Consider the following 57,616-nt stretch of genomic DNA (forward strand, 5'->3'; position numbering starts at 1 on the left):
AGTCTTCTATATAATTGAATCCTCAGTACAACTTCTTGAGGATAAATAGTAACACCCCTGTTATACAGAGAGAGAAACTGGAGACAGACAGATAAGACACTTCTATGTAGATACCTAGAGAGAAAGGCTTTTAGGCAGAGGAACTGTCAGTGCAAAGGCCCTGAGGCTGCGGGGTCCTTGATTATTGGAGGAAGAGCAAGGGAAATATAGCTAACTGAAGTGGTAAATGCAGAGTTGTGGATGAGAAGAAAGCTGGGGGTAGGGGCGGGGCCAGGCCATGCTGGGCCCTGTAGGTCACAGTAAGGACTTCAGCTTCTAGAGCAGTGATGTGATTCTCTTTTCTAAAAGGATCACTTTGGCAGGACTTCCCTGGTGGTCCAGTGGTTAGGACTCCGTGCTTCCACTGTAGGGGGCATGGGTTCGATCCCTGGTCAGGGAACTAAGATCCTGCAAGCCACAAGGTGTGGCAGGAGGGAAGGAGGGAAGAAAGAAAGGAAGGATCACTTCGGCTGCTGCGAGAACAGGTTCTAGAAGGGCAAGGATGGAAGCAGCAGGTTGCAATAATCCAGAGGCTATGAGGGCAGCTTGGATCGAAATGGCAGGGCTGGAGCAGGTGAGAACAGTCAGGTTCTGGTTGTACTTTTAGAGTAAAGTTGGTATAAAATTAAGTCAGTGGAAGCACATGCCATTTACCCTAAGAGCCGGCACTTCTAAGTGGGTCTGCGGCTCTCTGGGAACCCCCAGGCCCACAACCGGGCTCTGGGTCATACCGTCCACGGCACGCACAGCCCCTCTATCTAGACAGACCCTGCAGATATACCCCAGCTGACAATGGGAGCCCAGCATTCCCAAACATCTGAGGGACATGGTCACACACTCCCCAGACCATTGCCTTCAACTGGCTGGAATTAACACACGATGGGAATTTAACAGAGGCAATGACAAATCCATAAGTCTATGCCCTTTCATTTGCATCTTTAATTAAAAACAAATACAAATTAAAAGCTGTTTCCTCTTGTTCTTAAGAGCTCCCAAGCTTTCTTTCACTGACCTTCCAAGGCTCCCCACAGTGATTTGGATCAAATTCAGGGTCCTCCCCTTAGCAAAGGCACCCACCCCACTCCTGTCCAGGGCAGAAACGCACGCTTGTGTCCCCTCAGCCTGAACAAGCAGTGCTCATGTCCATCTCCTCCACACACCTGGGGTCCCCAGGCCTCACCCCCTCAGGCCACCCCACTCTTCTCTCTCCTCGCACTTTCCCCCATTTTATCCATTTATTGGCTGTGTCGGGTCTTGGTTGCAGCATGCGGGATCTTTTGTTGCGGTGCGCGGGCTTAGTTGCCCCGTGGTATGTGGGATCTTACCCTGTCCAGGGATCAAACCCGTGTCCCCTGCATTGGCAGGTGGATTCTTAACCACTGGACCACCAGGGAAGTCCCTCCCCATTTCTAATTATACACATGCACTTAGCATCCGCCCTCCCTCCCCACCAAGATGCTGTCAGTCCAAAGACCCAAATCCTCCCCTTTTATGAACCGTGGTGCCTTCAGCACCCAGCGGAAGAGGTCTGGGATGATTGGCTGATTTGGAAGCCTGCAGGGACAAACTGCCTTGAATTACATGCTTTACTTGCTTCTGTGAAATGCAATAAATTGAGAAGACCTAACAACTTCTTTCATGTTATCGTCATTATAAAGTCACTTTTCTCAAAATGCCATTTGCAGTCTACACAAAGGAAAGATATCTCTCCATATAGCTGGCATTTATCACATTCTTTATAGCACTGAAAAAATGGAGATCATTTAAACAAGAAAGGTTATAGAACCAGCTACAACCACTCAGTGGAATATTTTGCAATTACTGATTTTTTTTGCATAAAAAGTATTTAAATGAAAAAAAAATCAAATAATCGGGGCCTTTTGTTTTTATCTATTTGTAAGGTATGCTGCCCATTTTTTCCAACTTTATTGAGATATAACTGACATACAATATGGTATTAGTTTAAGGTATGCAACATGATTTATATATGTATATACTGCAAAATGATTACCACAGTAAGTTAACATCCAGCATCTCACATAGTCACAAGGTTTCTTCCTTGTGACTGAATATTTTAAATGAATGTTTATAACTGACGTAGTCCTATGTTATAACATGAAGCAAAAAAAAGCCAATTTCAGATACAGGATAACATCTATGTTTTAAGTAAATACTGAAAGCACAGTGAGATACACACCATTAGGATGGCTATTATATATAAAAAAAAAAAGATGTGGATAAATTGGAACTCTGATGCATTGCTGGTGGGAATATAAAATGGTGTAGCCACTATGGAAAAGGTTGGCAGGTCCTCAAAAAGTTAAACTTAGAATTACCGTATGACCCAGTAATTCCACTTCTCAGAAAATACCCAAAAGAATTGAAAGCAGAAACTCAGATGTTTGTACACCAATGTTCACAGCAGCATTACTCACAACAGCCAAAAGGTGGAGACAATCAAAATGTCCATCAAAAGATTAATGGATAAACAAAATGTGCTATATACATATTATTCCGCCATAAAAAAGGAATGAAGTCCGATACCTGCTACAACATGGGTAAACCTTGCAAAATTACGCCAAATGAAAGAAGCCAGACATAAAAGGCCACACAGCGGATGATTCCATTTACATGAAATATCCGCAACAGGCAACTCCATAGACACAGAAAGCAGATTAGTGGTTGCCAAGGGCTGGAGAAACGGGGTGTTGGGGAGTTACTATTTAATGGGTGCAGAGCTTCTGGTTGGGATAACGAAAAAGTTCTGGAAATGGAGAGAAGTGATGGTTGCAAAACACTAAATATACTTAATACCACTTAGTGTACACTTAAAATGATTAAAAGGATAAATTTATGTTTATATTTTACTACGATTTGAAAATAAAAAAAGACTGGAAGGTCACAAAACAAAATTTAGTTATTGACTTCTGAGTGGTAGAATTAAAGATCATGACTTCTTTCCTCTTTGTTACAAATTATATAATAAGCATATTGCTAATTACGGGGGACATTACATATAACTGGCTTTATTTGATAAAGTATCACACCAGCATATAGTTCATCTGACTTTATCACACTGCAAAGCCTTCTGATGTGAGAGCCCCTAGACCTCTGGGCGGTGAACTTGCTCGGATTACAACCTTGCCCCAGTGGCTGTGCAGCTACCGTGCTGGCAGGATGAACGACCCAGCTCTAGGCTTCATCCTGGTCCCCCCGCCGCCGGGTCCACAAGGGGGCGCAGCACAGGGCTGGTGAAATCCCTACCCATTGCCTGGAAGCCTTTTGCGGCGCCATCACCTCTGAACTAACAATGACATTTATTGTTTATTCTCACACCCATCCCAGGAGACAGGGAGGATTTTTCCACTTTAAGATGTGAAAACCAAGGTTCTGAGAGACTTGATAACCTGCCCCAGGACAGGGATTTGGAAACGGACAGACCCAAGTCGTCTGGCTCCCGCCCCCCACCTCTCTCTTTGGTTTCACAGCAGTGTAATTGTTCGAGAGAGCTTGGCATCGCTTCCTCCAAGAACTGGCTCTTAACAGAAACTTCTGGCCATTATCTGAATGTCACACACAAGTGCAGTTAAGAATCTGCACTCAGGGCCTCTTTCTAAACCCAGTTACTTCTACCTCATGAATTTCCTTATCCCAAAAGACAAGTTCCCAGAGGCCCCGGCAAAGTCTCCAGCTGCCCGACCCCCTCCTTCAGCCCCGCCCACACCCTCAGGCTGCCTGCAGGAGGCCCCCTGTCCGTTCACTTGAACTTGTCCAGCATCCCAAACACCTGTGTGAAACGCTCTCGGTCCAGGATGCGTCCGTAGCGCAGGGTGAGGTAGAAGGTCTGTTTCCCACTGTACTGCTGGATCCGCATGAACAGCTCCTGAGGCCGATCCTGGCTTTCCGTCATGGGGATCACGTCGGCCACAGGGCAGTATGTCTCCTGTCGCCGGCCCCAGAAGGTCAGGTGGGCCACCCGCAGCATGGTGCCCGACTCATTCACGTACAGGATGCCCACCAGCCTCCGGAAGAAATGGCTCATCCAGCACAACATGGCCAGGGCAAAGCCAGCGATCCCGCCCGCCAGGCACAGGGAGTTGAAGGTCACGAGGCCCTGGGAGTACCAGTAGAGGCTAGGCGGCAAGGCCACCACCGTCAGGGCCGTCTGTGCCACCTTCAGCCGAGACAAGTACCCGAAAGACCTGATGGCATCAAACCGGTACACCATCTGAAATGTCTCTGTCTCTGTGCCGGGTGGTTTCTCCTTGGAGGTTGGTGGCCTGCTTCCCACCCACCTCCTAGGATCCCGCCCACTGCAGTACCACAGCCCGTGGAGAGGCCTTCCCCATGCAGCTGGCCCTGGCGACCGCGGCACAGCTCGGAGGAAGGCGGCCTGAAAGGGAGACAGGGAGACCATTTCTCTCATGGAACTCAACCATGCTAATCACACAAAGAACAGCTGCAAAGCATCTTACACGGAGGTTCCCACCAATCCTGTGAGGCCGGCATCACTGCCAGAGATGGAAAGAAAGGTAAAGCCAGATGCTTTACCTCACGTGATCTTCACAAAAGCTGTTTGCGATGGGAACCACTGCTTCTACCTTACCACGGAGAAAATTAAGCCCAGAGAAAGTAAGAAATTTACCCAAAGACACACAGCCAGTGAGTGGGGCAGAGTCTGACTTTTAAACCGGTCCTCCTTCCTCCAGACAGCTCAAGTAGGTATAGGAAAGGAGGCGCAGCCTTCATTCATTCAACAAATACCTTGAGAGGGCCAACTCTGGGCTGGCACTGGATCCACACCGTGTGTGACAATTCCCCAAGCAGGAAACTCAATCAATGTCCCAGTGGGGAACAAATCCGCAAGACATTCATCATAATAACTACCCAATTCTCGGTCAGGTTTAAAGCGTCATCTTGGGGTCGGAAGGGAAACGCTGTTTACTTGGCCTAAATTGAGGAATGGGGTAGAACGGAGGAGGAGGGAGGCGTCAAACCGTAGCACAAGGGTTTTATGAGATGCACAGTTCCACACCTCGAATAGTGCAGTGAAAGATACTTTGGGCGGTGAAGTCAGATCTGGGTTCCAATCCCGACTCCTACAGTCACCAGCTGTGGATCTTTGGGCAAATTACTCCACCTCTCTGGGTCCCAGTTTCTTCATCTTTCAAAATGGGGATCCAAAATATACTGAATGTGATGATGGTTTTAAAGCCTTCAAATGCACTTGATGCTCGGCGAGTGCTCAGTGAGTTTTAGTTATCGCCGTTGCTGGCCCACGTGACCTGAGCGCAGAGGAGAGCGGGGAATAACAAATCGGAACCCACGTCCCTCCCACGGATTCTCCAAATCAGAACCCCAGGTGTCTGCAGGCCTGCCCCAGGCCTGCCCCCGACCCACAAAACACGTCACCTCCCTTACTTCCCACCACCCGCCTTCTTACCATGACTCCAAGGCCGGCTGCCGGAAGTGAATCCCTCCTACTCCCGGAACCGCTAAGAGCGCGTGTTCGGCCCTAATAGGACAGCGTAGAAGAGCATTGCATTCTGGGATCTGTAGTCCAGAGAGAACAGCTAGCGCTAATCCGAGGCATTATGGGAGTGGATTCTCCTCCTCCCGGCGTGCCCTGCGGCAGGGGGGCTGGTCCCGGAAGTTCCGAGACGGATTCCAGGTGCCAGCGAATCCTGTAAGGTACGCGTGGAAACTGGGGTCATGGCGGCGCACGGCCCAGCGCTCTGCCTCTTCGACGTGGACGGGACCCTGACGGCCCCGCGGCAGGTAAGCGGCGTCCGGCGGGCTGGCGGCAGCCGGTGCAGAGCCCCCTGCTGCTCCCAGACGGGGCTAAGGACCGCCTATCTCCCCTGAAGGGACCGAACTCTATTCTGGGTTCCTGGAGGAATGAGACGGAAGCTCCCACCAGCTCTTCAAGACCTCAGGGTGCTCGAAGAGATGGGACAGGCCGGAAAACTCTAGAGAGCAAGAAACTTGGGTTGGAAAACGCAGTTCTGGACTCTCACCTCCAGCCCCGGATTTGAACCCCAGCTCTGCCCCTTAACCAGCTTGTGTGCCCTCCTCAGACCTATGACGTATGGTCTCTGCCTGTAGCCTGATGTGAAAGACACAGGTTTCCAGGTCAAACGGACCTGGTAGAGTCTCAGCTTTACCTCCTGACAACTGTGTGACCTTGAGCAAAGTCATTTAACCTCAGAGCCTCAGCATCTATGGCATTAAGTGGGGATATGACCTGTTGCATGTGGTGTTTGTGGGTGTCGAATGAAATCATATAAGTTCATGAAAGTATCTTGCATACGGTAGACTGGGTTCAATAATATTCAGTTAATATCAGCGACCGCCACCACTCCCTTCTCCAGCCCTGCAGTGGAGTGGGGTGATGGAGGAGACCTAGATTGCTGCAGGCTGCCTGCTGAGAACCTCCTTGGACTCCTAGAAACTTCTCATTTCCAGATTTTGTTGCCGTAGGCACGGATATGTTTCAGTTAAGATTAACATTTGTGATCTTTGCCCACTCTGACCTCCCCTTTGCACAGATTAGTCACTGAACACCAGCCATTTGAACTTGAGACTTGGCCGAAGTAGCCTCACTGTCTTCAAGTTCTAGCTCTACCCTGCTTAGTTTGGGCCAGGTGAAAGCAGTGGTATGTGTGCTCCAGAATTCACAACGAATGTCTGTGACCTTAGCTGTCCCTATCATTTTACCTTTCTGAGCCACAGGTGCTATGTATCTAGTGATGATGCTCAATTGCAAGTTCTCCAGAGGCCCTTTTTGATTCTAAGATTCAGTGATCCATGCACACCTGTAGGTTGTTAATTAGCGCATAGTGGTCTGGAGCCAGTGTCAGCAACTCATTGTTTGTAAAAGGCCAGATAGCAAATACGTTTGTGTTTGCCGACCATATGGTCTGTAGTAACTACTCGACTTTAATGCAAAAGCAACCATAGACCTTATGTAGACATAGCATAGCTGCGTTCCAGTAAAACTGCTCTCAATTTGGCCCATTGGCTCTAATGGCCTCGGATTTACATTCCAAGCCTTTTTACACAGTATCATTAGACCCTTTTAACCTTTCTCCCTCTTTCATCCCTGGTAGGATAGTTGTTATTTCCATTTTTAATAAGGAAACAGACTCAGTGGAACCATGACTTTGATTTCACACAAGAGATCTGGTACAAGTCTCTGGGCCTCAGGGCATCGTTATTTGCTAAGTTTGCCATTTTCTGCTACTGCTCCAAGGTGGAGGCTGTTGTGTTCCTAGGTGTGTCATTCAGGAACGTGCTTCTGATTCCCAGAAGGTCCCAGGATATATAAGCATAAAGTATGAAATAGCAGCGAGACCAGGCAACCCGCGGTGTTCTCCCTTAAAACATTTGAAACGTGATATTCTTTGGCGAATGTAAGTAAATTTTTACACTCAAAAAAAAATCTAATTTTAAAGAGAATTGTTTCAGGGCTTCCCTGGTGGCACAGCGGTTAAGAATCTGCCTGCCAGTGCAGGGGACATGGGTTCGAGCCCTGGTCCAGGAAGTTCCCACATGCCACGGAGCAACTAAGCCCGTGCGCCACAGCTGCTGAGCCCGCGTGCCGCAACTACTGAAGCCCGTGCGTCTAGAGCTCGTGCTCCGCAACAAGAGAAGCCACCGCAATGAGAAGCCTGCGCACCGCAATGAAGAGTAGCCCCGCTCGCCGCAACTAGACAGAGCCTGTGTGCAGCAACAAAGACACAACACAGCTAAAAAAATAAATAAATTTTAAAAATAAAAAAAATAGAATTGTTTCTATATGCTGGGTGCTCAAGGTTAAAAAATAAAGCTATTTTAAAAATAAAAACTATTTTAGCAACAGATCTGTTCATTGTACAACCTTTCCCTTCCTCAGTACTCGCATTCTCAAACATTGATAAGCACAAGACAATCCGAAAGCAATCAAATGGGTTATCTTTTCCCTCAGCTGCTGAAATAGTATATGACCTAAACAGGTAAAATATAATTAGAGTGAAGTCCAGAGCTTTGCACATTTTAGTGTTTTAGTAGAATTTTGCTGTTCTGAGTACTTTCCTAAGAAATGCCATTGCATCTAAAAGCAGTTGAGACTTAGAACTAGGATATAAACCTGGGTGAATTGTTTTCCAACTTCCTATCATGAAAAATTTCAAACGTACAGAATCGCTGGAAAAGTATAGTACCCAAAACATCCATATTCCCACCACTTAAATTCAACAGTGATTGATATTAACTTTCTCTCTTTTTTTAATCTTTTCTGTGCCACTTCCTAAGCTGTAGTCATAATGGTACTTCACCCCTAAATGTTCGCACCTGCAGCTCTTGAGGACAAGGACATATGTCGTAACCAAAGTACCGTCATCATACTTAAGGAAACTATCACCAATTCCCTAATATTATTTTATACCCTGGTCCAGGGGTCAGCAAACTTTTTTCTGTAAAAAGCCAGATAGTAAATGGTTGGGGCTCGCAGGCCATATGGTCTCTGTCACAGCTACTCACATCTATAGTTGTGGCCACAGACACCTCGGAAATGAATGGATATATGGCTGTGTTCCAGTCACTCTACAAAAACAAGCAGCATGCTGGGTCTGGCCCACAGGCCCTATTTTCTAACTCTTCCTTTACTCCACTCAGTTTTCCTTAATTGTCCCAAAAAAGTCTTTTATAATTTTTTTTTTAATTTTTCAGAAGGTGAACTTCTAACATTTTTTCACCTTAATTCCAAGCTTTTGGCTCTTTCTCTGTGCTTTATTTTGTCTGGGATGATTTAGAATTCCTTGAAATTATCAGCACAAGAGTTATTTAGAAACATTATGACAATTTGGCTGTGTGGTTATTTTGCTCCAAATCTCTCCTGCGGTGTGGGGTAGTTTAGATGCTCTATTGTGGTCACGAGCAGCTAGGTCTTATTTCCTGTCAAAAAGTATTTGCTGCCATCTGGAAGCGAAAAGGTGTCTCTGACCAATGCAAGTTGCAGAGCACGTCTGATAGCTGGACAGCAATACCATTTAACTCATCAGTGTGCACAAGGGTCAAGAGAAAATAAAGTGTGCCCTTAGGCTTCTGTTTGAAGGTGGAAGTATTGCGTTTGTGTTGCATTTTTAATATTTTGCAGTCATGGGAATCTTCCCCACTTGCATTCTGACGTCGGCTCTGAGTAAAGCAGTTGTGGGGACTCTGGGACCCATTTTCACAATCACTGACTCAGAGGCCACTAGATTTTGTCTATTAGGTCAAGATTCCACCGGAAGATGTAGAAAAGATTGCACTCTGATGTAAGCCCTTCTGTACAATTTTATTAATCATATGCATGTATTACTCTAAAAAAATTTTTTTTAGGAAAAGGATAAGGGCTTCCCTGGTAGCGCAGTGGTTGGGAGTCCGCCTGCCAATGCAGGGGATGCAGGTTCGTGCCCCAGTCCGGGACGATCCCACGTGCCACGGAGCGGCTGGGCCTGTGAGCCATGGCCGCTGAGCCTGCGCGTCCAGAGCCTGTGCTCCACAGGGGGAGAGGCCACAGCAGTGAGAGGCCCGCGTACCAAAAAAAAAAAAGAAAAGGAGAAGATTGAATTCTGGATGTTTTTGTACTGAAGTTGAGTTAAGTGGGTTTTTTGTTTTTAATTTCTGGTAACTTTATTTGTGTAGATATTCCATGTAAGTGTACAATTAAGATTGCTAAAAGTAATGAAATAAAAGTTTAAAAACTTCATTGTGATTTGCTTGAACACAGGGATATCTTTTCATGTCAGTTTAAAATTTCTTTTGAATGGGCACACGGTTTGGAATTTAACTAGCATAAAATTATACCACTGAGACCACTATTTATTTTTTCTTAATATTTATTTATTTATTTTGGCCGCACTGGGTCTTAGTTGCCGCATGCGGACTCTTAGTTGCAGCATGCAGGATCCAATTCCCCGACCAGGGATGGAACACAGGCCCCCTGCATTGGGAGTGCAGAGTCTTACCCACTGGACCACCAGGGAAGTCTTGAGGCCACTATTTATAGATAGAGCTTTTCTTTCAGGAGAGACTGAAAAATCTAGTGGTCTTACTCTAAGGCTTTTTGTTTGTTTATATAATTATAATAAATCAACTCTCAACTTCCTCTTTAATCTCATTATGTTATTTTGTTTTAATCAACTTATATCCATAAATGGAGCACAGTGTGGCATTTGAAAGGACTGGGGTAGGTCTACATGCGTTGTGGAAAGATCACAACTTAGTGCTGAGAAAGCAAGTCATTGCACAAGATGTGGAATGAGTCCACTTGTGTTTCAAAAAGCACCTATTTATATATGTGCATATAGACAAGTGTATATATAAATGCACAGAAAAAAGGCTAGAGCAGTACATAACAGCTGTTAATATATTTCTTGTGTGTTTTAAACTAGGTAAAAATAAGTAAAATTTAACAAGTTTTTTTCCGATAAAAAAGTTGATGTCCCAAAAGCACGACTAAATAGTTGGTCTTATCTGTAGACCTAGAAACCAAATTGGCAGTTATAAAAATAAGGGTTATATCACTCTTGGGATTTTAGTCTCCCGATTACTTCGTGACTCTTGACTGTTGTGTTTTTCTTTTTGAAATGCAGAAAATCACCAAAGACATGGATTGCTTTCTACAAAAACTGAGGCAGAAGATCAAAGTTGGAGTCGTAGGCGGGTCGGACTTTGAGAAAGTACAGGAGCAACTGGGAAACGATGGTAAACTCCACATTGCTGGCTACATTTTGGTAAAAGGTCAACTTCTCATGAGGACGTTGGGACCTGTTGCCATTTAGTATCACAGGAGCCCCAAGCCCTCATCCCCGTATGGCAGGCTTCAGGCTTCCTGCTTCCTTGTTTGGGGAAACATTTTCTCTGCCTTTATTTTTCCTCTGTTTTTAGTCCTATAAATAAATTTCTGGAGTTGCTAGTGGAACAGTTGGTACTCGGATACATGGACAGATTCACCTAGAAAGATGGGTGTCTGTTTCTCGGCCTGCAGTCCTTCCTGTTGGTCCCCATTAACTGCCCTTCTGGCCTCAGTTCGGGCCCCATCTCCTGACGTTCTTCTCACCCAGGTGTTGAGGGGTGCTCCGGGTCTTCATGCTTCCCTCTGTTGCCCTATCGCAGTGTTCCCCAGAGTTCCCTAGTCGGGAGGCACCCAGGCTCCTCCCCACCTAGTGAACCAGAATCTCAAGCCCAGGACCCCAGGAAGGTGGAGATTCTTACGTGCCCCTTCACTGGAGATTCTGAAGGGCATGGGTCTGTAGGGCATGGGAATCATACTTTAGCAACTACCCTCAAAGAGAGTCTAGTGCTGTGGGTGCAGCACTCTGATGATTGGAAACTGTCTGGTTATGTTTGGCTTGAAGACTAGTGCTATGGGTTATTCATCTCCACGGCCCCAGGGCCTCCAGGGTGCCTGGCCTATAAGAAATAGCAGGTAGAGAGAGAGATGGATTGAGCATTCTTCTTGGCACTGTTGACATTTCGGGCCAGTAATTCTATATGTCCTGTGCACTGTAGGATGTTTAGCAGCATCCCTGGCCTCTACTCACTTGATACCAGTAGTGCTGCCACACCCAGTGTGACAACCAAAAATGTCTCCAGACACTGCCAGTTGTCCCCAGGGGGCAAAATCACCCCCAGTTGAGAACCACTGTTCTAGATGTAATATCTTACAGTGCGAATCTGTGTGGGGTGTATTTATTGAACCAGTTACTGAAAGAGGGATCTGTGTAGTCCCTTTAAAACTCTCTGTTCTGGTTACACTTAATTTTCCTTGTAGATGCTCTGTTTAGAAATGCTATAAACAACATAATGGGACACATTAAGACCCGGGGATCCTGTTACCTGGTCCTGATTGCCCTTTCTGCCTCTGGTCACGTAATTAACCACAGGCTCAGAGAGGTTTTGTCAGTGTAGCACAGCGTCTTACATTTCAGAGAGTAAGAGTTAAAACTCCAGAATCAAAACAGTAGCGAGCCAGAAGAAAGTGGAAGACCCACCTGTATCAGAATCACCTGAGGAGCTCATTCAGATGGAGATGTGGGAGCCCCACCCAACACATAGTGCCTGGGAATCTGCATTTTGGCAGGCACCTAGAGTTTGAGGCTCCATTAAGATTTATGTGGGTGGTCTTCAAATGTGAATGAATATAAGTATCGCCTGAAGAGCTTTAAAAAACAAAATCTGATTCTTAACCTGGCCTCTGCAGATTGTGATTCAGAAACCTTGGGAGCAGAGCCTGGAATTCTGCAGATTTTCATCACTGCCCCAGTGATGCAGATTCACAGTGGGGTTTGGGAGCCATCGTTGAGGTGCCCACCGAGTCTCCAATCTGCAGCCTAATTGTCATCTTTTAAATTTATAATGAAGAGCCTTCTTAAAAAAGTTTTTAAGGAGCTTTTTTTCCACCCTCGCCAATCTGTTAAGATGAGATAGCCTTTCACAGTCATTACTGGAGTTTAGCATTTTTATTGGCGATTAGTGTTAATCAAGAAATAGAAACACAGGGTCCAATTCATTGCATTCTCAATTTTGTTTTGTTGGCAGTGGTTGAAAAATATGATTATGTGTTTCCAGAAAATGGCTTGGTAGCATACAAAGATGGGAAACTCTTGTGCAAACAGGTAGGTTTGCAAGTATCCAAACTACTCTGTACTACTAGTGAAATGTTTTCTAAAAAGGTATTTGATATTGAATGCCTCCAGGGAGTTATATCTGGGAGAAGAGTGGTAATGAATCTTCACCCTGTATTGTTTACATTTTGGATATTGAACCATGTGACTAGTACACATTCCAAATTGTTAACTAAATTTTTATAATTGTTTTTCAAGGTTACTTAATCTAATATTTCTATTATGGTAGCAAAGACTAGGGCAAGTTGCCTTGCTGCAAGCATTTCTAAGAGGTACCATGTAGCTCTTATTACCATTAAGATCGTTCTATTCAGACGTAAGAGGAAGCCAAAGTGGAACAAATATATTTTCTATCAGTGTCTGCAGATATTTTAATTGAATAAAAGGCAGCAGCAATAAACTCTTTGGGGCTTTCAGGAAGCACTTGAGAGATAATGAATACAAAAATCTTGAGTAATGAAGCAGAAAATGGTTTTGACTGAGGCCCTTTCTGGTTTGCCTAATGTTTTCAACCAGAGAAAAAGGGAGAAAAGGAGAAAGGCAGTGGGGTGTGTCCCCACCACTGCTTGGTGACCCTCCAGCCACAGAGGCTGAAGACCTGGGTTTGCTGGAAAGCCATTTTGAAAAGGCCTCCTATTGTGTCAAGTTAACTCCAGTATTTTCTTTATCTAGAACATTCAAGGTCACCTGGGTGAGGCCCTAATCCAGGATTTAATCAACTACTGTCTGAGCTACATCGCGAAAATTAAACTCCCGAAGAAAAGGTGGGTTTGCTTTTAGCAAAGAAGCGCCCCTGGAATATGGCGTGATGCCATCTGGTGGGTTGGAGCCAACTTAACTCCAAAGCCAGGTGCTTAGTAAGGGACCACTGGAAACCTTCTGTAAAGCCAGCGGTAGACCAATGATCACATAAATGATGGTGCGTCCACGTGACGGAAGTTGAAAACTATATGCTTTCAAAGGCTATCAGTTAAGGCACATGCCTGTGAAACAGCAGTGTGGGAAACGCAGCATCAGCCCAGGCCCCAGCTCAGGAGTCTCAAACTGGAGGCCTCCGGGCCAAATCCCATGCAAAGCCAAGTTCAGTTGGCCCCTGGTGTTCAGTAAAATCTGCATTAAGTGCTATCATTTAAAAGTCTGATTTCACACTTTAAAATACCTGGGTTTCCGGCTTCTGCAGCATCTGAAAACCCGGCAGCTCGATGCTCCCTCCTAGGTGGCAGCAGCCTGGCGGGCAGCGCTGCCCCCCTCCCCATCCCCCAGTCTTTCACGGGCCACTTGTCTCATTTTTCTGGCCTCGGTAGGCATTTGATTCGGGAACGTACCTCTTGTTCTGAATACTGTTATCTCACTTCCCATTTTTAAATAATAACAACAGTAATGTGCACACATGCCCACAGTTAAAAGATTGGCAGAAAACGGACCATATGCTAATGGTGGTTGTTTCTTGGTAATGAGATTTCAGGTGGTTTCTTTGAAATACTTTTCATCTTCTCGGTTTTCTGCACTTAATGTGTAACACCCTAATGATTAGAGGGTGAAACATTTCTTAAAGGGTGATTGAATTTCAAGACATGCTGGAGTTTCGAGAGTGCTCGAGACCTGTTTCCAGAATTTCCGAAACAGATGCCCCTGCTCGGCACCTCCTCTCGGAGGGCAGGGGCTTCCTTTTTCACATCTGTCCCAGGTAGGGGGATGGATGAGACAGGAGGGACCCGAAGTCCATCTTTCTGGCAGCTGGGAGACGGCCCGTGAGGGTTCCTTATCCTGTGCTGTTGACTTTTACATATATTAGAAATTCTCCATTGTAGAAAGTGAACATATAACGTACCCCAGGTCATTTCAGTCTTTACTTTGGGCTGAGCATTGAGGGAGGATAAAAAAAGGATAAGATACACTCCTGTCCTCCAAAGAAGATGTCATCTAGTGAGAGGGCCCAGCGTGCAGAGCTGTGACTCCGAATTAGCCTGAGACACCCGGTGAATTCAGAAGGCAGAGCTGAGTTCCTCCTTGATCGGCGTTTACCCACATTGCTCGTGGGTCTAATGCTATGTCCCACACACGCCAGGCAAGTGTAGTAAGACGTCACATCGTCCAGGTCTTCAGGGGGGAAGTGAATGCTTGATCAACCGCCTTAGTCCTGGTTTTTAGAACAGAAGCCTTTCTACAGTGCATCAGCCTCCCTCCCTGCCTTGGGCATGACCTCTTTTACTGACAGTTTAGGACCCACAGGCCTAGTATCCCCCCTGGGAATGATCACCAGGGCCCCATACCCCAGTGTAGATGTAGAAGGTATAGGCGACAGGCTGGTCTGTACTGAGTCCAGGACAACCGGGACGGGGTGTTTGAAAAAGTGTCGTAGGTGCACATACGTTGTTGTATCGTTTGCCTCTTTCTCTGCAAGTTGAACACAGCAGCGGAAGGATCCAGTGATGGAGATACCGCTATTTTTACTTTACTTGCTTCCCAGTTTTTTAGATAAACTGGTACTTTTCATTTCAGGAGCCCTTTCAGGGGGGCTCAGAGCAAGTGCCATTAGCCCCTTTCTGAGCTCAGAGCAGAGCGGTGCCCAGGGTCCCTGGTAAGTGGCGGCATTGGCGTGGAATCTGGTCCCAGCCCCAGGCCTGGCGTGTGGCCTTGAAGTATTATTACTGAGGCTCACCTGGGGATCCTCAGCAGCTTTTCCTGTGTTGCTTTTCTTGGTAAAAATCAGCATTTCACTAGGTCACTTGCAAAGGTGTCTGGGACATATATTTTCAAATTCCTCAGAGAACTTGAAGAGCTAGTAATCATTTTCATAGCTCTTTGTTAACTATAACATTGTCTGTCAAGAGCAGCACCGTCCAGCAGAAATGTAATATGAGCCACATGTGCCGTTTTTTCCGCTTTCCGTGGCCATGTTTAAAAAAAAAAAAAACCAACGGAAAGGAATAGGTGAAATTAATTTTAATATGTTTTATTTAACCGACTATATCCAAACTATAGTCATTTCAAATATAGTCAGTATAAAGCATTGTCAATGATGGTTACACTCCTTTTTCATACGAAATCTGTGAACTCTGATCTCAGGTCAGATCAGCCACAGTTTTCAGGGCTCTCTAGCCACGTGAGGCTCGTGGCCGCCACACGCCCCAGCACAGCACCGCCAAAGGCTGATCACACCCGCCTCTGCCATCGGAATCGCCCCACTTTTTTTTTTTTGACCACACCTCGGCATGCGGGATCTTAATGCCCCGACCAGGGATCGAACCCATGCCCCCTGCAGTGGAAGTGCAGAGTCTTAGCCGCTGGACCGCCAGGGACGTCCCTGGAATTGGCCCGCTTTTTAGCCTGTCTGTCCATCTGTTGTGTTGCTCAAATAAATGATGTATCTCTGGGACCTCCGTCCCCTTTTCCTCCCCAGGGGTACTTTCATCGAATTCCGAAATGGGATGTTGAATGTGTCCCCCGTCGGAAGAAGCTGCAGCCAAGAAGAACGCATTGAGTTCTACGAACTGGATCAGGTGAGTCTTTATGAAATAGCCGGGTGTTGTGCACGTGTGGTGTGCACCTCTGCGGCCAAGAAAGTGTGCTTCTAATGCAGTGGACTATCGGTATCTTTTTGTTTTCCTCAGAAAGAAAGTATAAGACAGAAATTCGTGGAGGATCTGCGGAGAGAGTTTGCAGGGAAAGGCCTCACGTTTTCCATAGGTATCATGCATTCAAGCGGGCTTCAGGCTCTGGGAGCTGTTTGCTGGGAGGTGGTTGTGGGCCGGTGTGCTCTTGAACTTGGACGGTGACGAGTTTGCAGCTGGGCTGTCCGTGGCAGGAAACTGCCCTCCTGCCTGATCAGCGCTAGCCGGGACTCAGGTTGGGAGATGACTTCCACGCTGCTGGGTTTGGTTCTAAATCCTCGCCCAGCAGGATTTTTCCTGCCTGCACTTCTCCTAGTCAAAAATAAGATTGCTTAATGAAGAGTGAGAACTTATCCCCACACCTTTGGGCAGAAGACAGCTAGCTCATGGGTGACTGTAGGAGAGAGGTGGGACAGGGCCTCTTAGATCAAGTAGACTGAATGTGTTCTGGAATCCTGTGATGTTCGAATGGCAAGGAACCTTCGAAGTCACTTGGGCTGGTTTTACAAATCAAGAAGCCGAGGCCCAGAAAGGGGAAGCCACTTGTCTAGGTTCACGAAATTTCTGTTCATAGTGACAGGCCAGCATGCGGCTGTTTCCAGTGTCTGATGCAGAGCTCTTCCTGCACTGCTGGAAGCCCTTTCTGCCTCGCTTTTTGGTGGAATATGCCTGTCAAACGCTTTAAACAGACCGATTTCTGCTGTCAGTGCTGACAAGCCATACTTACAGCCCTCTCCTTTCACCGGCTCAAATAAGCGTACGCCTGCCAGAAAACTGGAATTGCAGAGGGCCTCTGTGTAAAGGATGAATGGGTGTCTTGTTAAGTATCCTTGAACTGTGAGATGAACACCTTCCCTGACACAGCTCTGAAAGGGTTTTTGTTGCCCAGGAAAGCTGCCTGGCAATCCCCGTCCGTGGGGTTTTCATTTTCCTGCACGACGAGCTGGATGCATCCCGCTCCCAGGCCCCTCCACCGAGCGCACGGTGCAGCTCCAGGGGAGCACGGCTGAAGAAAGCTGTTCGCAGCTCTTTCACCGGCCTGCTTTGGGCTTCGTTTAAGCGCGCTCTGCAGACCGCTCGGGTGCAAAGCCATTGTGGGTCTCACTCTGATGAATCAGCACTCTGTGTCTCTTTTTTAGACTTGAGATTTTTAGGTTTTAGGTGAAATCATGTTGGAGGAAAAAAAAGTCATACAAGAATTGATTTCTAGAACCTACCCGTAAAGTATTGTAATTAGCAAACTGAGGTAATAAAAATCAACCTTGGCACTCCAGTTGCCGACAAGGTCAAAGGGCACATTTTCTTTCAGTGACATATCATTAGCCTCCTTTTCACCTTTAGCTTGTGTGTCTCCCTCCCCGCGGCAGGAGGTCAGATCAGCTTTGATGTCTTCCCTGATGGATGGGACAAGAGGTATTGCCTGGGACATGTGGAAAAGGACGGCTATGAGACCATTTATTTCTTTGGTGACAAAACCATGCCAGTAAGTATAGAAGTGTTTTTGCTGTTTCGTTGTTCAATTTGGGTTTGAAGAGGGGGAAAGCGGACAGACGGGCTTTTCTGCCCCCAGCCACACTTCACCTGGCAGCCCAGCTCAAACTGAGTAATAGCTTCTGTCCTATGAGAGGGGGGTGAGGGAGCCCCCTCTTCTCTGCGCGCAGACACCCGACACCTCTGAAGGCAAGGATGGAGCCTTTCAGTTTGACTTTGAGTTAAGTGTCACCCACCTCGAGCGCCTTCTGGAATGAGACCCAGTGCTGTCATCAGATCCTCTTTGTGTTTCAAAGCCCTTGCTGTTTTTGTTTCATGTTTCCGCCGTGTTTTTTCCCCAGGGGCGTTCCTTTAGGTTGGGCACTAGGAGTCCTAAATGGTAGGAGGACCAAGAGTCTCGTGAGTCTGGAATTCAGGAGAGATGAGAGGTGGGGGGTCAGGCCTGGGCATCACACACTGAGGGGCAGGAGGCTGTCCCGGGGGGGCTGTCGGAAATCCCAAGTCCGGGACCAAATCTAAACTGGGGACTGATGGGAATTCCCTGGCGGTCCAGTGGTTAGGACTCGGCGCTTTCACTGCCAAGGGCACAGGTTCAGTCCCTGGTCGGGGAACTAAGATACCTCAAGCTTCTCAGCGCGGCCAAAATAATAAAATAAACTGGGGACTGAGAGCAGAACCAGGTGTTGAGAGGCCAGCAGGAGGAATTTCCCCAGAGCCACCGAGGTAGCAGGCGAGGCTCTCCTTAGGACAGGTGGGTCCCCAAGGGGCTGGATGGAGGGGCTTTGTCGCCATCGAGGCCCAGAGGAGGCTCAGCCCCCAATGGTCACTGCCCAGCCCGGGGCCGCCTCCCTTTACCTTCCTCTTGCACCCCCGTGCCTCTCTGCTTCCCTCTCACGGGCCACCCGGTGGTGGTAGCTACCTTGCCATCAGGCTCCTGTCTCAGGCTTTGTGGCTGTACTGCAGCAGCAGAAAGGCTGCATGGATGGAGTTTTTAATCCCTCCAACCCCCGGTCCACCCAAAATGCGTGCTGTTTTGCTAAGGTTTCTCCTATGTGGACCTGCCTTTTTCAGTAAGATCTCAACGTGCTAGTCTTCCAGCGTGAAAGGGACTTCTGGATAGTATAGTCTCATGTCCTGCTTTCCAAATTATAAAACTGGGGGAATTCCCTGGCCGTCCAGTGGTCAGGACTCCACGCTTCCGCTGCAGGGGGCCACAGGTTCAATCCCTGGTTGAGGAACTAGGATCCCACGAGCCGCCCTCGCCGGTCCCCCGCCTTCCCCCCCATCCTCCCGGCTTTGGGCTGATTCCTGCAGGCTGAGAAGACAGCTCTTCAGAGGGGCTGAGGCAGGTTGTTCTGTGATGATGAAGCCTCAGCTGGGACTTTGCAGGATGGAATGCAGTTCTTGAGATAATTAGAAAACAACATCTTCGGGGAATTCTTCATTTGGAAATTAGAGAGTTTTCTGTTTAACCACTGCATTACCACACGTCAGTTTTTGTTTTTTTTTAATCTTACCTACTTTTAAAAAATGGATACTATTGAAGGGAGGTTCCCCCCCATTCTTAATTAATAGGTATTCATTGTAGAAAATTAGAAAAAGCATGAAGAAGAAAGGAAAAGACACTTGTAAATCACAGCTGACATGCCTCTCAGCCTCTTTGCAATGTATATGACCCCAAATGTGGGACACGGTGTGTTCACTGGTTTCTGCTTTTGTTCTCTTAACATATTTCGTTCCCCCCACGTCGGGGAATGTTCTTTGAAAACAAGCCTTTAATGGCCATATAACGTTCTAGCATTTGGGCACAGCTTATTTACCCATTTCCCTAGCAGAGGCCCTTTGCGTTTGTGGCTCTTCGTTGTCTTCACGAGCACTGGAGTAAACGCTCTCGCATCATTCTTTGACCTCCTCTCTGATCTTTTTTATCAGTGGTTTCCTGGAGATGGGAGTTAGCAGTCCAGCCATCTAAATCTTTTAACAACCTGAGGCCCTGAGCAATCCAAATACTTGCTTTAAGTTTCTTTTCGTATTCAGTGATAGATATTTAGAAAGCTGTTTTCTTTCTTTGCGCCAAGGCAAAATGTTTTTGCCGGCTCCCAGGGAGACAGCACCTGAGCTAAGCGCTGTCAGTAAAAAGCCCTTTCCCTGCCAAGCTCAGCAGGCTTAGACGCCTGCCCGGCAGCTCGGCCGGAGCCTGATGTTGCACCGAGTCCCCCGTGTCTTCCCCAGCCCCTGCCCCGAGCACCTCCAGAGAGCAGAGGGAAGAGGGAAGGGGCTGGCCCTGGCTCTCCTGGAAACTCCCTCATCCGTCCCGGCAGCCACAACAGGCAGCTTACAGGCCCTGGGCCCGGCCTTTGGTGGGAGTAGCGGGTGGGGGCGGGGGTGGGGGTGGGGGCTCGGTTTGCTGCGGGGAGGGAGATGGCCAGCGCCTGGGGAGATGCACCCAGGCTGCTCGGCCTGGCTCTCCAGGGGGCTTGCGCCTGCCAGCTCAGCCCCAGCCTTGCCGAATTCCCAGGCAACAGTGCCTCTGCTTGTTTAATGCTTCTTGTAAAAAACATCTGGACTTGAAGTCGGGGCGACGTGAAAACCCACTGGAACACTTGGTGAGCATTACCCACTGATGGGTGTGACTCCGCAGTTCCACTTTGGTTAATTCGGCTCTCAGTTCACTCCTACGTGTGTAGAAAGGGCTACAGAGAGGGGCACGCCAGAAACAACCCCACCCTTCGCAGGAGATGGAGAAATAAACGGGGGTCCAGCCACACAGCGGAATGCCAGGTAGCATAAGCACAGCTGGTGTGGAGCAGTGCTGGTAAGAGGCTCCATTTTTGTGTAAACACAGAGAAATCATCTCTCTTCGTGTCTGCTTGTAAGTGCACATGGGGGGTCTGAAAGGGTACCCCCAAAATTACAGAGTTACCGTGGGGGTGGGACGAGGATGGGAGAGACTTACCGCTGTGACAAGACCCTGTTTTTAAATTTTTGAGCTGCATGAAGGTGCTGTCTATTGAAAAATAAAACTTAAAAATGTCAAATTGAAAAGAGGAAGGGAACGAAGCTTTTCAGGTTCTTCCTCAGCGCCACCCCTGAGCAGGACACTTCCACTCCGCCACCAGCCGGGGGAGGCGGGGAATGCGGGGGCCCCGCAGAGGGCCAGCTGCTCGCTGAGTGCTGTCTGGAAGCCCATGCCCTTTTTATTCTCCTCTCTCACTTCCAAAACACTAAGACTGCTCATCCTTTACAGTCAGCATGAGGTGGTAGGCTTGGAAACCGAGAGCACCCAAGTCGGCCCCCCAAAAGCCCGGCGCGGTGACCACACGTGAGTCTGTCTAAGCCTCAGTGCCCCGGGCCGTCCAGGGGGTTGTGGGTCCGCTTCCAAAGGACCGAACAAAGTGAGAGGTCTTAGAGGGAAGGGAGTTGGGGATGTGCCTCTTTCCCAGCGGCGGGCCTGCCTGGCCTGCATCCAGAGGCCCCTGCTTTTAAGGAAGTTGTGATAAGGCTCACCTAGTACTGAGGTTGCTCTGTGAGATTGGGGGCCTGCGGGATGGTGACAGGTTGCCCTTGTGAGTGGTACCCAGCGACCCTTGAGATTCTGTTAGGCCTTTGGCCGGGGCCTGGGCTTCCTCGGCGAGCCTGGCATCTCCCGGCATCTCCTGGCATCTCCAGGGCTCCCAAGGCTCCTTAGGGCTAACAAAAGTGCAGAATGTGTCCTTGGGACAGACCTACCTGACTGTTTGTTTCTGTGGCAGAATCTGAGACCCAGGTCTTGTGTGGCTGGTGGCAGGCTTAGGTTAGCATGGTGAGGGGATCGCTCGTTCCTGGAGGGACCCAGGGCAAATCGCCACTCCTTGTGGTCTGAGCCTCCTGGAGGAGGATGGACCAGATTAGAGGTTCTCAACCCTGCTGAGAACCCTGGGCCCCCTGCGGGAGGACAGGAAGCCAGATGCTGTGCAGGGGAACCATGGGTCCCATGTGTCCACTGGGGGCCTGCCTTCCTTCCGGACCCCAGAATTGGTGGCCTCGTTGGTCCAGAGAACAGGACGGTGGACCAGCCCCACCCCAACGCTCCTGCTCAGGGAGACCCAGGCTTAAGGCCCCCAGGGCTCACTGGTGTCCACAGCATCAGCATCTCCCCGATGTGCTCCCGTGCCAGGGCCCCTCACGCATCTCTGAACCCCGTTTTACGGATGAGGGGAGCTGTGCCAGAGCCATCGCCAGACCCTAAGGGGCAGTCACCCAGGGGCGTCAGCCCCACCCCTAGCCTGGTCATCACTAGATTCTGAGCTGCTGGTCCTCAGCCCTGGAGGCACATTGGAGTCACCTGATCGCTTTCAAAACCTCATGACCCTGGGGCCAGGCTGTTTTTGACCATAGCTGTTTACTTCTTTCTAGGAAAAAAATCGGCACAGTTATCTAAGGGCATTCATTTTTAAACGTGAAAGTTGTTTGAGGTTGTTTTCATCCACAGCTAATTCTGACATACTGGGAGAGCAGCGCACACCGCAGTCATCAGGTCCCCAGCCTCCTGCGTAAGCCCTGGGCACCCAGCTCTCCTGTGGCCAGAGACACCCAGGCACGGGAGCTCTTAGTGCATCCTGGGCCTTTGGCCCCCATGTCTCTTGTTCTTTCCCAGTTTTATTGATGTATTTTTAAAGCTCCTGCAGTGACTGTCACTTGCAGCCAGGGGAGAACCCCTGCTCTGGGATCTTTGAAGGCTGAGCCTTTGTCTTGGTGGCCTTTGTACCCATAATGGATAGAAATTGGCTAAGTGCTTATTGAACTACCCGAGGTAAACGTCCATGTGCAGCTAGAGAGCTTGCCTGTGCCGCGGGCAGGTATCCTCACAGCAGAGACCCCCTGGGAGTTGTGTCTGGAGCAGGGCATGCAGCCGGCGGCGGCCGGGACACTGATGCAAGAAAATCAGCTTGCACTGCGACCCTCCTCCCGCTGCGACCCTCCTCCCATCGGCCCAGACCTTGGCCTTGTAGGGATTAAACAATGGGCAGCCTGCGCTGATCCGGGGCCTCTACTTTGGGCCTGCCAGGTACACCTTAACGGAAACATGATCACTTACTCATCCCTTCGCCTCTTCCCTCCCTCCGTCTTCTCCCAGGAAACAGGAGCTTTGTTTTGGAGCTTGTGGGTGGCTGAGCCTGCCCAGCAGGAATCCAGTAACCTTTGGTGCACATGCAAATCCAGTTTTGAAGTTTCCTGTTCACTGTAGCCTTATTTTTCTAGTGGGTGGCACTCACTAGCTTGGTGGTTTGGTTCTGCTTCTCCCGACCTCACTCCGAGTCTGGTTTGCAAGGTCTGTGCAGCCCCAGGAGGGAGCCCGCCCGCTCTGAGGCCAGTTGCCCTGCGGGAGATGTGGGCAGTGCGGGCAGTGCAGCTTTGCTGCCCTCTGAGAGCAGCGGGCCCCACCGGGCTGCAGGAGGTTTCTCCTTCCCGGGTGATCGGAATCTCTGGACCTGGCTTTGGTACGAGTCAGTGGCTTACAAGGCAGCAGGGCTCAGCCTCCTTCCACGGACAGCTCCCCGCCGTCGCCACCAGCAGGCCCTCTGTCAGGTGAGGCATCTGTTGGGCACCTGGGACACCCTCTCCAGGTTGGGGCAGGCGTGGCATCTGTAAGCCTGCTGCTCCAGAGGTCCTGCTCCCCAGAGAGTGGCTTCTGTCTGCCTTGCACCCTGGCTGGGGGCTGGAGCCTCCTGACTCTCCTCTGCTTCCGCTTTTGAGTCCTCATCCCCCATCCATTCTCCAGAAAGTTCCTCTTGTGAAGTGAACCTGATGGTGTGAAGCCTGGCTCCTGGCTTTCTGGAGGCTTCACATAAAATCCCAAGTCCTCATCTCGACCTGCGAGGCCTCACGGCCCGGCCCCTCCCCGGCAGGCTCTAGCCCAGCAGGCTCTAGCCCGGCTGGCAGCCTTTCCCGGATGGGCGGTCACAGGGCTTGTCCCTTCTCTTCCTTCAGGCCTCTGCTCAAAGGCGTCTCCCCTGTCACCCTGGTCCCCTCCACTTATTCTTTGCAGATGCCGGCAAAGCATCCACAGAGCTGTTTATGTCCATCTTAAATGTAAGCTTGGAAGGCGACCCTTAGGTGGACGTCATTTGTTTGCCACTGTATCTCCAGCTTCTGAGACCATGCCTGGAGGGTAGTGAGCGCTGCACACGGTTTGTTGGGTTAATCCGTGAAGACTAACCCCTCCTTCCAGGGTCGGTGAGTGACACTGGAGTGAAAGTGTCCACAGGTGGGTGCTGGGTTTTTCTGAATAGAGCAGGAGTTCTTGCTTGCTTGGTTAGGTGCTCTGTGCTGGTTTCCCCACACCAGGCCATTCCTAAGAGAAATCTTTTTTTTGTCGTAAGAATTGTCTTCACGTGTACTTGTTCAGGAGATGCTGGCCATGAACTGGGGGCCAGCTGAATGACCAGAGCCCCTTCACAGGACATAAATTCGTGAGGCCCGCGCAAGGCTTGGCAGGCTTCTGGGAAAGAACATTCCCCAGTGTGGCTCCAAGGTCATGGCCTCCCAACATGGCTCCACCCAGCGCGCCTCAGCCCCAGGCAGTAGCCCCTCATGAGGTCTATGAACTTCACCTTCTCCTAGGGAAGCCGTCTGCTTGAGGGTGGGTGGTTCTTACAAAGATGAGAGCAGCCATAATTTCAGGTGTTCGTTGTTTAAAAGGATGTCATTTTCGTACAGAATCGTTTTCTCCATACTGGCTTCGTGCGCTGTGTTTTATGAAAAAATCCATTTTCGCTGCAGTGATTTTCATCACATTATAAACTAATTGATTTTTTTTTCAAGATTTTGCGTTAGACTGCTTATCCAATGTTATGAGGAAAATATAGCTAAGCAGGGGCTTTCCTGCAGGGCTGTGGGTTGTGGAAGCAGCATTCCCCTGAGATGGGCGGGACTGGGGAAGGGGGTGCAGCACAGACTAGGTGATCCACAGCCACAGGACCCCCTGCACCCAGCATGCCTGGCCCCTTCCAGACCGGGCCTCAACTCCTAGGGGCTCACCAGGGGGAAGGAAGCATGAAAACGCTAGGAAGCGGTGCTAGCTGCGCGCTGGGGCTGCCCCAGGATTGCGCGTCCACCAGTGGCCTCGGTGCTTTGGGCGAAGTGCCGCCACGATCCCCACTTCACAGATGGGGAGCTGCCCACATACCCCCCTCACCAGTGCTAGACCAGGATCTGAGCCCAGGCCACCAGGCTCAGACTCCAGCCACATGGGCCTATTTAAACTTCAGTGAATCAGACTCAGTCCCTCTGTCACAGGCCTCACGTGTGGCCTCTGTCGGCTCAGAGGTGGACCGTGTCCATCGTCACAGAAAGTCTCAAGGGCAGTGCTGCTGTGCACTGTCTGCCCTCCTACAGTCCCCCATGACCTGTTAGGAAAGTTTGGATGCAGTTAAAACAAATTGATGGGGTGAGAATTCTGCTTTCTTGATAGAAAAATAAGCCTTAGACAGATCTTCATGGGAACATCGTGATTTCTTTCACAGGCATAATTGCATGTTCCAAAGCTAAACTGCAGTTCAAGGGAAGGTGAAAAACCCTTTTTTGGTACGACAGTACCCTTGCTGTTCCTCTCCTGGGGGCTAAGAAAAGGTGCCTGAAGAGATGCTCCCCACCCGGTAAAATCGCAGGGTCCTCATTTCTGGTCCTATTTCTCTGGTGGCCCCAGGCCCCTGGGTGGCAACAGCCTTGGCCCAGGAGGAGCCAGGTGGCGCCTGCATCTGCGCCGTGTCTTCTCAGGGCGGGAACGACCACGAGATCTTCACAGACCCGAGGACGGTGGGCTACACCGTGACGGCGCCCGAGGACACACGCAGGATCTGTGAGGAGCTCTTCTGCTGACCATCCCTCTCCCCGTGGGAGGGGCGTCCCACCACGCCCACCCCCAGCCCACTGTACGGTTGTCACTCGGGTCCTCACTCAGCAGGGAGATGGCCCTCCGCCTCCAGTGCTAGAAGCAGCCAGAAGGGAGAAGAAAAGGCTTGTCAAGAATGGTTCAAAGGACTGTCTCCAACAGAGGGTTTTGTCCCCACCCCGAGTCTCAGGACCCCCAGCCCTGCCCTGATACGTGCGATCACAGTACACCTGGGGTTTTTTTGTTTTTAAACTTTCCCATCATTCTAGAATGATACAGGAAGAACGAGTGTGCCTGGACCCTCCCTCTTTCCTCATGGGTCTTGTGGAAAATATAACAGATATTCACATTGGGACCCTCTGCATCAGTACCAGGAGGGGGGCTTTGGTGATGAGAAAGAAAGGACAAGATGTTTACAATGATCTGACCCTGGGACATGGTTAAAAACACTTCCAGAAATGAAGCTCCCCCGTGAGAGTGCTGGTCGAGTGACCACTGACCCCAGGGACTTTGCACCTAGCTGGCCCAGGAAGCAGGGGTAGCTCTGTATCCACTACACTTTGAAGAGCCCGCTGGTTTCCTAGCCATTGGGACAGAGGCAGTGGAACCAACAACCCCGCCGAGAACTGTCACATGGCCCCCCCGGGACGCAGCTCCGAGCCCAGGCCTAGAGACTAACTGAGGCGGTCACACTTCGCCCAAAGAACCTCCTCCTGCTGTCCCCAGGGCCTGTTTGCCCTAGTTCGTCAGGGATCGGGAGAGCCTGAACTAACAGATCAGGAGCTGTACCATTTCTCTGCCGGATGTTTGAATAAGCCCATCCACCCAGGCCCTCGGAGCTGCCGTGGTCGGGTCTGCAACCCTCACTCCTCCCTCCCGCCTTCTGCAAGTTCCTTGTATAACTGGAAGGCAGCGCAGAGCCTCGCCCACAACACAGAACACGGAAGAGAGCTTTCCAAGAAAACGGTTGCTGTGTCACTTTTGAGCATCTTCCTCCACAGACCAGTGCCGGGGCCGGCGTCAGTCCAGGCATGGCCTCTGCTGGGGACTTGCAGACCTGAATCTGAAGTGGGGATTACAGAGGTGCTCTGAGCAGCCCACCTTTCTGCCCCCACCAGGTACCTTCATCACAGAGGAACCTGGTTCCCCCCAACCCTCCCCCAGCCTGGCTTGTCTCAGCTCAGGATCAGCGCCAGGCTGCGAGGTCAGCCCCCTCACCTGCCCAGGGCCACACACTGGGGTGACGGTTCTCACTGGTTCCCAGGACTGTGCCGTCCTGTGGCATCCTTCCTGGCTGAATTTTACACAATACTGTAATGATCTTTCCAAATGAAGAGTAGCAAATTAAAGTGATTTTATCATTTCCTATTTTTCTTTCTGATTACTGTTTTCTCCTCGAGTTAAGTGAGTTGGTATCTTCTCAGATTCTGGGGGAAGAGCTCAGCCCTCTTGGACCTGAGGGGCCACTCGTTGCGACGCTGACATTCCCACGATGTTGGGGGTTGCACTTTCCAACTGGCATCGACCCACCCTCCAGGCTTTTCTGCCCACTGGGTAAGGATCCAGTATTCCGTAGAAGTTTCCTTATATATCAAAACGAGACAACTGAGTCTTACTCAGACTTGTCCCAACTTTCATGAGGTGAAGGGTGCACTGTTTCTCCGCCCTGCACAGGGCTGCCCTGGGTAGGTACCCCGAGGCCATCAGGCTGGGCCCCCTACCCTACACTGTCACAATTCCCTCAACCTGCCTCCCCACCTCCAACGATTTCAGACTTTGCGCCATCCTTCCCCTGCTGCGGTGGTCTTATCCCGGTCCAAGCTCCCCGGCCATGTATCCCACCTCTTCTCTCTTTAGGTATTCCCCAGCACCCACCTTGCTCCCCGAGGGCCTCCGCAGCTGGGCTCCGTGGTGGGGACATCAGGTAATAGTAGGTAAGTAACATGCAGGCAGCAGCGGCTGATGCCTTACACATGCTCACAAAGCAGCAGCTTCTGTCGTTGGCAGGTAAGAGCCGGCTGCCAGGATTCAGATCCTGGTTCAGCTGCTGCTGACTGGCTGTGTGATGGAGGACGAGTTCACCCCAGCCTCAGTTTGCTCATCTGTCGAATGGGGTTATAGTCTCTACCACACGTGTAACTTAACCGCGTTAACTTCAGTGAAGCACTTAGAACAGTGTGAGCTATCGCTAACTTAATCATCCCCAGAAACCCCGTAAGACGGGACTGTCATCCCTGCTTGACAGACGAGGATAAGTCATTCCCTCAGCCTTCTGCCGTTCCAGGACGGTAGACAACATCACAAGAAATGTAAACATGGTAGCTAAATGCTGAGCAAGAGGGAAGCAAAGAGGTTGCCCCAGGTCAGCGTGGGGCTGTTAAGAAAGCTTCCTCCTCCCCTTCCCCACCCCCTGCCCCCACCCCCTGCACTGCAGAAGCTGACCAGGTATTTAGCCCCGGGCTCTAGGGCTTAAGAAGCCTCAAGGGAAAGACCACTAGCAGCTACTGGCCGCTGGAAGGCCCATATAAAGCTCAGTGAGGAGCCTGAACTCGATCCCGCGGGAGGGGCCGGGGGAGGCCCATCTGTGTGACGAGGGTAGGTCTGTCTAGCTTCCGGGCAGGGAGTGACTGGAGGGCCCGCACGAAACAAGTTTGGCAAACATTTGGGTGAGGCGAAGGTGGCCTAGGTGGCCCTGAATCACTTCCTGAGGGCTGCTTCCCTCTCCTGCCCAGACAGGGCCAACTCGGCCAGGCCTCCAGGCTCCCTTCCACATCTGCCCACCCCCACCCCCCTCACCCTGGCTTCCACCAAACCCACCCTCCCTCCCTCGAGCCGCATGGCATCACATGTGTTTGGGGTTCAATGCTTACTCCGGCCTTTCCCTAATCAGGTTCGATGGGCTGGTTATAATTTGTCCTAATGCACTCTGAAAATCTGTATATTTTTACAATAAAGATGTTCACCTCTGCACGCCCAAAGCCATTATCTACCTCACGAGGGAAACACTGGCCAAGGAGGACCTTCGCAGCCTCTTGTGCCCCCTGCATCTCCCTGCTGCACTCCTGGAAACCAAGAACCTGGGCTGCCTCCCCTCCCACTTCCCAGCTTCCCTCCGTCTGGACCGCCCTTGGCCAGACTGCTTCTGCTCACACAGTACCAATTTAAATGCATCAGCAGTGCGTTTACCCACAGCTGACCACGTAAGTGGCATTTTCTACTGTCACGAAGCCACATCCCACTGCTAAGCTTGCCTACGCACGAGGATGATGATTAAGGAAGAAGGGCTGATCCCATTTTCTTATTCATCCTCCAAAAAACCAGACTGCAAAGTAGAATGACTGTCAGCCTCCTCTGGGGAGACGCCCTTACCTGCTGGCTTCAAGGAAAAGCTCCCTGGCAACCAGATTCCCATTAACACATAACGCAGAGCCTCACGCAAAACAGACTTTACTGAGAGAAGGATGCTGGTGGGAGGAGACCTGCAGTCAGGAATCCGGATTCTGTGCCCAGCTCCGTCGCCAACACCGTCCATCCTCCCAGAGCCTCCGGAGTTTCTGTAACTTGAGACTCTGTGCTTGAGTGGGGAAGGGTCCCTTCCAGCTCTGACTGAGAAAGATGTGGTCACCAGGAAGGACAGAGCAAGAGCCATTTACAAAGGAGTCTACACAGCGAGAGCCCAAAGTTTAGCTCAGAAGAGCAGATCCAACTCCCAGCCCGCTGGCGGGCTGGCAGGTCACAAGGAGCCCCAACCATGTGTCAAGGTGAGGACAGGGCAGTGGAGACACCTGGGGGAGCAGGTGGAGGGAAGGTGCAGGTTCTCAACCTCCGGGAGCCTGCACGGGTGTCGGGAAGTGGCTCTGGAAGCGTGGTCTGTACCCAACAGACGGGTCTCCAGGAGCCACCTGGGGACAGACCATCCAAGGCTGGAGGGGAGAAGGCCACCGCGGGGCAGCAGAAGGCAGAGGCAGGAGGACCCTTCGAGGGGCACGACAGGCCAGGAAATAGGATCAACTTCCTTAACTATGATGTTTCACTGCATACTGGAAACCAACACACTTACTTGCCTATTTAAAACAACTCCAGTGGTCATTTTGTGATGTATGAAAACATCAAATCACTGTGTTGTGCACAGGGAACCAACATAGTGTTGTAGGTCAGTTATACTTTAAACACACACACACACACACACACACACTAACAACTCCACCAGTTCTCAGCAAAATAGTTCTGGCCTTCCACCCCCTTGCAGAAATTTCCAGATTTAAGACACTGGATTAGGCCGTCATTGTCTTTCAAGGGCTCGCCTCCCTGCACTGACAAATGGACACTTGACTACATACAGGCCACATATTTCAAGACGTATTTCCCAGCTATTGCTATTTTTAAAACACAACTAAAGCCAGACCAAACCACAGCAAAGAAAATCCTAAGGATCTGTTTACTGGAAATATCTACAAAGGTTTGCAATGTCGGCAGCGAAGTGCAAACAGAGCTGGCTCTGGTGAGAACTTCAGTTATGAAATAAAAAAAAGAAAATCCTAAGCAGTTCTTCACACCAGTTTTCCAGAAAACCCCACCAAAGGTGTATTTCCCCTTCAACTTCTGACTTTACCAGGCTGTCAGGAAGCAAACCACCTGCTCTTTTCTAGATGGATCCGGAGAAAGGTCTGGTCTTAAAGAGCCTCCCCTCTCCACACTCCCCTCTCCCACCGCCATCCCCACTCCCACCCACCACCTCAGTGACGGGCTGCTGAGCCAGGATCACTCACCCTGAAGACAGACAGAAAGGACCAGCCTTCGAAGAGAGTTAGGATTCGCCTCTGAGCACGTCGCTGCCAGGTGGAGGACTCCGGGCTCCCAGACACCCAGCTGTGACACCTCCCGCTGCGAAGGTACCAACCTCCCCCCACTCCCCGCCCCTCCCAGCCCCCTGAACAACCAGCTGAGAACCAGAAAGAAAAGCCTGCTTTGCCCAGGGCCGAGGAGAGACACAAGGGGGCCGCTTGGGCGGGAATTCCTCCCGGGAAAACACGCAGGGTCCATGTCACTACCCAGAGGGCCAGATCTGGGGATTTTGAGCCTTCCTCCAGGGATGAGGGGCTGTGGGCTGGGGAAGACCACCCGACCCAGTCCCGGGTGGGGCTCGGACAGACCCTCCACTCAGCCACTAGCGGGCGCCTCTCCTTTTTCAATGCTTTTAATGCTTTTCAGATGGTGAGAGGCTGTGCTGGTGGCCGAGAGCACCCCACACCCCTTCCTTCAGGAGACACTTGAAAGGGACCACGCTCCCCCCTTGAAGCCCCATCTCAAGCGGTAGAATGTCCTCTCCAGTTTGGTCCTGCCTCCGGCCCCAGAGTCTCCCCCAAGCCCTGGGGAAGGGGCGCCTCTGGCCTCTCCTAGGAGCTGACGATGTGGCCGGACCAGGTCTCGTGCTTGGTGCCCGGCGCCAGGTGGGTGATGACCACCTCCACGGCCTGCAGCTTCTCGTTCTTGGGCGGAATGGAGCACATCTTATAGGTGACCTCATCGCCTTCCACGGGGACGTACTCCCCCTCCACGCTGTGGGGTGGGGAGAGAGCACTCAGGGCCGGCACTCAGAGAAGCCAGGACACCAGCCCTCGCAGAGGAACTGCCGCCCTGCCCTGCCACCAGGGGGCACCACCATGGCCCTCTGGTCGTGGCTAAGGAGCCCCACACCCAATCAGCTCCTTCCCTGGGACCTCGGTTGCTGAGACAGAGATGGAGCCCCACCCCCTGGGGATGCTCACATGGCATGTTAAACGAGGGCACCGAGGGCCTGATGGAGGGAACAGTGGGGAAAGGCAGTCTGAGCCCGAGTTGGGGGATGGCCCGGGGGGAGGGTTTCCTGAGCAGCACCCCGACCCCCTGACCCATCCAGGAGTCCCAGAAACCAGGCTACACCTCTGCTGTTCAACTCCTCAGAACCCCAGTGAGCTTTCCAGAAAGTCCGTTTCCCTTACTTTCTATGGGACATGAGTCACCATCTCACCCGTGATAGGGAGGTGCCCAGCTTGATGTCCCCTTGATGAAACCCCAGGAGGAAAATCCCTTCAGATCCTGAGCACCAAGACCAGCCAGCTCCCCCGGAACTGGTTTGCCTTGACTGAAGAATAACATCGCAGATGGTGCTGCCCTCTTTGATTTGGCCACCAGGAAGCTCAGGAATAAACATGTAGCCCACTTCTAGCAGTGGAACTAGGCATCACAGTATCCCCATCTTTCTTATCTGCCCCCCAACCCTTTCCTTTCTAATTTTTTTGGTGCACTGTGTGTATCCTTGTCAACCACTACAAATCCTTTCTGGAAAGAGGCAATGTGGAGATACATGTCTACATCCACGCATGATTCATACATACGTGAAAGGCATTGCTCTAGCGTCATCCTCGTGTCTACGCTGTACGGGGGGGTCTACTGAAGACCTGGCGTGTAAGAATGTTGGGGGAGGGTCAGAAGGGATAACTCTCCCATCCCAGCAGACATGTGCAACAGGATCCTAATTCCAAAAACATGGTTTCTATGTAGACAAGGTCTGCTGTGTGGGGTAAGGACTTTGCCTGCCACAATCGGAAAGACTGGGGAGCTGCCGCTGAGGTCAAGGGTTGGGGTGCGGGTCGGGGTGCCAATCGGATCCCCACAGATCTGCAGGCTGCTTAGAAGATCAGAAGTGAAGCACAGGCTGCTGGATGCCTTCCAGCCCCAAGACCAAGGACGTGTGGGCTCCACCCTGGGTCCCCCCCACTGCCCGCCCCAGGGTTTCCAGACACTCAGGAAGGAAGGACGTCAGTGAGCAAGTGGCAGGAGAAAGGGTCCAGCCCCAAACTTCCTTCCTGGAACAGAGCGCAGGCAGCCCCCCGCCTCACCAAGCTGCTTCCCCCGAGGAAGTGCAGGAGCCCAGCCGCCAGGTGAAACACAGCTCCCCAGACTCACAGGGACGCCCCTCCCCACCCACCAGACCCACACGGGCACTCAGACCCACCCCAAGCAGATCTCAACTCACACATGCGCACACGCAGTCGCCTGCAGCCTGACACACTGCCACCACCACCACGGGCTCACGACCCCACTGCTGAACACGGTCACACACAGATCACAAGCAGAGTCACACACACCTGGCTGCACAACCATCATCATAGCCGGCGCCCAGGAGAGTCACACGCTTTCCCTGCCTCCTCGGGGCCACGGCAGCACCCACCCCAGACACAGCCCACCCAGACTGGCCGCTGTCTTACTCGGAGATGTGCAGGAAGATGTCAGGGCCGCCGTCGGCCGGGGTAATGAAGCCGTGGCCCTTGGACCGACAGAAGCATTTGCAGACTCCTTTGTAGACAGGGCCCTGTGAAGCCCGCACCGTCCTGCCAGAGAGAGGAGAAAGCGTGAGCGGCCCCCGCCAGCCCTCCAGAACAGCCCCCGGCTTCCCGGGCACACCCAGCTCATCCCAGTGCCCACCCACGCTGTGCCCCAGGGAGTCCTGGCCAGGGCCACCACGTACAGCTGTGCAGGCTGTGCACTGCACGACTCTGGGAGCCATTCACAGAGACCCTGGTGACAAGGACTCTCTGAATGACGCTGGCAGAGTTTTCTCAGGCCTCAGTTTCCCCCTCTGACTAAAAGCTCTCTGCGCATCCCTCCCTCCGAAGGCTATTAGCAGCAGCAGCTAGCAGCAGCCTCCACTCGTTGGCCTGAGCTCTGCATCTCCCAGGCACCGTGTGGGTCCCCTGTGGCACCGTGGCCACCCTGCTACTGTCCCCCTTTTGCAGCCATGAAGTCAAGGGCTCACGGGGGAAGAGGCCTGTGTGTCGTTAAAGCCTGATGATTTAATACCCCAGCGGTTTCCCACCCCTGGCCATCGCCAATCCTTGCCCCCAGCTCGTGACAGCCTCAAGTGGGCCTGGAGCAGCGCCGTACAGTTTACGAGGCGCCTGCCCAGTTTCTCACCATCAGCCCTTTCCCAACCCCGAGTCTCCCATCTGACAGGGACATGAGGCTCTCTGGACCCCGCAGGCGACCTATCTCAGGAAGCCTGACACTCACGCTGAGAAGGTCCTTGTCCGGCGAGTGGGCAGTGGGCTCGGGACCACGTTGCCCGGAAGCGGGGATGGTGAGCGGTCTCGGGCCTGTTGGGTATCCAGCAGCCCGGCCGAGGACTGGTGGGTGGGGTGCTGTGATGGGGGAGGAGGCTCAGATGACATGGCCGACCTGGAGAGGGACAGGGGCTCTCAGGGGCTCATGCCTTGCAAGGAGGGGCCTCCCCAGATGCCTCCCCACCCCAGCGTCTGCCATCTGAGACTCATTCTTCTGGCTGTGGAATGCAGGCTCGAGGCTCACTCAGCGTGGAGGTCACCTGCTCCAGAAACACGCCCGGCTCACTCCAGCCGGGGCAGGCGCCTGGTCTGGGCTCCTGCAGCTGCCGTGGGCCTCCCGCTATCATTGCTCTGTACGGAAATGCCAGGTCGCATCACTGACAAGGACACCATTGGCCCCCTCTATGTTCCCAGTGCCCAGCACAGACCCTGGCACACGCCAGGCCAGGCGTGGTAAATCCTTGTGGAAGGAAGGAAAGGAGGGAGGGCGGGAGCAGGGAGGCAGGCAGGCAGGGCGGGCGGGGATGTTTCAATGCCAACCACCTAGATAAGGACTCCAGCCACTCATCAGACATTTCCTGGCCCCGGCTAAGTGCCGGACACTGTGGGGAAGGCAGAGGCAAAAAAGGGACCAACACTCAAGTGTTCCTCCAGGAAACTCCGGGACACAAACCAAAGAAGGCTCAGACCCTAAGTCAGGCCTGCATCCAGGAGAGGGAAGCCCGGCAGGTAAGTGTGTGGGACCCTGAGGGGCAGGGGCATTTCAAAGGCAGCATCTCCACCTGGACCCTTACTCAGATCCAGGCCTTAAAGTTAATTTCCACACAGCCTGAGTCTCCAATTGCTGCTAAGAAATCGAATTCCCTCCGTGACCCCTAACATGCATCAGAGGCTGGGGGCAGACCCAGCTGGAGGGGTTGGAGGGAGCGGACTCCATAGTCCCTGCCTCGCTCTGGCAACTGTGTCAAGAGCAGCACGTGGCCGCTGTACCCAACACACTGGCAGCCTTGCCTCAAGGCCACGAGGAAAAAGCAAAGCCCAGGAGCCAAAGGACCTTGGCTGAGTCCTTTCCCCTCTCTGGGATCAATTTTCCCATCTGCACAGTGGGGCAGCTGGGTGGGCATCACTCAGCACCTGCTCAGGAAGGGGGATGGAGACTCAAGGTGGAGCAGAGCGGGGCCCTGTGGCCCCAGGACAGTGGAGGAGGCCGACTCGGACATCACCCCCGTTCACAGGGCAGCCCTGCTGGGTTCTGTGTGGTTCACATGGGGTTTTCAAATTTAAAATATGAGCTATCTTTTAAACATCCCAGGAGTTTGCTCCAAAATCTAGGTTTCCAACTAGTTTGAAAAAACTAGCAGCTTTGACAGCCTGGAGCCTCCAGTCCACCAGCCCTGCCCCATGCGTGCCTGGTCTATAGCAATTACGCAGCCCCAGGGCACCAGTTTTCAACCTGCATCCTCCAGGGAAAGGGCTGCCTCCTTCCCCAAAAGGACGAAACCTCTTCTTCCATTGTCCCCACAGTCCCCCACAGACCCCCCCACTCCCCTTTCAGGACTCGCTCCCTCTGGCTGGGAAGGGAGAGGGCTGCCTGGCTTCCCGGGGGAAGTGATATAGCTACCTCCTGACCCTTCTCTCAGCCGCAGCCGCAGCCAGCCCAGAAAGGCCCCGGCTCCTTGGCCCGGGGGTCAGAGCTCCAGCATGACCCACCAGTACAGGTCATAGAGTCCTAGAATGTTCAATGCCTGGGGTTCTGGGAAGGGGGCCAGCCCAGAGAAGGGAAAGCCCCACGCAGGACAGCAGGTGGGACCACTGCGTCCTGGTGACACCAGGGTGAGGCGGGGAAGTGCCCTCCCCCGCATCCACAATCTCCCTCTTTCCCCTGATGTCAGGCACATCTGACTTCAAATCCCACCCTGCCGGCTGTGTGATCTTGGGCAAGTTACTTAACCTCTCTGGACCTTGGTTTCTGCATGAGGAAAATGGGGATTTTAATAGTTCTGACTTCACACCATTGTCATGAAGTTGAAATGAAACAATACATGTTAGGCACTCTGCATACCCTCCACCCAGAACAAGTGAGCATTAAGTGTCAGCTACGATTGTTGTTATAACTGTCATCATAAAGTCATTCAACAAATATGTGCCCGGTGTCAGGCCCTGTCCATGGCACTAGAGACACGGCTGAATTTGGAGCCAGAGAAGAAACAGGTCAATAAATATATAAACAAAATCATTACAGGTGGTTCCCTGGTGGCCTAGTGGTTAGGATTCCAGGCTTTCATTGCCATGGTCCAGGTTCAATCCCTGGTAGGGGAACTGAGATCCCACAAGCTGCGTGGTGTGGCCAAAAAATAAATAACCATTACAGACTGCTGAAAGGGCTGATAAGAAATACATAGAGGGACATAAAAAGTAGCAGGGTTGGGGTGCCACTCTAATGAGGGTGCAGGCTGGGTCCCGGACAGTAAGAAAGAGTGGACCATTTACAAAACAGAGGGAGGCTCTTCCAGGTGTGGGAAACAGCCTGTGCAAAGGCTCTGAGGTTGGCAAGGGCAGGTGTGACTGGAGGCCAGCAAGGAGACTGGGGGCGGGGGGGTGGCCGGGGCACTGGGGAAGGAGGGGTGAGAGGTGAGAGGCAGGTTGGGTTGGAGGGCAACACCATCATCCCCATGTGTCTTCATTCTTCACATCCATGTCTGTCTGACTGTCCCCATGTCCCCTGCCAGGGCTACCTCCCCCTAGGTTAATGAAGCAGGCCCAAACTGGGGCCCCCCTTCTCTCTCCACCCCAGCCCCCTTGACTCCCCTAGTATACCCAGTCCAGCAGAGATGCTAATGGAAGCCCACCCTCTTGAGCGGGGAGCAACCTGAAGGCAGCATGGAGTCCCTCCACATCCTGGGGCCCGGCACTGGGGCTGGGACAGAGCAGGGTCTTAACCAGCATTAGGACCCGAAGCCCCCGCTGGAGTTCATGTGTACTTGTGTGCTTGGTGCCTTGCACAGTCGAGCAGCAGCAGGGGGCTCCACGCATGAGTACCTGGCAGTGGGAGAAACTGAGGCATGGGGGGCACTAGAGCCTCTCGGAGTGGGAACGGGAAGGTAAGTGCCAGCCTGGGAGACTCAGGATCCTTAACCACCACCCTGCCCGCCTCCCCTGGGCCATCAGAGCTGAAAGCAGCTGGGGCAGCTGGAGCAGGCCTGGACAAGAGCCAGCCCGCCCCCAGGGGCCTGCGTGGGGAGGGGGAGCGGCATGGGGGAGGGGGCAGGGAGAAGGAGTGCATGGCCTCTGTGTGGGGAGGCCTGGGTTAAAGTCCAGCTGTAAGGAAAACAGCTGGGGGAGGGGGGAGCCAGTAGCCCAGGAGCCAGCTCTGGGGCCCACTGCTGCCCTCCAACACACAGATGGGGGGTGTGCGGCAGTCACCCCCCCACCCTCATCCCCACCCACCGGTGCTTCCAACCAGCAACTGCTCTCCGAGCAACACCAGGGGAGCTTTGGAACTGACCCTGGAGGAGGCAGGGCCCACCCGCTGCCACTAGCCCCCCTCCTGGACGCCCTCAACTCCCTACAGCTGCAGGGCATTTGCAAACAGGCAACTGAGGCTCAGTCTGCTAGGAGGCTCTAGGCCAGACCCGGGACGGGCCTCAGGGCTGCAGCAAACTCAGACGGAATGTCACGCCCAAGGCATGCCACAGCTGCTGAGCTGTGTGCACACACCTGTGTGTGTGCATGTGTGTAAATGCGTATGGCTGTGTGTGCACAGGACTGTAATGGGCGTATTTGGCTCTGCTCACATGTGTGGTGTATGTGCGCACGTGTGTGTCTGAACCAGGCGCACACGTGGATGCACACCTGTCACTGCCTGTTTGTGCACATCAGTGGATGGGGCGAGGCCACCCCACCCCCGGCACCAGCAGGGCCTTTACCCTGGGAAAGGGCAGGAAGGGGGCCTCAGACCAAAATAGCCTGGGAATTTTCCACAGGCCCTGCATGTCCTCCTGGAAGGTTCAGAGAGTTCAGCTGGGCACCAGGCTCTGGTCTTCCTGACCCCTCTTCCACCCACCCACATATCAAGGGACTGGAGACCCAATCCTGCAGAGCTCCTGCTAACCCCCTCCCCTCCTCTCAGCCTCAAACCCCACCAGTCCCACCAATCGTATCAAGGACAAGTCTGTCTTGAGCCAAGTAGCCAGTTGCTGACTCCAGGGAGGGGATCCTTGGCAGTGCTATCCATCATTTACACTTTAGTGAGAAGGAGTTTGCAGTTCATTCCACAAGGCTGCATTGTTGGTAGCTTTCAGACGCTTGAGGGCAGGGAGATGGAGGGGAAGAGCTGAGTTCAAGCTGGGAGCTTCATTCTCAGCATGGTTCTCAGCAAAGCCAGATCTCTCCAAGCCTACTCTGAAAAATGGGGTGTCGAGCCTTCCATGGGTTTCTGGATGGGGGAGGCCAGGGCTGGGCACCATGTTCAGACACCTCCCAGGTGTCTGGCAGGTGGGGATGACTACTAGCCCGCGTGAAGGGAACAGGACAGGACACTGGAGAAAGTCGGTGCTAAAATGGAGATGCTGAAGATGGGGGCGGAGTCCCAGATTCTGCATTTCTAAGGAGTTCCCCCCAGCAAGGTAGATGCTGGTCAACCGACACAGAGTAGAACACACACAAGAGTAGTGCGGGTTACCGGGTTATCGGCCTTGCCCACCTCTCAACCAGCATAAGAGGGTGGAAGGGAAATTTTTTTGGGGGGGGCTCTAGATGAGTCACAAAGTCACCTTAGTACACCCAGGTTCCTCGTCTGTAAGCTGAGGCAGCAGAGACGCCTCCCTTCCCTTCTCAGCCTCCAGCCCAGCTAAGCCCCAGCCCCGCAGAACCAAGGGCACGTGGGCCGAGGGGCTGGGTGAGCCAGCGGAGGCTGGACAGTGGGGTCCCAGGAAGCAGGAGAGGCCCATGAGGAGCCCGAGGCGGGCTTGGGCCACATTCCCCTCCATTCGGGGGAGAGTGGGGCTCAGGCGGGGGAGGCGGGGAATAGAGCGAGGATAGAGGGGAGGGGGAAAGGGGGAAAGGAAGGGGGCGGGGACTCAAGGGGCGGGGATTCAGAGAGCGCCGAGGCCAAGGGGTGGGGCGGGGAGTCAGGGGGGAGGGAGCGGAGTTGGGGTAACTGGGGAATTAAGTGGAGGGGGCGCAAGGGCGGGGCGGCCTGGCTGGAGCCTGCAGCGCCAGCAGCAGGAAGAAATACGAACTCGGCGCGGAGGGTGCAGCCCGCGATGCCCGCGTCCGGGGAGGGGGAGCAAGCCCAGCCGGGAACTGCTCGGCCGCCCCAGAGTGCTGGGAAGAGGCCAGAAACCCGAGGGCCATTGACCAGGAAGAAGAGGCGCCCCTCCAGCACTGCCCCCCGTTAGCGCTCCCGGACACGCCCGCCCCGCCCAGGACCCTGCGCCCGCCGGCTCCCAGCCTGGGCAGCCCTCCTGGGAGGAGCCCAAGCCCTTGTTCGTAACTAGGGGCCTACTCCGCACCCCATCACCCCCACTTCCAGCCCTCCTGTATTCCATTCTCGCCTCCATTCTCCCAGGGCTTCGGTCAGACCTGAGTCTCAGGCCTAACTCTGCACTCCACTCCCTCTGTGACCCCTGGCAAGCGACCTCATCGCTCCCTGCCTCAGTTTGCCCATCTGTCAAATGGGACAGTCCTGGTGCAGCCTCCTAGCCCGGCGGACGTCGTGCGGAGGATGTTGTGCAGGGGGTACCAGATACAAAGGCTCGGAAACAATGGTGGAGCCGCTAACGATAGAACTGTCAGGCCTGGGGCCATCTAGAATAATCCCTCCCATTCCTGTCCCTGCTGATGGGACACAAACCAAATGCCCTGACTTTGCCCCTCGGTGAGACAAAGACCCACCCTCGTCCCCGCCCAGGACCCAGAGCCCGGCGCTGGGCCTGGCTCAGCTCATTGCGAGCATCTACTCCGGGCTGGGCTGGGCGCCGCTACAGGCCCCAGTTCCGGCTCTGCTGGGGCTCCTGCGCCAGCTGGGGGCGGGGGTGGGGGGGAGGGAGTGACAAACATGGCAGCTTTGAGAAGCGCGGTCATCAAGTCCGCCCGGGGAAGGCGAGCACAGAGGGGGCTTGGAGGAGGGCCCTGGCCCCGAGGAGGCAGCGGCTGCTTCGAGTCCTAAAGGCGGAGTGGGGAAGTTTTTCCTGGGACCTGCAGGGGCAAAGGCCCAGGGGGAGGGAGGACGGGCGGCAGAAAGAGGATGGGAGGGTCTCGGGGGAAGATAATAGAAAGCTCTGTTGAAAAGTTTGAGACTTGACCGACAATGGGGGGCATCAGTGGACGATTTTAAGCCGGGGGTTGATCTGAACCTGTTTTTACAAGTCCTCCCTGGGTTCAGGGTGGCGAACGCATTGGAGGGGCAAGACTCCTCCAATGAGGGAGTGAAGAGACCAAGAAATATCCAAAAAGCCAGTAAAAAATGTTAACAGTAGCTAACGTTCCTTCCCGCACTGGGTCAGCCATGTCCTTTTATTCTCACTCACCCCGTTATGATAGGAAAAGTTACATCCCCAGTCTACGGATGGGGAGACGGAGGCTCAGAGAAGCCTCCTACTTTGCAGTGAGACACCCCCGCCTGTGGGAACGGAGATCGTGCCTGGAGGGGCTTATCTCCTGTCCCCCACCCCCAATACACACATCCACTCCAACCCCAGATAAGCTATGGGGACCAGAGGCTTCCTTGTTAGAAATCAATACAAAACAAAAAACCGTTGCATTTCCGGCCTGCAAACTTGGGCTGCCAGTGAGGCTGTCGGGAGGGAGCCTGTGGGCGCGGAAGAAGTTTCTCGGCAAGGCCTCTGGGGCCTCTCATCCAGACGCAAACACACCGGGCGAGCGCCAGGCAGCTCCTCCTCCCCAGACGCGGCCAATCGTCCGGCGCCAGGATACCCCCAGCCCACCTCCCCGCCAAGCCCGGCCGACGTCCCACCACTGAGCCCACAGCTGGCGCGGCCAGGCCTGGCTGGGGGCTGTCTCCACCTCCCCGAGCGGCGCCCCCCACCCCCGCCGCGCCTCGCCCCAGCGCACCGCGAGTCACCCCATCCTGCTCCAGCCCACAGGCGAAAGCAGGGGGAGGGTGGTAAGGGGTGGGGGCGGGCGGGGGCGGGACGAGGAGGAGGGGAGGTTTTTTTCCGCTAGAAGAAAACAGGTGGGCAGGCGGGAAATGCAACCCGACGTCCGCCTCACATCCCTCCAGCTGCTGCCACACCCACCATTCTCCAGAGGGGGATGAGTAACCCGCGCTCCCCAAATAGGCCAAGGCGGCCCGGGTATTTCCTAGGGGCCTAGAGAGACCCAGCCTGGGGCCCTCTGCCGGCGAGCTGGAAGACCCTGCAGAGGGGGCGGTGAATGGGGGCAGCGGCGGCAGAAGAGGCCGAGGTCCCATCCCGGAGGTTCCTGGGCCTCCCTCGGGGCGGGGGCACCACACCACACCCCTCCTGGGGTCCCCGGAGAAGCTCCCTACCTGACGATCTACTCCGCTCAGCCAGCTGCTCTGCTCGAACTGCGGGAACAGAGCTGGGGAGGGGGCGCGGTTCGCGGGGCGGGCTCGCCGCGTCCCCGCCCCTGACCCCGCCCCCAGGAGCTCTCAGCCAATGGGACTGCGGTCTGGAGCAGGGGCGGGGCGGGCGGGAGCACAGCCCCGGCGGGATCTTTGTGTCCTCGCGCGCGACTGGCGGGATCGCCGGGCGCATGGCCTTAGGGGGGGCCCGGCTTCAGGCCTGTGCCATACCCCGGCCAGAAAACTCCCCTGAAAAGGGAGAGAATCTGGTCTTCGCGCCCGAACAGGTCCCTCCCCTAGCCAACGGCGTCGGGTCTGGTCCCCCACCTGACCTTAGCTCCAGAAACCGGACGGCCCAGGGGCACCTCCGTTTTAGCGCGAAGAAAGAGATCTAGGAATGACAAGAAGGAATGAAGAGAGCGGCCGAAGGGAGGAAAAGAAAACCAAAAAAATGCAAAGAAAGAAAGAACAAAAAAACGAGGGAAATCTGTTGATTTCGTTCTTTTTGTTTGTGTTTTGCTCTTAATTTCCACTCCCTCCTTGAGTCCTCTGTGTCTGCAGGGGTTTTTTTAAATTAATTTTTATTGGAGTATGGTTGCTTTACAATGTTGTGTTAGTTTCTACTGTCCAGCAAAGCGAATCAGCTATACGTATACATACATCCCCTCTTTTTTGGATTTCCTTCCCATTTAGGTCACCACAGAGCACTGAGTAGAGTTCCCTGTGCTATACAGCAGGTTCTCATTAGTTATCTATTTTATACATAGTATCAATAGTGTATATATGTCAATCCCAATCTCCCAATTCATCCCACCCCCCCTTTTTTCTTTTTTTTCTTTAATTAATTTCGTACTCATAGGAGAGGAAACCGAGGCACGAGAGGTGACCCACCCCCTCACACACAGCAAGTCGGGAGCAGCTTCTGAAAGGGAGTCCAGCCCTGGACCCAGGCTCAGGCTGGTAGTTGAGGGGCGGGAAGGGGGGAGGGATCCTGTAACTGTCCTGGGACAACAGGGTCCAGGAGTGGGGACGGCACGGGGGTCCCTCCTGGAACTCACCAGTTCTGCTTGCTCTTGTATGCAGATAGGTTAGGGGTCCCCGGAGAAAGAACCAGGCATGGCTTTCTTGACATAAGAAGAGCCATTTTTGGCCTAAGCCATTTTGTGATCTAAGCCCAGCCACAATGTTTGTCCTTTAACAGGGCTCAATAATTAATGATCTTCAGGGAAGTGAGGGAATGCAGGAACAAAGGAAAAGTAGTCAAGAAACAAGAGTTCAGCGATAAAACAGTTGTAGTTCCTCCTCAAGGGAATGATGATGTTGACCCTCCAGACCTCAATCAACTAAAACTTGAACTCTGTCGACCTTTGCCCCAATTCTATGCTGAATTCTCCTCTGCTCAATCCCCTTCATGAATAGGGGATTAAAACTTCCCCAATTTGGGGAATTCCCTGGTGGTCCAGTGGTTAGGACTTGGCACTCTCACTGCGGGGCCCCCAGGTTCGATCCCTGGTCAGGGAACTAAAATCCCATAAGCTGTGTGGCCAAAGAAAAACTTCCCCGATTTTGCTGTTGGGGAGACACTGCTTTGGGAAAGATCCCAGGTGTTCTTACTTGCTGCCAGTAATGATAAATCTTTCATTCTCCTGATCTTTAGCCTGGTTGTGTCTTTTCGCTCCACACCCACCAAGAGATGAACCCAGTTTTCCAGTAACACATTCTCTCCCCCCATCTCCCTCTCCCTCTCCCTCCCACCTCCTTTGTTCCCTCCTCTACACCCACACAAAGAAGAGACTGTTGAAGGCAGCCCTCTACAAGCCTGCAAGAGGGTTCTCCAACAGGAACTGAATTGGCCAGCACCTTGATCTTGGATTTCTCAGCCTCCAAAACTGGGAGAAATCAGCTGCTGTTGTTTAAGTCACCTGTCTGTGGTATTCTGTTACGGCAGCCAGAGCAAACTAAGGCAGTCCCTTCTCTTCCTTTTTTCCCCAAAGCCCTTCTCAACTAAACTGAAGCCTCTCAGAATTTCACACCTGAGGTTGTGCAGTTCGGGTCTACAATTCACTGGATGTGTTGCCCATGCTGGGCTCTGTGTTGGGCACTGAGCACCCAGAAATAAAAAGTGCCTGCCCTGTTCCCGCCCCTGAGGAGTCACAGCCTGGGGAAGTGGTAGGCGGGTAGTGCTAACCAATAACCGAGATGTCAGGTGGTGGGCTAGATAAGCCTCCATGGCTCCGTGGGTGCCGGCCCTCCGCCATGGGATGAGACAGGTCGCAGGGAGTTCTCTCTCCCAAATTGTGGTGGTTTAAGTCTCCTGCAGTCAGTGATATCAGCCCACCACCTTGGCCCCATCTGATGGCACAGGCCTAGCAGCCAGACCTGAGCTAACAGCTGATGAGGGCACGTGGTCTAAGTTTTCTGCCCAACAAGGCCTTATTAGCGGTTCAGCCAGCCATCTGACAAATATTTATTGCACCTGTACTCTGTTCCAAGCCCTGGGCTAAACAAAACTCTCATTAGCCCTGCCCCCCCACCCCCATTGATACACTCTAATAGCAGAGGCAGATGTTAAACCAGTAATCACACAAGGTACAAACTCACTCTGTGACCCACAGCAGGGTCAGGCATGGTGCTGGAGGAGCCAGGAGAGACTTCTCTGAAAAGTGCTGATTGACCTGAGATCTTTAATCAGGAATTAAACAAAGAAAAGGACATTCCTGAGAGAGGTGAGAGCATGTGCAAAGGCCCTGGGGTGGGAAGGAGCATGGTGGGGCTAAGACATAGAGAGAGGAAAGGGAGTGTGGGGTGAGATGGCAGTTGCCGGAATGGGCTGAATTTATGGGTCTCAATTAGGGAGCGATGGCAGCCAGGTAAGGGCTTAAAGCAGGTGTGAATGGAGACTCCTCCCTTCAAAGTGTGTCTCATGTCCACCCACCTGTACCCATTTCTTCCCACCTTGACTTAGGCCTCTACCATCTCACCAGGAGCTGCAGCCTCCATCCAGTCGCTTCTGCCTCTCCCTAATAACCATGCTCACGCACCAGTTTTCTGTGCAGCAGGCAGAATGAGCTTTCAAAAGCACGAATCCAACCATTGTTCAAGAAAAAATTACTCATGACACTTGTTAAAACGGTGAGGCAGACTTTGTTCAGGACAATCACGATCGGTGTAGGGACCACTGCAATGGGGTTTTTGCAAAGATTGGGCTCAACTCCAAATGCAACTAGGAAAACTGGAAACTTATAGCGGGGGTGGGTGGGAGGGGGGAGGACAGTGGATGGAAAATTACTAAGAAGAAACGAAACATCACAGGTCAAGGGGGATTCTGGCTAAACTGAGCTAGCAGGATTCTTGCTGTAGGCAGGTCAAGGTGATCAGACATCACCTGCCCCCACACAGCCAGCAGCATCTGCACCAGAGTGGTTCACTGGTTACAACCGACGACTGACACATCGTTATCACCGGCATCCACAGGAGGGCCCACCTGATCCATGTGCTCAAATCCGGCTATCCTTTCCTATGCTGCTTCTGGGGTTTTCCACCCGCTGCTAAGGTTAGATAAATATTCTGTGGCATTTCCTCTTTCCTTCTAATTCTTTCATCGTTTTGAGAAGCCACTTTACATCTTCGGGATATTTTGGTGAGTAGGGTGAATGGCCCCATCCAGCTGTGCTGAGCTAGGAGTGCGGGCTGCGGGGCCAGATGGCGAGTGAACTTCACTCTGCCAATGACTGGATCTGGGGCCACTCTCTTCCCCTGCATCTTCCCAGGCTGCCTCTTTCTGGTCGTTGCTCAAATGAGGGGACCTTCCACCCACCCTGAACTAAGTGCGTGCCGTGCCCTCCCTCAGTCTGTCCCATCGCCCATGGTTACCATTTCACCCTTCTCCCCTGTGAATGTTTTTGGTGTCTGTTTCCCCCACTAATACATTGGCTCGCCAGGGCAGGCACGTTGTTTTGCTTGGTTTTGTATGCCTGACACATGGTAGGTGCTCAGTAAATACATGTTGAAGGACCAGGGCAGAGGCAATGTCATGGAGGGTAGCAAGGTCGGCCACGGATGAGGGGACTGGCGAGTGACTCAGTTTTCCCTTCTGTAAAATGGCACCAGAAGAGCCTACAGTTGAGAGGGAGCTGGAAAGTCCACCCCAAGCCGGGTGGGAGGCCAGTGGAGGTGGGAGCTTGCCCTCTGCTCTGCTCCTCCCGGGCTGACCCCCTCCGGGTAGCTCTGAGGCTAAAACCCACTCAGGGTGAGGTCCAAGGGGGCTAAGGGGGCCGGCTGAGCCTGCTGACTGAAGGAGGGAAAAGAGCCCAGGAGCCAGCTTTGTGAGCTCACCCCAAACACAGACCACCCCTCCCAAAAGGGCACAGACACAGAGCCCACTGAGATGCATGGAGACCTGTGAGCACACACACTCACACCTCCACACACAAACCTGCACTGCAAACACCCCATGTAAATGAGATGAGATAGCCATGGACACACACACACACACACACACACACACACACACACACACACACGAGCAGACAAGACACATACCACACACAACACCAATATCCGCCCCCCCACACACACATACCCCCCATGCAAACACACGCAGATGGAAACATGCATAACCACACTTTCCCACTGCACAGCTCCCTGGGATTCTCCCCCAAACTCCAGACCCCAGAGCTTTCTCAGTCTAGAAACAGTCCCCCTGCCTCCTCCTCCAGGCAGGCCTCAGAGTTCACTCACAGAGTTCTTAGGGCAGGGGATGGAAGGCACCCATCAGGGATGCCCACTCTTCAGAGAGAGAGCCTCCGATTGTGCCCAGGGGACAAGAATTCCCCCCTCCCAATAAGCGATGGGGCTTGGGGAGGGGGCACCTACAGCAAGCAGCCCATTCACCACCCACACCTCCTGCCCCCAGCTCACCACAAGCTGGGAGGAAGAGAAAGCAGACAGATGACTGGTTAGCAGAGCTGGAAATGCAGCCCAGAGAGGTTAGGGGACGTCCCAGTATGACCCAGCAGGTCCTGCCCAGGGCTCAGGGATCCCTTTGCCAGTAGAGCAGGTGGGACCCCTCTGATGGGCAGGAGGAGAGGGAAGGGAGGGCTTGGGGAAAGCACAGCCCCTCCCCAGGCTGGAGAGCTTCTCCAGCTGCCCCTCCCCAGCCCCTTGGCAACCCAGCCCCCCTCCCCATCTCTTTCATAATAATTACAGTTACCACTCCTTCCTCCAGATTCCTTCCTCCTTATCTCCCCGCTTCCCTGCAGGAGCTGGGCCCTTCTGGGAACAGGATGAGCAGGAAGGGAAAAAAAAAGTCCCATCTCCTTTTTTCCTTGAGCAGCCCTGGCTGCGGAGTCCTCATTGCAGAGCCCAGAGAGGGTGAGCGAGGAGCTCAGGGTCACTAGCAGGAGAGGACCAGGGTCCTCCAGGACTCCCAGCTGCCAGAACTCCAGGCTCACTCCATTCCCAGGATGGCCTGCCCCCTGCCTTGGCTTTTGGGGACTCTGCTAATTTAATTTATTAGGGTCATTATTGATTGCAAGCTTTCTTTTTTTAAAAATAAATTTATTTATTATTTATTTATTTTTGACTGTGTTGCATCTTTGTCGCTGCACACAGGCTTTCTCTAGTTGCGGCGAGTGGGGGCTACTCTTCGTTGCAGTGCACGGGCTTCTCATTGCGGTGGCTTCTCTTGCTGTGGAGTGTGGGCTCTAGGCGCACGGGCTTCAGTAGTTGTGGCTCACGAGCTCTAGAGTGCAGGCTCAGTAGTTGTGGCGCAGAGGCTTAGTTGCTCTGTGCCATGTGGGATCTTCCCGGACCAGGGCTTGAACCCATGTCCCCTGCATTGGCAGGCGGATTCTTAACCACTGCGCCACCAGGGAAGTCCCTAATTGCAAGCTTTCTATGTGCTTCACACGATTTCTCTCATTCATCATTCATACAACAAATCTTTATTGAGCATCTACTATGTCCCGGGCACTGTGCTGGGTACTGGGGAGACAGCTGTGAACAAAATCAGTGAGGTTCCCGCCCTCACAGAGCTGAAGTTTTAGGGATAACAGACACTGATCAAGTAAACTAAACAGGAACTGGACAATTCCAGGCAGAGGTAAGTGCTGGCAAAATTGGCAGTCCAGTGGTTAAGACTCCACTCTCCCAGTGCAGGGGGCACGGGTTCGATCCCTGGTCAAGGAATTAAGATCCTGCATGCCACACCAAAAAATAATAAATAAATAAATAACAATGAACCAGGTGGCCTGGTAGAGGGTGGCTGGTTCCTCTCGCCCGGGGGTCCATGGCAGCCCTCCATGAGGAAGTAGCGTATGAGCTGAGTTTGACGATGAGACATGGGATATCTCAGGAAAGAGCCCTCCAGGCGGCAGGAGCTGCAAGGCCGGGGGTGGGTGGTGGGAGGGGGGCAGGATGGAAGGAACAGAAAGTAGGCATGTGTGAAGGATCAGCCAGCAAGTAAAACTGTCTTCTTGAATTTTCCTAACACTCTTAGCAGGAAGTTTTATTATTATTATTATTATTATCATTGTTATTGTTGTTGTTATGCCCATTTTACAGAGGAGGAAACTGAGGCCCAGCGTCACACAGCTGGGAGTGACAGAGCCCATACTTTAACCACCTTCTTCCTCTTCCATGCCAGGCCTTATTTAGGGGATGCAAAGGTTTAAAACAAATAGGGCTTCCCTGGTGGCGCAGTGGTTGGGAATCTGCCTGCCAATGCAGGGGACACGGGTTCGAGCCCTGGTCTGGGAAGATCCCATATGCCACGGAATAACTGGGCCCGTGAGCCACAATTACTGAGCCTGCGCGTCTGGAGCCTGTGCTCCGCAACAAGAGAGACCACGATAGTGAGAGGCCCGCGCACCGCGATGAAGAGTGGCCCGCGCTTGCCGCAGCTAGAGGAAGCCCTCGCACAGAAATGAAGACCCAACACGGCCAAAAATAAAAACAAAAAAACCAAACAAATAACAACAACAAAGCAGTCCTCCAGGAGCCCTGAGCCTCGCAGAGAACTGATCCTCATGGAAGAGGCCCAGGAGGAGCCCAGCCAGGCCTCATGGCTCTCCCATGGGGTCCCGCATCTGGGTGCGGAGGGACTAGGGTCTAACCGGGAGGCGTGCCCTTGGGCTGGCCTCAAGCCCTCTCTCAGGCCTCCTCAGTCCTTGCAGCCTGGCCTGAGGAGGACAAGGTGGGACAGGAGTCCTCAGCCCCAGGGCGGTGTGAAGGCACCAGGCCAGCCCTAAAGGGACAATGGCAGGGGCGGCCCTGCTCCCCGGTCCCCACTGCGCTAGATGAGGACCTGTCCGTCCAGCAGAGCCTGGAGGGAGGAAGTGAGACGGACTCGCGCAGCCTGGTGCTGCCCCCTGGTGGCGATGGACGGGATGGTCGGAGCCCGCGAGCATCGCCCATCTCCCTCCTTCATTCTCCCTCAGAGTGTCCCAGTTCAGATGCGCCAGCCGGGGTCCAAACCCTGCGTTAAGGGGACCAACGTCCTCAAAAATCCCCGGAGAACGAGGCAGTCGCCAACCTTATCCCAAGATGTATAACCTCAAGTCTATACAAAGCCCCCTAGTCCTGGGGTGTGAAATCGGGAGGATTTTAAGCCAAATGGGGTGGGCTGTGATGGGTGAATCACGCAGCTCATTCATTCATTCATTCATTCACGCAGTCAATCTATATTAGTGGAGCACCTCCTCCATAGCGGGTTGGGAGATGCAGCAGGACAGGAAGCAGGCATCAAACCTCAGACAGCAATGCACATAGGGATGTAGACACTGTCCAAAGGAGATGGGGCGCAGGGGACAGAGTGAGAAGAGGGGGTGAGGCGACACGTCATCATGTGGAGGCAAAAATGACTAGCAGGAACGCCAAGCTGGCTGTTTCAAGACTCTCAGGTGTGGACGCCTTGGAATTGGTAAAAGAGCTGCAGCGACAGGAGGTCAGAGGGTCCGTGAAGGAGGAGGTGGTGCTGGAGCGAGGCCCTGACCACAGAAGAGGCATCTTTTCTTTCCATGAAGACAAGATCTCTGTGGGAATCAGGAAAGGCCTTCCTCAATATGCTTCTTTTCCATCAGCTGAAAAACGGTTGCAACAATTCACAAATCTAACACATCTCTGATGTAAGTGGCCCTTGGATGCCAGGCACACCTGCCTTCATGCCCAGATTCTCTGCCTTTGCAGGTGTCACCTCTACTTTTACCACATCTCACAGCTTGACCTGTTTCAGAACTTCAAATAACTAGGCTCATAGGAGATGTACAGTCAGGCTTCTTTGGCTCAGAATCATTTTTTGAGACGTGTGCATCTGGCTGAGTACACCAATAGTTCATTCTTTTCATCGCTGTGCAGAACTCCTTGGTACAAATAATGTACACGATATGATGATCCACCCACGTGCTGACAAATATTTGGGTTGTTTCTAGATTTTGGCTATTATGACTCAAGCTACTGTGAATTTTCTCATACAGGTCTTTTTCTGAACATATGTTTTTATTTCTCCTGGGTAAAAACCTGGGAGAGGAGTTGCTGGCCCCAGGTGGGTGGATGTTTGCCTTTAGGAGAAACTGCCAGTCTTCATAAATGATGAACAATTTTACACTCACACCAGCAATGTAGGAGGTTCTAGTTGTTCTATATGCTTGTCAACACTTGGGGTTGTCTGTTTTTTAAAATTTAACCAGTGGAGGGACTTCCCTGGTGATTCAGTGGTTAAGACTCCATGCTTCCACTGAAGGGGGCACATGTTTGATCCCTGGTTGGGGAACTAAGATTCTGCATGCCACATGGCCAAAAATAAATAAATAAATAAAGACTCCACTTCCCACCAACATATTTATAAATAAAAATAGAACAGAGAAAACCATAATTCAAAAAAAACACATGCACCCCAGTGTTCATAGCAGCACTGTTTACAATACCCAGGACAGGGAAGCAACCTAAACGTCCATTAGCAGAGGAATGGATAAAGAAGATGTGTACATACATACAATGGAATATTACTCAGCCATAAAAAGGAATGAAATTGGGTCATTTGTAGAGATGTGAATGGACCTAGAGAGTGTCATACAGAGTGAAGTAAGTCAGAAAGAGAAAAACAAATATTGTATAATAAAGCATATAAGTGGAATCTAGAAAAATGGTATAGATGATCTTATATGAAAAGCGGAAATAGAGACACAGACGTAGAGAACAAATGTATGGATACCAAGGGGGAAAGGGGTGGGGTGGGAGGAATTGGGAGACTGGTATTGACACATATACATTATTGATACTATGTATAAAATAGACAACTGATGGGAACATACCGTATAGCTCAGGGAACTCTACGTAATGCACTGTGGTAACCTAAATGGGAGGGAAGTCCAAAAGGAAGGGGATACCTGTATGTGTATGGCTGATCCATTTTGTTGTGCAGTGGAGGCTAACACAACATTGTAAAGCAACCATACGCCAATAAAAATTTTAAAAAAAATCTAAAGAGATATAACCAAATGCAATGCATGAACCTTGGTTGAATTTTAAATTGGAGGAAAATCATATGAGACATTTTTGTAAAAAATGGGGGAACTTGACTTCATATATTAGATGGTATTATGGGATTATTGTCAGATTTCTTAGGTGTGATAACAGTATTGTGGTTATATAGTAAAATGTCCATTTAGGTGATGCATACAGAAATAAAGAACAAAATATCATAACGTATATGACTTTAAAATTGTTTAGCAAAAAGAGAGAGAGAGGGCTTCCCTGGTGGTGCAGTGGTTGAGAGTCCGCCTGCCGATGCAGGGGACACGGGTTCGTGCCCCGGTCTGGGAAGATCCCACATGCCGCGGAGCGGCTCGGCCCGTAAGCCATGGCCGCTGAGCCTGTGCGTCCGGAGCCTGTGCTCCGCAACGGGAGAGGCCACAACAGTGAGAGGCCCGCGTACTGCAAAAAAAAAAAAAAAAAGTTCTTCGTCCTATGTCCAAGTTTCTGAACATTTGTGAGTTTTTAAAATAAAATTTGAGGGAAAAAAAAGAATAAAATTATTGGAAACTTTCTTTAAAGTTGGCTCATATTTTTTGTCCTGAAACTATCTGGTAAATCTAATTTAAATGCAATTTTATTTAATGACTAGTGTTGACATTATGATTGATCACTCATTTACTTAATTAGCACTTGACTTTAGGTACCCAAAATGTCCAATTTGCACACTGATATTTTTTCAATTAAATAAAATTATGTTTCGGGAAGAAAAATAATAAAAATAAAATAACATTTAACCAACGGTAACTATGATTTTTAATTTGTGTTTCCTAGATGAATAGCGATGCTGAGCATCTTTTCATATGCATGTCGGCCATTTCTATATTTTCTTTTGTGAAGTGTCTGTTCAGGTCTTTTGCCCACTTTTAAGATTGTGAGGTTTTTTAAAAAAATTATTCAGTTGAAGGAGTTCTTTTATATTCTGTATCCCTGTCCTTTGGACTTTAAATATTTTCTTCCACTCTGTAGCTTGCCTTTTTATTGTATCTAGAGATGGTATCTGTTAAGAAGCAGGTGCTTTGATGAAGTAGTCTTTCAAGTTTTTCTTTTATAGCTTGTGGTTTGTGCCTTGTGTCACGTAAGAAATTTTGACACATGATCACATTTGTTAGTTTTCGGTTGCTTTCCATTTTTTGGTGTTGCTTTTTTCTTTTTGATGTACTTCCTTTTTAGTTAGTAAAAATAATGATACGGTTCCAAAGTCAAACCTATAAACAAGGTATAGTTAGAGAGGACCTGCTTCCACTCTCAACATTAACCATTTTAGTTCCTAAATAATCCTTCTTTTATTTCTTCTTGGAAATTATTTATCTCCCTCCCCGTTTCCTGACATTAAAAGTAGGGCTATATAGGGACTTCCCCGGTGGTCCAGTGGTTAGGACTCCTCACGCCCACTGCAGGGACCCGGGTTCGATCCCTGGTCAGGGATCTTACAAGCCACACGGCAAGGCCAAAAAAAAAAAAAAAAAAAAAAGTAGTACTATATATACATATACACACATATCTTCTTGTTTGTTATTGGACAGTATATCCAAAAAGAGACTGTTCCATAGTAATATATGGAGATTTTCCTCTTTTTTCCCTTTTTCCCCTTCTTTCCTCCCTTTATTTTTGGTAGCTGCAGAGTCACTATATGGATGGACATTTGGGTTATTTCTCGTTTTTTGTTGCTGCCTTGTGCCTACCTCACCTGATATTTTTGCTAGTCTACCTTTAGGATGGATTTCTAGAAATGGTATGGCAGGGTCAAACGGTCCCCCATCTGTAACTCTGCTAGGTATCACCAAATCCCCCTTCTAGTGCTTGTATAGGAAAGCCTGTTCCCGCCCAGACTTGCCATAACTTTTGGTTTCTGCCAATCTGATAGGAGCAGGGCTATCTTGGACTATCTTGGATGTTCCCCAGTGTCTGCAGGCGTAATGAGAAGCCATGAAGTATACAGGTTAAGCGCACAGACCTCACTTCGTGCCTTTGTTCGCACAAACCCTGGCTTTGCCCTTCCTGGCTGTGACCCCAGGTGTAGCACGGAGCCAGCCCCAGCGTGGAGGCTGCCCTCTACAGTCGGGATCATCTCTTCTGGCTGTTTCAGGCCACCGATCATTTCACAATAAAAATGCTGGCTTTACTCCCTGGGCCGAACCGATTACCTGGGTTATGGCATTTGATCCCATAACAGTCCTATAAGGCAGCTATCGTATCCCCATTTTACAGGTAGGGAAGCCAGGGGATGGAGGGTTAGAAAGAGTTAGGGCTTTGCCCAAACTCACAGCTAAACAAGCAGGAGAGGCAGCTGGACTTGTGAGGCAACACATAAACTCGCACATGTGTGTACCTGCATGTCCATGTGTGCATACACGCCTGTGTGTTTATCCACACACCTGTGTGCATGTACTCATATACATGTGTATGTACGTACCTGTATCTCTGTGTATATACGCGTGTATACATATACAGTTAAGTCCCTACATACGAACGAGTTCCGTTGCGAGAGCATGTTTGTAAGTCCAGTTTGTTCGTAAGTCCAACGAAGTTAGCCTAGGTACCTAACACAATCGGCTATATAGTACTGTACTGTAATAGGTTTATAATACTTTTTTTTTTTTTTTTGCGGTACGTGGGCCTTTCACTGTTGTGGTCTCTCCCGTTGCGAAGCACAGGCTCCGGATGCGCAGGCTCAGCGGCCATGGCTCACGGGCCCAGCCGCTCCGCGGCATGTGGGATCTTCCCGGACCGGGGCACGAACCCATGTCCCCTGCATCGGTAGGCGGACTCTCAACCACTGCGCCACCAGGGAAGCCTGGGACCAGACTTTTAACGTGGGGTCCCTTTGAGGCCATTTGTGGCTCCTGCTTCCCTCCCCTGTTCTGCGTTCCAGTCACCCACAACCAAGAGTGGCCCGTTCACCTATTCACCCATGTGTCCAGCCTCTTCCCCTGGCCTCTGGAAGGCCCTGCCTGCCCCCTTCTCTCTCCACCTATTCCTTCCAGCCCCATCTCTCACTCCTGGGTCTCTGTCACTTTCCCCAGGCCCTGGTGCCCCCAGGGCCTGGCGGGGACAGGTCAGTTTATGGGAGCTGGGATGGGGGAGCAAATCTCAAATCTCTGTGCCCAATTCCCAACAAGAGGTTTAATCCTTAAAATTCCTTCATGGCTACAGCACAGTAGCTTTTCTGTACTGCAAAGGCCGCTGTGCAGGAATTTGGCAAATGCAGGAATTTTGGCACTAGCTGCAGGACAGGAAGCCTCGGTTTCCACATCCAAACAGGGACCCATCTTAACAAGATTTTTAGGACTTAAAAGGATTTTTAGGATTTAAAAGGCCCCAAGTTGCAGGACAGGAATAGAGACGCAGATGTAGAGAATGGACTTGAGGATATGGGGAGGGGGAAGGGTAAGCTGTGACAAAGTGAGAGAGTAGCATGGACATATATACACTACCAAACATAAAATAGGTAGCTAGTGGGAAGCAGCCGCATAGCACAGGGAGATCAGCTTCGTGCTTTGTGACCACAGAGGGGTGGGATAGGGAGGGTGGGAGGGAGACGCAAGAGGGAGGAGATATGGGGATATATGTATTTGTATAGCTGATTCACTTTGTTATAAAGCAGAAACTAACACACCATCGTAAAGCAATTATACTCCAATAAAGATGTTAAAAAAATAAAGGCCCCAAGTTGGCTTCTGAGCAGGATCCCTCCTGGGTACCATGTGGTCTGCCTGGGGGTGAGGCTGGGCACAGGATGGGCTAAAGGGCACACGAAGGGATTTTTTTTGTTTTAATAATTTTTATCATGGGGCATTTCCCCCTGCTGTCTTTATCTTTAAAAAAATTTTTTTTTTCCTTTGGCCGTGCCGCAGCTTATGGGATTTTACTTCCCCGACCAGGGATTGAACCTGGGCCCTCAGCAGTCAGAGCCTGGAGTCCTAACCACTGGACCGCCAAGCAATTCCCCAAAGGAATTTTTTTTACTTTGCAAAATATAACAAGTATTATTCCCTCATCTTTTCAATGAAAAGGAATTTCCTAGAGAAGGGGCAGAGAAGTGGGAGAATTAAGAGGCAGAGAAGAAAGAGTATGGCACTGACCTACATTTTATTCACTAAACCGTGGCAGCTGCTTCTCTGTTTTGCTTAGCGCCACCCGGGAGGGCAGTACGGAAGCCGAGGCCTGAGAGATGGCTGGTCTGCATCCAGTAACTGGATGGGCAGCCGGAAACTAGGGTCGGCCTGCCCAGCAGCCTTCAGGTGGTCAGCCCTGCTGCTGCGACAGCGCTGGCAGGGTGTGTCCCACCAGCTGGGGGAAAGGACCAGTCCGGGGACAGATTTCTCCAGATCTGAATGTCAGCCCCCAGAAGATGCCAGCAGCTGCCCCTCCACCCTGCCCCCATCCCCAGAGATGCCCCAGAGAACCGAGTGGGGCACTGACTCCCGAGGGGTGGCACTAGCTGCAGGACGGGAAGCCTTGGTTTCCACATCCAAACAGGGACCCACCTTAAGATTTTTAGGGTTAGAAGATGAAGCGTCTGACATAAACTAGGCATCCTGGGAACCAACTTCTCATTTGTAATAAATCCGAAGGGGGCTCCAAGTGGACCCGTGTCGACAAGGCAGGGGGCCACCCATCTAGGTCCCAAGTGTACTGATGGAAAGGGAGGTCAGGCGGGCCCACTGGCCACCACTCCCCAGAGGACGAGGTCTTGACCTGGGACTTGGCCAATCTGCAGTTTGGAGGACCACAGCCCTGCAGAGGCACCCAGGCCAGGCGGGCGACGGTCATGGGGCCTGGATGGCCCTGCCAGAACCGGAACAGGACCCGGACACGCCTGCAGAGCTCCAGCCCGGAGTCTGATTCTGCGCCTGCCAGGCCACTTGACGGGTTTGACCTGGATTCCCAGAGAGGTCCACAGGCAGGAATATTCAGTGGCATGGCAAACGCAGTGCTGCCTGTGTGGGTGGTGTCCTGGGCCCTCCTCTACCGGCCTTTGTTCACCGTGGTCCATGCGCCGTCCACGAGGTCCGGCCCAGCTCCCCAGCAGCCCTCTGCGAGCCCACAAAGCCATCTCAGGCCACTCTGACTTAGACTGCCCAGCGTCAGGAGAGACACTTGCCAACGTTTAAAAAAAATCCCGATTTTTGGCTTCTCTTGAAAACTGCGACGGTCCAGCTGCACAGGTCCCTGGTTCAGCAGATGTCGGGCTGTCCCCTTGGCCCGGCCCATCCAGTTCCCATCATCCCAGGGCCTCCTCCTTCACTGCCTTGTACAACTTGACCTAAACCGCCATTCCCATTTTGTAGCCTTGACGTCTGAGGCCTTGGTTCTGGGTCCCGAGACCTCACTGTAGACTCAGGCTGGGGCGTGTGGGACCGCAGCGCCATTCTCTGAGGCTTCCCCACGCTTCTGCTCTGTCTGCACCAACCTCTGGGGCTGGCCAGGAGGGCCCAGGGCTCCGGGGGAGATGGCCACCCTGTCCCCCTCTCCCGTAGCTCTCATCTCAAAGTGGGGGGCCCCTCCTTCCAGCAGGGAGGCCGGCTCGAATACCTGGAAAGAGGGAGCAGTGAATGTGGGTCTCAAAGCCAGCTCTGCAGTCAGCAGAGGCCCCGAGAGCCCAGCCTGACAGATTAACTCAGAATCCCTGTCCTGGTCACTCGGGGTGGCCCGGATGCCTCACTGCCAGCCGCATGTGGGGTGCTCATCGGCGACAGCCACTACAGGACCACTGCCCGCCTGACCTGAGCCACAGAACAGCTCCGCCGCGCCCCCTCCAGGAGTGGACTGGGGGGTGTGATACGGCTGCAGGCAGGGCGCTGGGGACACCTCCCGCTGTTTCCAGCCTGGAGCAAGGCTGGGCAGGGCGGCCAGAGGCGAGGAGGCGTCACAAGGCCGGGAGGGCACACAGGGGCCTGGCCGGACTGTCACACTCTACCACCTGCCCACCTGTGAAGGGGTGAAACGAACCAGCCCCCCAGCAGCAGCCCTGACCCTCTGCGGCACTGGGTCTGAACGGACGAGGGCGCCTCCTCTGTACCGGTGGGAAGGGGGCAGGATTCGGCTTCAGGGGGGCTGAGTGTGGGTTCTCTCCCAACATCTTATGACGAACTCAGAACATCCATCATACTGGGCAGGATCATGCTGTGAACACCCATCCCTGGATCTATCCATCAACAACGGTGCCTGCCCGTCGGGTGGGTCAGTGGCCCTGTAAAGCTGCGATGAGCTGCGATTCTGTGTCTGAACAGCTCAGCCGGCGGGGGGCCTGGGTTCCAGGCCTCACAGAGTGAGCGTTTTATGTATCATATATTAACTCGACAGCTCGAGGGAGCTGATCACTGTAAAGACACACAAAGCGAGGGAAATGTGGTTGGAACGCCTGAGCCACATGTGGCAACTTAAAATTAAATCAGTGAAAACTCACTCTCTCTGCTACTTTAGCCACGTTTCAGGTGCTCAGCGGACACCTGGGGCTCGCGGCTCCCTCACTGGGCAGGGCCGACGGAGGACCCTCCACCCCAACGGCGGACATTCTATCGGGCAGTGAGCGGTCAGAACAAAAAGGCCGAGAGTGGCAAAAATGCCACAGCACCACCCACCCCCAAACGGGGGATCTACGGCTCCGTCTTGACATCTGAAATGTATGTTTGCAAATGCAGTTTGCTCTTACTTTCTAAAATGAGACCGTTTCTCCCAGCTTGCTGCTGCCGGTACAGTCATGACGAACCCAAGCCCCTCTTCAACGTTACCCTGTGGTTCTGGGGGCCTGAGGGGAAGACACA

At 52.1% G+C, this 57,616-nt stretch overlaps 3 protein-coding genes and 1 long non-coding RNA gene across 12 annotated transcripts; 1 reads left to right on the forward strand and 3 right to left on the reverse strand.

Annotated features, from left to right (window-relative positions):
- Positions 1-960: 960 nt before the first annotated feature.
- Positions 961-5,572, reverse strand: TMEM186 (transmembrane protein 186). The gene is made up of 2 exons (XM_004270198.4): positions 5,483-5,572; positions 961-4,432 (listed from the first exon to the last, which is right to left on the reverse strand). Exons 1-2 carry the CDS (start codon positions 5,483-5,485, stop codon positions 3,797-3,799), a joined length of 639 nt encoding a protein of 212 aa, XP_004270246.2. The 5' UTR covers positions 5,486-5,572; the 3' UTR covers positions 961-3,796.
- Positions 5,573-5,667: 95 nt separating this feature from the next.
- Positions 5,668-27,035, forward strand: PMM2 (phosphomannomutase 2). Of its 6 annotated transcripts, none has more exons than XR_007472347.1 (9): positions 5,668-5,817; positions 10,656-10,767; positions 12,604-12,680; positions 13,362-13,453; positions 16,093-16,192; positions 16,304-16,379; positions 17,671-17,786; positions 23,823-25,431; positions 25,553-27,035. XR_007472347.1 is itself a non-coding variant. In XM_033428829.2 (8 exons), the coding sequence occupies exons 1-8, from the start codon at positions 5,752-5,754 to the stop codon at positions 23,862-23,864; spliced, it is 681 nt and encodes a 226-aa protein (XP_033284720.1). In that variant the 5' UTR covers positions 5,668-5,751; the 3' UTR covers positions 23,865-27,035. The 6 variants fall into 6 exon arrangements, 3 of the variants coding, with proteins under 3 accessions (XP_033284720.1, XP_033284721.1, XP_004270245.1); XR_004483527.2 differs by having other exon boundaries at positions 23,823-24,010; positions 25,300-27,035; XR_004483528.2 differs by having other exon boundaries at positions 23,823-24,010; positions 25,553-25,750.
- Positions 27,036-27,076: 41 nt separating this feature from the next.
- Positions 27,077-28,066, reverse strand: LOC117201483 (uncharacterized). Its single transcript, XR_004483529.2, has 2 exons — positions 27,543-28,066; positions 27,077-27,250 (listed from the first exon to the last, which is right to left on the reverse strand). It is a non-coding gene; the product is annotated as an uncharacterized LOC117201483 (long non-coding RNA).
- A 2,782-nt stretch (positions 28,067-30,848) lies between these two features.
- Positions 30,849-41,385, reverse strand: CARHSP1 (calcium regulated heat stable protein 1). 4 transcript variants are annotated; one of them, XM_033428831.2, is made up of 5 exons: positions 41,280-41,385; positions 33,720-33,884; positions 32,918-33,040; positions 32,045-32,107; positions 30,849-31,226 (listed from the first exon to the last, which is right to left on the reverse strand). In XM_033428831.2, exons 2-5 carry the CDS (start codon positions 33,875-33,877, stop codon positions 31,064-31,066), a joined length of 507 nt encoding a protein of 168 aa, XP_033284722.1. In that variant the 5' UTR covers positions 33,878-33,884; positions 41,280-41,385; the 3' UTR covers positions 30,849-31,063. The 4 variants fall into 4 exon arrangements, with proteins under 4 accessions (XP_033284722.1, XP_033284723.1, XP_004270244.1 ...); XM_033428832.2 differs by lacking the exon at positions 41,280-41,385 and adding an exon at positions 35,391-37,040; XM_004270196.4 differs by lacking the exon at positions 32,045-32,107.
- Between the last annotated feature and the right edge of the window lie 16,231 nt (positions 41,386-57,616).

This window comes from Orcinus orca, chromosome 16, assembly GCF_937001465.1.
Source record: "Orcinus orca chromosome 16, mOrcOrc1.1, whole genome shotgun sequence".
NCBI classification, from domain to species: Eukaryota; Metazoa; Chordata; class Mammalia; order Artiodactyla; family Delphinidae; genus Orcinus; species Orcinus orca.

Coding starts and splice junctions, on each gene's coding strand:
- CARHSP1 (XM_033428831.2), bottom strand. CDS start 33,877: ATGTCATCTGAGCCTCCTCCCCCATCACAGCACCCCACCCACCAGTCC. Junction 33,041..33,719: donor CGGACAAGGACCTTCTCAGC/GTGAGTGTCAGG, acceptor TCTCTCTGGCAG/GACGGTGCGGGCTTCACAGG. Junction 31,227..32,044: donor GCTAGAGCAATGCCTTTCAC/GTATGTATGAAT, acceptor CCCACCCCACAG/CGTGGAGGGGGAGTACGTCC.
- PMM2 (XM_004270197.4), top strand. CDS start 5,752: ATGGCGGCGCACGGCCCAGCGCTCTGCCTCTTCGACGTGGACGGGACC. Junction 12,681..13,361: donor GGAAACTCTTGTGCAAACAG/GTAGGTTTGCAA, acceptor TTCTTTATCTAG/AACATTCAAGGTCACCTGGG. Junction 16,380..17,670: donor AGGCCTCACGTTTTCCATAG/GTATCATGCATT, acceptor TCCCCGCGGCAG/GAGGTCAGATCAGCTTTGAT.